The sequence below is a fragment of the Styela clava genome, chromosome 10 (assembly GCF_964204865.1).
Source record: "Styela clava chromosome 10, kaStyClav1.hap1.2, whole genome shotgun sequence".
NCBI lineage: Eukaryota > Metazoa > Chordata > Ascidiacea > Stolidobranchia > Styelidae > Styela > Styela clava.
The window spans coordinates 16,068,014-16,128,386 of record NC_135259.1 but is presented as its reverse complement, the minus strand read 5'-3'; the positions used below and the strand labels follow the sequence as shown (position 1 = coordinate 16,128,386).

General features: G+C 35.4%; 5 protein-coding genes and 1 long non-coding RNA gene across 9 annotated transcripts; 2 read left to right on the top strand and 4 right to left on the bottom strand.

Moving 5' to 3' along the window:
- Positions 1-2,436: 2,436 nt before the first annotated feature.
- Positions 2,437-6,814, bottom strand: LOC120337136 (uncharacterized). 2 transcript variants are annotated; one of them, XM_078116927.1, is made up of 4 exons: positions 6,523-6,814; positions 6,201-6,328; positions 3,171-3,334; positions 2,437-2,642 (listed from the first exon to the last, which is right to left on the bottom strand). In XM_078116927.1, coding segments are annotated over exons 1-4 (429 nt in total). In that variant the 5' UTR covers positions 6,525-6,814; the 3' UTR covers positions 2,437-2,507. The 2 variants fall into 2 exon arrangements, with proteins under 2 accessions (XP_077973053.1, XP_039260791.2); XM_039404857.2 differs by having other exon boundaries at positions 6,201-6,814.
- A 2,452-nt stretch (positions 6,815-9,266) lies between these two features.
- Positions 9,267-24,444, bottom strand: LOC120337772 (integrin beta-1-B-like). The gene is made up of 18 exons (XM_078116925.1): positions 24,272-24,444; positions 23,376-23,505; positions 22,830-23,023; positions 22,157-22,388; positions 18,283-18,475; positions 17,693-17,827; positions 17,469-17,618; positions 16,929-17,018; positions 16,176-16,313; positions 15,453-15,561; positions 14,532-14,727; positions 14,014-14,129; positions 13,521-13,717; positions 12,872-12,982; positions 12,341-12,474; positions 11,788-11,912; positions 10,848-11,014; positions 9,267-9,447 (listed from the first exon to the last, which is right to left on the bottom strand). Exons 1-18 carry the CDS (start codon positions 24,354-24,356, stop codon positions 9,376-9,378), a joined length of 2,574 nt encoding a protein of 857 aa, XP_077973051.1. The 5' UTR covers positions 24,357-24,444; the 3' UTR covers positions 9,267-9,375.
- Positions 24,445-30,367: 5,923 nt separating this feature from the next.
- On the bottom strand, positions 30,368-42,579 carry LOC120338082 (all-trans-retinol 13,14-reductase-like). Of its 2 annotated transcripts, none has more exons than XM_039406016.2 (14): positions 42,193-42,579; positions 39,891-40,074; positions 36,771-36,953; positions 36,115-36,243; positions 35,582-35,697; positions 35,254-35,357; positions 34,788-34,888; positions 33,916-34,110; positions 33,272-33,391; positions 32,674-32,809; positions 32,335-32,450; positions 31,896-32,062; positions 31,400-31,559; positions 30,368-30,739 (listed from the first exon to the last, which is right to left on the bottom strand). In XM_039406016.2, exons 2-14 carry the CDS (start codon positions 40,045-40,047, stop codon positions 30,591-30,593), a joined length of 1,833 nt encoding a protein of 610 aa, XP_039261950.2. In that variant the 5' UTR covers positions 40,048-40,074; positions 42,193-42,579; the 3' UTR covers positions 30,368-30,590. The 2 variants fall into 2 exon arrangements, with proteins under 2 accessions (XP_039261950.2, XP_039261949.2); XM_039406015.2 differs by having other exon boundaries at positions 39,891-40,058; positions 42,193-42,577.
- On the top strand, positions 40,092-42,166 carry LOC120339442 (uncharacterized). Its single transcript, XR_013478041.1, has 3 exons — positions 40,092-40,690; positions 41,199-41,292; positions 41,401-42,166. It is a non-coding gene; the product is annotated as an uncharacterized LOC120339442 (long non-coding RNA).
- Positions 42,580-42,822: 243 nt separating the features above from the next.
- LOC120337522 (uncharacterized) lies at positions 42,823-50,387 on the top strand. The gene is made up of 3 exons (XM_039405325.2): positions 42,823-46,655; positions 47,032-47,101; positions 47,564-50,387. The coding sequence occupies exons 1-3, from the start codon at positions 43,023-43,025 to the stop codon at positions 48,316-48,318; spliced, it is 4,458 nt and encodes a 1,485-aa protein (XP_039261259.2). The 5' UTR covers positions 42,823-43,022; the 3' UTR covers positions 48,319-50,387.
- Positions 50,388-51,476: 1,089 nt separating this feature from the next.
- On the bottom strand, positions 51,477-60,107 carry LOC120337842 (uncharacterized). 2 transcript variants are annotated; one of them, XM_039405738.2, is made up of 14 exons: positions 59,921-60,107; positions 59,308-59,387; positions 58,557-58,758; positions 57,933-58,034; positions 57,472-57,607; positions 57,328-57,403; positions 56,690-56,867; positions 55,863-56,023; positions 55,328-55,465; positions 54,810-54,912; positions 54,413-54,460; positions 53,763-53,927; positions 52,573-53,320; positions 51,477-52,166 (listed from the first exon to the last, which is right to left on the bottom strand). In XM_039405738.2, the coding sequence occupies exons 1-14, from the start codon at positions 59,976-59,978 to the stop codon at positions 52,160-52,162; spliced, it is 2,202 nt and encodes a 733-aa protein (XP_039261672.2). In that variant the 5' UTR covers positions 59,979-60,107; the 3' UTR covers positions 51,477-52,159. The 2 variants fall into 2 exon arrangements, with proteins under 2 accessions (XP_039261672.2, XP_039261673.2); XM_039405739.2 differs by having other exon boundaries at positions 57,337-57,403; positions 59,921-60,104.
- Between the last annotated feature and the right edge of the window lie 266 nt (positions 60,108-60,373).

The following is a 60,373-nucleotide window of genomic DNA, read 5'->3' as shown; positions in this document are numbered from 1 at the left end:
AGTCATATTTGTTAATATTCTCAAATAAAATTTTAAAACTTTCCTATTAGGTGTTTAAGCTATACGTTTTATTAAGATTTGTATAAGCATTATACAAATCATTAATATGCATTAACGAAATAGATACCCGCACAACCACGATAAAAACTGACATTCAGGAACGCAATGTAATCATCTCATGACGTGTTTTGTAGTGGTTTCTTTGTTGATTTTCACAGGTGAGAGAAATTTACCAAACACAGATATTTCAATAATAATCAAGGGTTTGTGTGAAAGGATCTGTAACATACTTTACGCAATTTGTTTGTTTCCGTCGTGTCAACCTTTTTCGAACGGTTTTAGTGTGTCGAAAGCAACTAACCAATCCAATCAACGAGTCGCTCATTCTCATAACGTAGTCCGTCGGTTCGAAAATCAAAATATTGACCAACTTATTTTAGATAAACTGTAATGTTTGAGTTAATAAGATCTGAGGTTCCAGGGATGAAAAAAATAGTGTAGTCGGAGAACAACATGGAAGTTTCTCCGTTTTGTATGACATCATAATGCTAACTAGTCAGTATTCATATTATTCGACACGCAATGGATCTACAGATTGCTTTTATCTTCAACTACTTGAAGAAATTATCAGTACAGTGGTTGAAGATTGTATTTTTGACTAGGTGACTGTTGAATATATTCATTTAATAACTTCCAGTGCCTTTTTTGCTATTTGTTTTGTGTGCGATGACGTCAATAAAATTTAAATTGCGCACCTTGTGGCGGTTCCGTATTCGCGATAGGCGAAATCTGAAGACTGTGGTACACCATGGTAGTACCGGTAATCTGCTGTGACGGATTGGATAACCCTACTACCTCAATTTGACTTTCGTGTCCATATATTTGAGTCGATTTAGCCGGGACACTCCCGGTTTTAGCATGTTATTCTGCCGTCCGGCGATAGACTTAAATGTCCCGGTTTTGCAGTATGACAGTCGTAAACAGTTTTTCTATTTGATACTATTACAAAACTTATTTTTTATTTTTAACGAAGGCAGCCGATTTATCACTGACTTGCGTCTCACTTCACTAGTTCAGATAGAGAGAAAATTTGGTATGAAGTATGATCCATGCGTTATTTTAACACCCAACTGTACTGTCGTTGTATTATCAAAATTTCCGAAACAGTGAAAGTTTTCTAATGAGTTGAACGATTTCCATTATTTGAAGCAAAGACCAATAGAGGATATTTTAATAAGATTCACAGCTAATATTGATGCCCGTGATCTACCAACAATGGTATGAAAAACGTTTAAACTACTACTAAGCCCCTGTAATCGAACCAAGGTTGGCTTGTCCAATACGCGCCACCCGGTTTTTCGCTTCAGAAATATGGTACGCCTAAGTATTGCTCTATTCAGTCTATTGTATTTATTCAAATACTTTTGGAGGCAGTGGATCACTTATCAGTCGGAGATTTGCACATTCACATGGCAAACAACCTCAATCCAGATATAAATACCGACAACGATAGCCAGGTATGAATCGTGCACAAAAAAAGTTTCAAATTTAATCGCCGCCAAAAATACGTCAAACCCCTCGCGTTTACCTGGGACAGTAGGGTGACAGAACATTGCTCGGAAATTCCGAGTCGGAATATACCAGATATAAGTTGCTGAATAAAAGCATTGATGTTGCATTTATATTCTCTGGATTTTGGACTTGTCTCTCCTGATCACTATCGGTCAAAACGATACAGCGAAATTAATATGAAAGATACCGCCATGAACATTACAAGTTCCAGCTTTATGCCAAGTATCTATTGTTCAATCTGAAATTGTACCACTCACTCATTGTAACATTTGTCTTCTAAATCTGGCAACTCTACAATAGGCGACAGAACATGGACTAACAGGGCAGTGATGCACAGCTCAAATGAGGGTGCGTGCTAAAGTTTTCAAATTGATCCACGTTTACCACCAGTCCAAATAAAAACATTTCAGAATTATTATTACTACTAAGTGTTGAGAAAGCTAGTGGTAGTCCACTAATCTTACTGGCTCTAACCTCATTATGACAAAAACTCGTTTTATTGCGAATTTCGCTGAATAGAATAGTCACGTTTTGCCAAACCGCTTGCTACTGTAGGCTAGCCTACTTACTTATTTCCAGATACTACATTCTTAAATCAGAGCCGAGAACTAACATTGTGTGAATATACATGGTAATTTAAATATCTCTGATATAAACGTGAGTTATTAGGTTTAATATAAATATAATACCTACTTTTTACCAAACCATGCGCGTGCCACTTTCTGACTTATGACGTGACACACTGGGCACGCGTGTTCCTGTTGTGCACACCTGTAATAGGGTGACGTTAGCGACGAGATTGGTACGATCCGTAACACACAGATTTTGTGCAGTGAATTGACGTTATATTAGCTAACTTCTATCGATTTAGTAGATAATATTTTGGAATTTCATTTAAATCATAACACAGTGACATCATAGTAAACAACAATTAATCATAACGCGTCGTCCTCAAATACATCATCCAATCTACTGCAACTGTCATCCATGACATCTAGATTTTTATTATTCAGTTCATTGCTATAGCCACTGCTCTTTCGTTTCTTGTCTTTGTACATGGAACTGAGATTCTAGAAAACAAAGTTATGGATAAGCGACATAAAAGACGTTTTTTGGGTACTCCCGAAGTATGCGAACCAAGATGGCGGACACCGGAACGTAGTATGTGTACCAGGTTACGGTTAGGTCATAACGTTATTTCAATTTTTCTTTTTCTAGTTCTATTACGAGTTCGGGAACTAGCCAAGTGACTCCCGTAGTTTTTGTGCCTGAAATTATGGCCTACCCCTAACCTGGTACACATACTACGTTCCGGTATCCGCCATCTTGGTTTACATACTTCGGGAGTACCGATTTTTGTGTAACCCGTAAAATGTGGTCTTTTTCCTTGACACGATTTAACGATTTATGAAACATGAAATTTAGTCTAGTGTTGTTGAAGATTATTCAGTATTTTTGAAGGAGAGCGGGTCGGTTTAACGCCACCGTTCCTGTTTATCCACGCATCAAGGTCTCAGTGGTGATTATTGAATCAGAGTGATACTATCGATGCATATTTTTACACAGAGGTTATACGGAAGAGGGAAATTTTTTCTTACCATTGCTAGATTTCCACTTTTCCGTTTTTGTAAGTATTCATATAATCTTTTGTCCCTCCATGTTTGATAATATTTCCAGATTATTATCGATACAATTCCAACACAAAGTATTGATACAACAATAGGCAATGCTACTATAATAGTACTTCTTGGAGACGGACAATCTGAAAAAGTAAAAGCTAATCTTGTACCTACCGTGTTTCCCCATAAATAAAACCTAGCCTGAATTGTAAAAGTGATTTTAATATAAAAATGATTTAATATAAAGTACGTAGTCCTACGACCTAGCCCAGTGGTTCTTGAAATGGGTGGCGCGAGAGGTATCAAGATGGAATCGGAAATTTTCATGCAACGGCTTCTGAAAAGGTCTTCACGTTCGTTTAAAATGCTGGCTTTTCCACGGTATAATAAATGTTTCTATTTCGTAATATTCAATCTATGACAACTGCAAGAATTTAAATGGAATTCTAGTTTGATTCATTTGTGTTCAAGTCAAGGTAACTCGCGATTGCGGCGACTCCCGACAAAATAAACTCATTACCGATCTAAAATACCACGATAATCTGCGGACATATTAATGTGAGATCAACTGCCCGATTATATTTAGTTTTGATAGATATTTTGCGCCCAAACGATTTCGTTATCGTCGTTAGTAAGATCTGGTATAAAATCCCAGAAAATATATTTAATTTATTACAATGAAAATACATATAAAGTATATTAGCGAATCAAAATCACATATTCATCGCCCCGAAATCCCTGCGATAGGGCTCCTGAGTAAGTGGTTGAGATTGCGTCACCTGTCAAAAGAGCCGACTTTTTCAACGAATATGTACATTTTGTTTTGATTCGTATTCTTGCAAATTAGACCAATATGAGCAGTCCCTGCAACTCCCAGCCGTCCCCAACGCAATGTTGCCACTTGATTATTTCTACGATATCACCATTAGCAAAATTTCAAACTCTGCGATAAAATCCCACGGAGTAAAATTTATTCCAAGTTGGTAGTTTTAAAACACTACAGGTGTGCTACGAGCACAATAAATTTATGATTTGCAATGTCTAAGAAAGTATTTTGAATCTGTCACGGTCCATTCCAAAACAAAACTCGGGTTGTTTTCCGTTTTATTTTTTTTTATTTTAAAATGTCGCTTTTTCAATCAAGAAATTTTTGGTTGCGGATTCACTTTTATTTTTATCTCTAGTACCTCGTCGCTGATAATTATAGAATGAAAACTAACTCGTTTTCCTCACATGTGTCATGGTTCCATGTGGGAACAAAAAAGTAATTATCATCGTCTTCGCGGCACAAAACATATGTCGAGGGAAATTTCTGATTTAGGGAGAATAAACACTGAAATTCTTATAACACGTTACGCTGACGTAAACAATCGGAGATTTAAACAAAATACAATTGCAAAAGTCATAGGGACTTTATTGTAAAAATGTACATAAATTCATTTGCACTTCTCCATTTCGAAACTGTATTTTTGAACCTGGTGGTTGTCCCAAGGTATTGGTAGTGAATTTTAAAGACGTTAGGCAAGCCAAGAAGTAGATATTTCTTGCATTGCTCAATAGTGATGAAGTAAACGGTTGATTGAAACGTCTCAAGTAGAAAACACATTAAAGCGCAAAAGCATACGTTTATTGCGTGTTTAGTTTTATCTAATATTTAGATTGACTTTACCAGATATTGCAAACTGAGCGGAAGAGGGAGAATGTATGTTGACCACTATTTGAGTATGGTTTTATACATACCACAGTGAATGGCGAAGTTGCACTCCGCGATGCGTTTCACGTTTAAACAATCTTAGCACTGATGCTATCAGACCAACACTCTTACAGCGCCATCTCAAAATAAAGCGACCTGCCCATCACAAAAGCATCTTTTTAAACCAAAAAAAGGGAGGAGGGCGAAGTTTGTAAAATTTTTCAGGGGGGGGGGGCGTGGCTCAAAAAGTTTAAGAACCACTGACCTAGTCGATAACGGGAAATTTTTGCTGACCTAGTCGATAGCAAGAAATCCTTCCTACACGTTTTAAATAATTAATCTAAAACGCGTCAAAGGGGAAAAGCTTTAATAATGAATATAAAATACATCCCCAAATAATAAGCCCTAGTGGTATTGATCGAAAGAAAATTGAAAGAAGACCCTTCTTATTTTCGGGAAAACACGATGTTGAAATCCGTATGCGGCTTGTCGCTAGTTTCTCGCGACTCCTCAATATGGCTCGTAAGTTGCGATCTTGCACTTACAGTGAAAGGGTCAATGTAGCAAATTTGACAACGGGACATACAAAGCAGAATATTATAAAACAAGAGAGCAACGCTCAAATATATGGACACGTGGACTAGAGCGAAGCATGGTTTACCTTTGACGTTACCGGTACCGTACCCTCAAAAAGTTCCGGGGTTTCAGTCGCAAGAATTTTCAGTCAGCCGTCACGCTTGGCGGATTAAAAACCGTGTTCCCATAATTAAAAATTGATACAGCGCAATTTTGGATGAAATATTAGATCTCATAAGATTCATAGAAAATTCAGGAACAAATGAAAGTAATAGCCTTCTGACAAAAAAATCAATCTTGAACCACTGAAAATTCCAAAGCAATTGGTCCAGTATTCGAAGAGAAAAGCGATTTTTTAATGATAATGACGAAAGAAAATAACAATAGCAACAAAATTTTGAAACGATCGTTATGGCCACTAAACGTGTCCAATAAACGTGTCCAAAAATACATAAAAACGTGGCAGAACAAGAAAGAATCACATTAAATGCAGTGGTGGATTTCACATGTCACAGTCTGCAATGCCAAGACAAAGGCGTGCAAGGTTGGTATACAACAATCTGGCGTAGGTGCAACAGATAAAGAAAGTCGTTCAGATCATATATACCCAGGGACACTGTGGGCAATCACTTTCTCCCGAAGCCTAATAACGATTAACCCTAGTATCTTATCTGTTGTGCACATACACGCATAAATATCAGCATGGCTAGGAGTGAAATATCATTCATTTCATAAGTTACCTTTATCTTTGTTGAACTTCATGACATGAACGAGAATTTGATTTGAATCAATCCAACGTGTTTTGTATTTCAGTAAACAGTTTGATCCAATCTGCGTTGATCTGCATTCGTGCGTATATAAAGATTTCCTAAACACAAGATTATTTAAAAAAAATTTTGATCTAGACAGTGATGCCCATGAAATACACATTTGGAGCGATTTAATATAGTGAAAGGACATAGAATTGAAAAGCGGATTGTTCAAATTTAATTATATAGAAGAAACGATTTCCAACTATATTAGGAAATACATATCTCGTGTGCAGAATATTCCCATACTGACATGAAGTTATATATGATCTGCAATCAAGACATTCGGCGCGTCAGTTGTCGTTTGTGAATTCTCTGTCAGTACACCAATTGGGGATAGTGTTGAATATGGCCCCAATCGCCGTTTCAATGGGCTCCGGTGTTTTGCAGGTGGATGCTTATGCAGCCCTTTTTCACAAAATATTACGTGTTGGAAAAACGTTATGGTAATGAAATTGATATGTGAGATGGTTATAATATTAGTCGTGATGTTGAAACTTCAAATAACAATCTGATCAAATTTAGTATTGCTCAAACTTGTGCCAAACGTAATATGTAGTCTTTTACATGCATGTTTTACTTAGTTGAAATTAGATGCCAGTTTGGTATGACTATGGATGATGTATCCTATATTAATGCTGAAATATAAATGGATTTAATCGAATATTTTTATTGCATATATATTTATATATTGATAATGCTCTTCACTTAAAATCAAACAAAATCAACGTATGCCTCTAGATAATTGAATAAAAGAGAAAATATATTAAATAAACAAGAGGAAAATCAACACGCTATTTCAAATAAATACGAGAAAATTTATTGTTGTTACTTTGGAAGTAGGATGAAGCTGTATGCTTTATTAAATTCTAATTCTAAATTCTGCATAATGAGATATCAGTTCAAAGGCCAATTAAAAAATTTCATATAATTTTCATCCCAGTTATGTTTCGAAATTTTCTGCTTCTCAAATAAGATTCCAATCGGATGAAATTTTAAAACGGAGCTTAGAAAAATTGGCCTAGTCTAGAAATTAAATCTTACTAATCATAACAACGTAATAATTTTTAACATAGGAAAATTGAAAGACACATTAATAGTAATAAGTTACGTTCTCACACAGGGGTATATGGTAAAATTGGATAGATAGACATTTTCGGCGCGTGGGAAATCTACAAAATATCCACACGTTTAAATACAGTGTTCCTATATATATAAAAAAAAATCACGAGATTTAACAATTAACATCAATCTAAATTTTTGTTATTTGAATCAGAATCCAGAATTTTTCCTAAAAACTATTAAGTATTCCGATGGAAAGGTACCATATGGAGGTAGCCAATCATAAAAATAAATGAATCATAAACGAAAAAATGAAGGAATTCGAAGTATCGTTTCGAACATCTGGTTTGAAATGACCATTGCATAAAATATAGAAAAATACAATATTTAGATTTTAGAACATTTAAAGATTGTAACAAGTAAAAATTTTAAAATCAAGTCCGCAAATTTTGGTTATTCAAAATGATTAGGGAACATATATAGGGTGTCCATGAAGTCCTAAAAAATTTTAAATTGCGAGGAAAATTTATTGATACCATATATTGTTTTGGTCATCACAGCTTCATAAAATGAAATAAAAATACTTGAACAACTACTGATTAAAAAACAACAAACCTGGTTAAGATATATTGAGAACTGACTTCATATTAAAATTTTAAAAGGACTTTATGGACACGCTGTATATTGAAACGTAATCATACACTTGTCCATGCTTCATTTTTTGAATATTCATTTGTCTTTTTAATTAAGGTAAATTGCTTGGTTTAATTGAATATAATTTGTTGCAAAATCGTGATATTTGTTAAATTTATTTCCAAAAATATGAAATTTTCAATTTTGCAAATGTTCTACTCTAAAACATCAACAAATTGAAATTTTGATTAATTTTGACACCCGTATGATCTCCACAAAGCATACGTTATAAAGTGGCAATAGAGTCCAACCAATTGATGCCAATTCTGGTTTAATATTCTTGGCCTCTTGTTTTTGAAAGATTGATTATATATATATACATCGAAGCCAAACAAATTTTTTATATCTATTCCAATAGTTTTCAAACAATTTTCAATAGATTCAAAAAATAATAACGACTATGAAAGAATTAGAATGTAAAGAACAAACGAAAAATAGTAAAGCTCAAATAGATTTCGAAAAAAGTGTCTTACGTCCTCAAAATGAATATAAACAGCAAAATGTTGTGTAAAATAGCGGGTCCTATAGGAAATTGGGGTAAAATTAAAAGTAATAACTTTCTAGCTTTCTTCAAGTACCCAAAATCGATTGTTTATTAGTTGCTGAGATTTTTTCCCAACAATCACAAACACAAGAACAATTTTGCAAAACGGTCCACATGTATACTTCATGTCCAAAAATTCAGAGTACATATCCAAATGTATACAAAGCAATATAGACAAAACAAATAACAATTCGTCAAAATTCTAACCCAAATCTTCATTAATTTGTCTAGATTGAAAATATAATAATAAACAATTTTAAAAATGAACTTTTGAAAAACTAACAATTAATATTAAACTTAAAAATACGTTCCATAACTGTGATATTATGATTTTAATGAAGGCCTTTATCAAAAGTTTGAATACTTTATAGAAGCACTTTGGTCATTCATGGCTTTACTTCAAAGCGGCTCCTAGTTTCACTTTTAATTGTTCTCATCTCTTAATTTATAAATAAAGGAAAAACAGAAGAAGAAATGCATTACATTCAAAGAATTAAAGCAATCGTAGTCAATTTACTATAAATTGATGTAGTTATAGCAAATGGTACCTCAAAAAGATCTTTGCATGTAGCCCCCTAAAAACCGCACTGCAGTCCACGGGGGAAATGGGATCCACTTTGAAAAACCCTGCTAAGTTTTGCATCATGCGAATTCTCAAGTAAAAGTAATCAGTGAACAAATAAATAGTTTTTGTAACCGGTATCTACGTTCAATCTAAACATTTTAGCTTCTTCCTAAAGTATAAATGCACGTATATTTAGAAGAAAATATTTATGTAAGTCCTGAAACTTTTTGTTGCTTTTTTCTTCATTCATCTTTTCCGTCAAACATGGGATTGGCGAATTTTTGATCTGGCTTCTCAAAAATTGGATTTTCTCCCTGTAATAAGAAAAACGTATTTTTTCAATGTAGCTACTAATATACGTAAGACGATTTATATTCAGAATTTTCAGAAAATACAATATTCACGACCCGAATAATAAATGGTTGGCATTCCAAACTTCGACTCTGACTGCACAGTGCTGGTATCAAATCGCAAACAACTACCTTATTATGACATCGTGGTCAAAAGTATCCGAGATACTGTTCCTACTACGTATCATTTATTGGATACGCCCTAGGTTTACTTGTTTAAAATAAACAAATAAAAATCCTCAATTTCCGAAAAACAAATTTCTTGTGTCAAACAGTAGTAAGGACACCAGTACTTTAAGCACAATTAATAAAGGTGAAAACGATAGATCTACATTTTGGAGTGTCTTACAGGAATATCCACACATAAATGCGTTCAATTTAGATAGAAATTCTATATTTATCTTGGGAAAGAGATTCGATATAAGACGGCGTAGTCATTCGGCGGTAATCTCGTCCGGTAAGGCGATAATTAAAAAACGAGAATATCGGTGAGAGACCAAAGACTTATCGATCGAAAGTTAGGGGATCCCCCAAAACAGAAACTGCGGTTTCGATTCGAAAAATTCTGCAAACCCGAACTGGATTGCTTTGATTAGTTTTCAGCCAATATCAGAAATGTAGGATACAATAGCCAACTCCCCATGTCGTCGTCGAAATACTACTCGAGGAAATACTTTTATAAGATTTTGCAAATCCGAACTGGATTGTTTCGATTAGTTTCCAGCCAATAGCCTATTTACCAATCCTATATTTTGTGTCAAATACAACGGCGCTAACCCGGGTTCCGACGCTATTAAAACACAGCCTAGCGATATTTTGGGGAGGAATTCTGCAACCCCGAACCTGATAGAGGGATATGGACATTGCTTAAACTTTAAAGAGTAATTATAAGTAACGAGATACGATCTCGCGGCGTGTTATCCTTCACTCTGACTCAATAGCGTGGAAAATTTCTCGAAGGAAGAGAGATATGAACAATGCTTAAAAATTAATCACGAGATACGATCTAGCGGTGTGTATTCTTCGCTCTGACTCACTAGCGTGAAAATTTACGCATCGGACACGCACACACACATTCAGCGCGTCTCTAAAATCTCTCGCTTGGTAAAAAATCAGATCTCTTCATCACTAATTAATTAATAACTCGCTAATTATACGACATAAATCATCCAAAATCAATAGGCTTCTGGTCCGAGATATGATGAATGCACATGCAAAATTTGGAGCAGATTCAACCACGCCTTCGTGAGATATCGCGTGCATCTAACAGACAAACAGACATACAGACAGACAGACAGACAAATACCTATCAACATACTTACCGATTAAAATCGATAAGTAACAACGTTAATTAATTAGAATACCTTCGTCCATTTTCTTCGTTTTTGTTCTTCTAGAAATTCCTCGTACTGCACTTTATCTCTATGATTGGTGTATAACTTCCAGATAATCAGTGCCAGGACGCCAAAGATCAAAATTCCACCAATAACTGGCAACACGATCAAAACAGGGTTGACTGGCTTTGGACAATCTTAAAATAATGTAATATTTTGTTATGTACATTTCAAAGTAGTCACATTAACATATATATAAAGTTTAAGCTAAACTGACAACTTTTCGCATCGTTAAGATTTACAGATTTATCCCCGGAGAGAGGAAAGCCGATAAGACGGCTTAATCATATGGCGATCTTGTCCGGTTACCAGTCTATGTCGGGTATGGGATTAGTTATTCAGTCATTGTTCTCGCATAAACTTGATTGTGGAGGAAGCCGTAACCGACCAGCGATTATGTGAACCACCCTACGGCGGCGAGGAGTCCAAGAAGCGGAGAAGTGGTAACGTATCGTGGATAGAAATTTCTAACGAACTAGCTGGAATCGGGACACGTACTGTGTCCTTTTGAAAGAGTAATATATTTGTAGCTTTTTTTAACGTAAGAAGTTTGCCCAGATTCATTTTATCGTGAAGCAAAGCATGTAATGTCTAACACAAAGTCCTAAATAAAGTATAATCTAATCATATATATATAATTAATCCGCTACTCCCGTAGTATGTGTATCACTACCAGGTTAGGGTTAGGCCATAATTTTATTCAGATTTTCTTTATTTTAGTTCTATCACGAGTTTGGAGACTGTTTGTGTCATCCAAGTGAATATACCCCCTGCCCATAGGCGTCCGTCCCTTTACACAACTTGATGTAAAGTAGGCGAAAAAAAATTAGTCACCTCCATATTGGTACACATACTTCTGGAGCGCCATTAATGCAGTATAGACGTAGAATAAATCGAAGTATACACGAACCTTCTTCTTTGTTGTATTCTTTCACGTAAACTTGGAACTGATTTGTTTTCAGCCAATAAGTTCGATATTCGTAAGTGCAGCCATCAACCTGTGCTTCTTTGCAATTGGGTGCGTTTTCTTGTGTGCTGATTAATATGTATGAAAGTTAGTAATGAGATGACATGATGGCGTTAAAATGATAAATTGACAGTCATTAATTAATATTATTAATTAAATTAGTAACATGAGAGCAATGCTCAATTATATGAACGCAAAAGTCAGAAAAAAACTAATTCGGTCACTGCAATTTTAGCCAAATGATAAAGGAATTGTACTAGCGGCCATTTGAAGGTATACAAATGGAATATGAAAAAAAACAGCAAAATTTGGTGTGAAATATCGGTCCCGTATAGGTTTACAATAATTTGGTAAGAAGAAAAAAGCGCCAACTTTATGTTTTTTTTTTATTTATGATAGAATGCAATGAAGTCATTTCTGTATAACTAAATTTTTCAACGGTTGACTAAAATTACCAAAACAAAGAGTAGTGAAAAAAAGTTTATATCGTTCTTACGCGTCGAATTTATTACATTCCTTGCAATCCCACGTTGTACTTGTGCTGGTGCATCCCGAGCAATCAGGAAATCTTGATACTTTTGAGTAAACGGTGTAAGAGTTGCTCTTACATTCATTGGTGCAATCATCTCTCTGAAGCATATACATGTATACAATTAGGCTTGAAGAAATATGGAAAGATATACAAATGAGAACATAACATTCCACATGGGCGTGGCGTGGGTTTGTGATTCGTAGTATAGAGTTTAGATCTGTGATGACAACACAGCTCTAAGTTAAAACGCTTTTTCATCCACAAAATACCCGCCCGCAAAGGATATATATTGTGAAAATTTGGATACAAATAAAATTTTACAAAATACTATACTATTAAAACGTGGACACATGACTTATTTATAAACTTCATCCAAAATTATGTGCATGTGTATGCTTATTTCAGATATGCAACTTATAAAAAAGAAATACAATTTTGTAATGAGATCTCCAAATAGATAACGATATTATATAAACAAAATGACCACCAACTCACCCTACTCTTACATTCAGCACAGGTTCTGATGGTATCGCCAGCGCAAGTCATGTCAACACCAGTACATGATGGATGAATACAAGTATCGCAATATCTTCCTGACCATTTTGTCTGAAAAGTAGTGGGAAACAAATGTCAGGAAATTGTTTCAAAATTCTCTAACTTTGTTTAGAAAAACGGTACAGAATAAAATTGAACAATAAAAAATACAGCCGTTCTGATTATTGATGCAATATCCTTGTCGTCAAAGCATACGGATCGACTTGTACAAGGGAAAAGATAAAAGTAATTATTACCATTAGGGATAAAATTTAATGTTCGCCAGGGGAAATAACACTATGTTTTATGAATTTTCTTTAGGGCATACGCTTATGTGTAGATTATTTGCTAACAGTCTTCAGTTGAAATCTTGAATTTCTCTAGAACGGTTAATGTTATATCTTTCACAATAAAATGTTGCCTCAGACCTCTACCATAACTCTTCTATAAGTCACGAACGCTCGCTACAAACACAATTATATTCATTTGTGAGCTTTTTGCATTTCAATAGTCATCCGTAACTTTGCCCTGGAGAGAGTCCTCTTTGCTTCTGAGTGAATGCGCATGACCTAGCTTTCAGTAACTTCTCCTAATGATAATCATAATTTACCGGTTCTTTACAAACGCAGGTATCACAACTGCAATTCCCTCGGCCACTGCATTGTATTTCTAGTGCTTTATCTTTTTTGCATTCGTCTGGATGACACGAACACGTTTTGTCGGATGGTCTGATCGTGTATTGTCCAAGACAAACACATTTGTCTTGGTTATTACCAGGACAATTGTTGCACCAACCTTTGTCCTTACCTGAATAACAAATGACACGGTATTTTGCGCAACTAATCATAACATTTTGCAGTTAAATCTTGTTTAGAATAAGTTAGTCTATGATCTAAAGAAAGTTAATAAATACACTTGTTCTTCCATTGAGAGAAATTATCCTATTCTTCTTTATCACTTTGGTACTGTATCGTTCAAATACCCTTGTGGCCACGCGACATGAGGTAGGTAGGTGTAGTAGATTCATGCAGTAGATCAAGCTTCCTTCTGGCGTTCGTACCTCGTGTTATGCGACAGAGAATAAAATATACAATAAAAAAAACCTCCGCAAACTCCTTGTTCATTGTCAGGGCACCCAGTCGTCAAACAGTGACAATATGTTCCATTGTAAGGCGCAATACATTGTTTACATTTGCCACAATCACACCTGCCGACGTTCCTAAGCAAGAAAGTAAAATATTTTGACATTTGTAGGAGTAAAAAGAATATAGAAAATAGTCTTTTTTCGATAGACTGATTCGAATCATTTTATTTACACTTTAAGGAAATTAAGCAAAATTTCAGCTAATGAGCTAATTAAGCAAGTAATTCCCTGTTCATCCTTTAGTCTTATGTTTCTATATTATAATCTGTAGTAATCACTGGCCATTTGTTCCTTGCGGCTTGCCTTCCTCAGTAAAATGTATATTTATCATCTTAATTTGTACACGATTCAAAAAAAATAAACTTGAGTTGACGTAGTGATTACTGTATTACGAGCACTCACAGGAGAAAATACGGGTACGAATCCCATTGTAACAGTACGCGCAGAAGGTTCAATGAGAAGAAGACTATGACTCACTCGCATTGTAATTCTGATCCTGGTTTCTTACACTTATCATTGACAGGTGTTCCGTCAACCATAGAATCGCATTGGCATTGGGAACCTTCCTTCCCTTCGTCACAGGAACAGACACCACATTCCAGACTTCCAACTGTGTTACATTTGTCACTTTTTGCTTCTCCGGTGTTCTGACATTCACACTCACATAGATATTCTGATAAATATAAAACCTCATTTAATAAAATATACTTACAAAAAACACTTTCATTTATTTCATTCCGATCCAATAGACTTTGATGGAGAATAGAAGATTAAAGAAGGAAGACTGTCACTGGTCAAGTCGATCACAATGGGTCAGAGAGAGCGATCCTCAAATACGTGGACATCATTAAAAAAGATTTCTGTTCAGAGTAGTTAGATGTGCGATTGCGAGAGGGTTATTAGCAGTGTTGAAGAATTTCAAGTCGGCACAATTAATCAAAGACTTGGTGTTTTTGAGTCACAATCAATGAGATTTAAACAAGAATAATTAGATGTAAGATGGCACGTTTTTTGGGGACGGTTTTGGGGACGTTGGATTCACTGACTCGCCTAGAGTTGGAATTTATCAAATAGTCGAAATGATTCGAGTTATTTCAATGAAATGACGCCGACTTGGACTCGACTGACTACCAGCTAAACCTAGTGAACTCAGACGACCCGTCACTCGACTTGACCCGAGGTAGGCATTCAGAGACTTCCGCATGTTTTCCGCATATGAATAAAATACCTATGGCCAGCACCAGTTTGGATGAACCAGTGTGTGTTTCCATGATAAAGCTGACATGACCGAAATCGAAAATTAGAGACAAAATTAGGACCTATACAAACGTACGTTGATTCTTACAGACCCGCTGTTAGATGTCTCTACCAGCAAATGCTCAGAAAACAATAACTTACCGATATTTATATGAACTTCATCTTGTAGGGAACTGGATTTCAGAATGATTGGTTCATGCATTGGATTGCTCAGACATTCTTTTGCTTTGAATTCAAACTCAAATACGACCTAAAGTAAGAAGATACAAAGTCAATTTAATTGGAAATTTACCATTTCTTTGATTAGGCTGTAAATTATGTTACGAGAAATTTTTTATTTTTCAATCACTTTTCAAATACTAACAAAATTGTAACCATCTTTGCATCGGTATTAACCACGATTGCTTACTCAAATTGATATTCTTGTATTTCCAATGATCCTTCGACGAAGTGAACAGCATTTGCTTGCTATTATTTTGGTTTACATATTTATTTTAAAATTTTGAATCTTATCATGTGGCAAAATAAAAACTTCCAAATGCACTTTATAGAACTATTTTTTACGTTAGGTTACGAATGATAAGGTTGATTGTACGAAGAAGCATTTCATTTCATAAAAATATATAAACATTAATTATTTCATTACTGAAGAGAGTGCTATTTACCAACATAAATAACTACAGAGTATTGCAAAAATCGTGTGAATTCCCTTTTTCAAACAAGTTGTCGCCAAACTTTGCGTCGTGACCTCGTATTCGAATGCGTCGCTAGAAAGTAACTGCGCCATATGCTTTAGGAAACACACGTCTTGAACAAATCTCTGAATATCTGCCATGAATAGTGAAATATCTCAATGTTAATTACCTCGTCATTTATTTCGAGTCCTTCACACTGTAGTTCGTTCTCTTTGGATGTATTATCATGTGGACAGAATACACGATATGACATCTCAACGTTATTTGGTGACTTCGGCGTTGTCAAAGCTAACTTTCCTTTCAATTTCTGAAAAGTCATTTTATAAAATGACAGATTTTAAATACATTATTAATTCAGAATATTTCGAATTTTGGACAAACTTTTGAACAAAAAGGATCTTAATTTGTGGCATCGGCATGTTTACAATGGTACCAGAGTCAGAGCCGGATTTTCGAGCTTCCCGGAGTCGGAGTCGAAATTCGAATACTCCGGAGTCGGAATTTCAGACTTCTAATGGTCATAAAAGATTTTTACAGAAATTCTATTTTCTAGGCGTTAATAACAGCTGGTTGAAGTAAACTTGCATGCGCCAAATGTTTTTACCCAAATTTGGTTTTCTCGTAGCTAGGGTCGAAGTCAAAATATTGTACAGCCCGGAGTCAGAAGTCGGAGTCAGGTTTTATAATCCGGATCCGGATTCAAATTTGTTTTTCAATTGTAGTCGACTGAATACGGTTCAGAAAGGCTACTTCAAAGATATTACTCCATTTATTTATTTATTGTTATTAAATTTATTTTATTATAACAGATTGGCAAAAATAACGGGAAACAATGGATTTGTTCGCTATATATTTGACCTAGAAACTCAATCTCACGATGTTTATATAAAAACTTTGATGGAAAAGCTGGGAGTCAACTCACACTGTATGTAGAATGAATCAGTGGTATAATGTTGCTGGAATCACTCTTCAATACAGCAACATAGGCATCGTTTAGTACTCGCTCGATCGGCTGAAATACAGAATGAATCTAAATCAAATTCCAATTTTGATGGAAATGAATTGAGAGAGGAAAAAAGCATAAAAGTGAGATAACCAGTTGGTTTAAAAAAACTTAATCGATAACACGTATACAGGGTGGCGCCAAGAACAGACAGAACCAATGTCATTTGGAAAAAATCCTGGTGATAACATAACTTTTGTGAAAAGCGTCTTGTATTTCTGAAACAAACAGAATTTAAAGTTTTCGAATGTTAAGTAATTTCTTCATTTTAGTATAAGTAATCAAGAAATGTACTTTTTTTTAATTTTTTTTTCATTGGGGGGGGGGGGGGGGGCTGTATTATTGTAGACGGTATTTAGAACCAAGAAAAAGGCTGCAAAAGGCTGTAAAGAGTCATTTTTAGTATCATCCATTTTAGCAGAAATGACCATAAATAAAAGTGATATTTATGAAGCATACCTTGTACAGGTCATGTACGTTTTCAGTAACAGCATAGATTGAATGAATTTTGTTGTCTTGAAAAACTTTTTTAAGCTGGCCGAGGGAGGGATAATCCATAAATTTGCTTTTCGAGTATACTAGTGCATTTTTGAACTGAGAATCTTCACTCTGAAAATGAAACTCGTCGATCTCATAAAATTGAACTTATCGCTACCATAGTAGATTCCTAATATAAAACATACCGTGTCTGGCTCTAAATGACATTTCATGTCATTCGCTTCCAAGATGGCTGCAAGCTTTCCATCCATAGCGAGATGTGGTGAAGCGTCGGTTGTCAGTAAAATAACATGGGTTGCTCCTTCCCTCCAGTATATATGCTGTGGAATATTGATAATATGAAATAGGGATAAAAAGTAAAAATACACTTGGAAGGGAGCTCCAGAAGTGTATGTGCCAATATTGAGGTAACTATTTTTGTTCACCTACTTTACATCAAGTTGAAGGGACTGGAACCCATGGACAGGGGGTATATTCACTTGACTAACACAGACAGTCCCCGAACTCGTAATATGATTGTGGCCCAACTCTAACCTGGTACATATACTACGGGTATACCATTGGAGATTTGAAGAGGGCAGACAGATTCTACGAGATTTGCTGTAAGCCAGCGCAGGTGTATTTACTCTGAATGTAAGGAGACTGATTCCTAGGCAGAGTTGTTGACGACCATCGAAGTGTCAATATCAGTGAGATTAAAAGAGTTATAATGCAGTTCGCGTAATCGTTTTTTAATATGAAAATAGCTTAATCGGATAATGACTCCTATCCTCACCTCTGTGCATACAGCTATCTGCATCAGTGCATCCAGAGATCCTTCAGGTATATCAATGTTTCCGGATATCCTTGTTAATTTGATTGCGTTCACAAATTCGGCCGCGTTTCCTGTGATATTGACGACATGCCGGAATCCAAAAGGCGGGGCACAGGTCGTTGCATTTTCCTGATTAGCGCATGGATTCTTAAGTCTGAAACGTGAAATGAATATTTCAAAATGAAAATACTACGCTGTCATAATACAAGACTAATGCTCAATTATGTGAACACGAAAGTCAAATGTTAAAAAAGTTTCTAAGAAAATATATAATATCGTAAAATTTTGGGTGCCTTTGCTATATTAGGAATTCATAAAATTGGCTAATAAAATTATTCTGTGGACCGCTCAAATATCGCTTTCATAGAACATTTGGCCAGATCCAAAATAACTAATAAAATAAAAATCTTAGGGAAGCCTATCATCATAGAAAGCTTGTGTAATCCAGTTTTTATTATCAAATTCCTCAGGAATTCGGTGCTGGCGTCGGAGTCAAAATTCCAATCAACCTGGTCGCGAGCCGGAGCTAGGATCAAAAATTTTTACAAGTCAGAGTCGGAGAAGAAGTCAAATTTTTTTTGACCCGGAGTGAATTTTGGAGACAATTGTAAACTTCGTCGACCCCACAGTCAATGCCTAACTGAGCACAGCCTTCACTTGAACTGTGCGTAAATTCAGTTTTGACCGAATTTCAATTATATTATCCGATTATATTTGTTTACTATTTGAAAGGAGTGCTTGAAACTTTTAAAAACGCAAAATTTTACTGGTTAGAAGTGTCACAACCATTGGTATTTCGAAAAAGGTTGGAAACTATTGATGTTGACCCGTTGTATAAAATTGTAAAAAGTAAAAAGGCTATATACAGGATATAGCAGAAATTGAATAGCAATGTGAAGTCATTTCTACTGAAGGAAGTATTCATTATTCAATGCCTAATACATGAACCTTCGTTTATTACCTCACAATGGTCTTTTGTAATGTAATTTTAACGCGGAAACGAACGCCGTGTCGTTGCCATATCATGTAAATATGGATAAAAAAATATATGGAATTGAAATCGAAATTAGACTATTTTTTAATACTTTACTTAACTAGGAGTGTATAATATAAACATCATTTCAAAAATTTATGGAACTTTAGAAAAAATTTACGAAAAAATATAAATGACAGTAATGGCCCACGTGGTCTATTGTCAACAAGCGACTGAATTAAACCTAATGCATATTTGTAATATGTATGTTTCGTCTGATTCTTATGAGAGCTCTCATGTTTATTTAAATGCACGGGGTCATACCGGTTCTGTAAAATAAAACAATTTACGAATTGATTGAGATGGCGAACGTGAATTTTGAGCGATTGGATTGAGAGCGTGATTAATGGGAAAACGTTTTCGGAAAAATAATAACAAATGTACAACGCAAAAGCATAAATTATGTTGAAAACTTTATTGTGAACACAATTTATCCAAGAGCAAACAGGAAGGTTAAACTAGATAGCGATCGGAGACCGCTGACTTATCAATTTGCGGTTTCGATTCATTCGCTCTCTCAGTAGCGACACCCAATGCCCCAATAGGCTCCTGGTCCGAGATATGATGGATGCACATGCAAAATTTGGAGCAGATTCAACCTCGCTTTCGTGAGATATCGCGTAACATACAAAAGTGGAACAAACAGACAAATACCTATCAACATACTTACCGATCGAGATCGATAAGTAATAACTAATTTGGTCACTTCCATCTTCCATGTCAGCAAAATTCGCCCCAAACGTTAAAAAAATTGTACCGAATGGGATATGAAAGTGTTTTGAATATCATATGAAAGTGCCAGTGAATTATAAATTAAAATTCAAAGTGAAATCAGGCATATGGCACGCAGAGAGAATTAAAAAAATAATAATAAAAATACAGTCTTCTAGGGACTCATAATTTGAAATTGTCTGTTCCAAGAACAGCGGATAAATGAAATTTTTGCAACCCGGCAATGAATATTCAGCAAAAGGATCCATAGGTGAACTTCTCTTCGATAAGAATTTATAGATGTAACAAATTTAATGGAAGCTTGCCACAGCGATTGACTTTCCTGCACTTCATTGGCATTACACGTTTATTTAGGTCTCGGAAACGCTCATGTGAGTTGAAATGCGTGACATCAATCTGCATTGCATATGCATCGCACAACTTCCGTGTTCCGGGAAAATCTCAGGGAACAATATGAAGATGTAACATATTCAATGGGGGCTGGTCGCATCAATTCACTTTCCTAAACTTGAATGACTTTACTAGTTTATTTAGATCCCGAAAACGCTCATTGTGTGTTGCACAGAATTGTCCATGGGAATGGGTTCGTTCAGAATACCGTGTGATTTTCGGGGAATTGATGGTGAAAAATTTCGTTATTGTTTCGTGTCCATATATTTGAGCATAGCACTTTTGTCAGTTATATAAAAGTTTTGAATTTAAAGTTAACTGAAGTCAATAAGTTTTGTCGTTTTGCATGTTTCTTTGTACATGTAGTCCTATTTAGTAGACGATAAATCTAAATTCAACAATTTTTATTGAATTATATTCTAATGGGAAACCCATGGGATGGGGTAGGCATACATAGCCATGAGATTGGATGGGACAGAAAAATGTATCCCATGGACAAGCCTGGTGTAGCATGACATCAATCTGCATTACATATGCATCACACAACTTCCGTGTTTTGAGAAAAACTTCGGGAACAATATGCTGGTAATGCATTGTACGGATGGCTATGAATAAGCACAACGCAAGTTAGTATTCAAGCGACAAAATTTGTCGAGTGGATCACTACATGCCAATAAGTGTGTGTTTCAGAGTAATTTTTGATTTCCCAATAAAATTTTCTCAAAGCAAGATCACGATGAGAGACACACTAATATACTACTTCGAAACTATAAAGAATTATATTGTTTTATAGCGAATGTGGCGAGACTTGAAGCAGTTAACGTCAACACGATTAAAAAAACGGGGACAAGGGAGTGAATTTCAAGATAACAATTTCAAGTTTTGGGAAAATGAAACGACAATAATGCGGATTTCAAACTAACACACCATACAAATCATCCCTGGCAAAATAGCCGTTGAGTTTACTATATAGTGCCCGATGCTTGGAATTTAAATCAAAACATAAAGATAGGAAAGGAATATAATGGAAGAGAAAATGGCCTAAACATATAATGATCAGTCAATAATTCAGATTGGTTGACAATAGATAACGAGTTGCATGCAAGTGGGCCGCAGAAGCCGTATTCAACAAGCGGTTATATGAGAATTCATTATACAGCAGCGAGAATTCCACTGACAAATATTTACTATCTACGGAATGGTTCCCAAACTGTGCGTGACGATGCACGGCGTATATGATAAGTTCGAATTGCGTCCTGAAATATAAACTCAATTACAAAACAAGAAAGCGATGCTCAAATATACGGACACGAAACTCGAAACGAAGTAGTACGGTTATGCAATATGGTACAGTAGACTACCGATTCCGCAGTCTTCACAGCGCAATTTTTATTTTCAATGACGTCATCGCACAAAAAACGAATCTCATAGAAAATTACTCTCATTTATATCAAAAATGTCTGTGGCCTCTGTGGAATTCATTTTCTCACTTGAAGTTTTGCGTTATGACGTCGCGATGTGGGGATCACCAAATAGGGGAGTTTTGATAGGGAAAAATAACGGCAAGTTCGACGAGTCAGGAAACCTCTGCTCTACGGAATTCGATTTTTTGAACCAAGAAAGTGAGAAAAGCGATAAGCAAGATGTAAATTTATAAAACAATTCAATCACAATGCTTACTGTTCTTCTACTGTGCTTGTGTAAGGCATCATCACTTTATCAACAAATGATCCAAATCCTAGACGAGTATTGTTAGTGACATTTGCTTTAATATCGTCGAATAAACTTGTTCCCAACGTTTGCAAAACTTCCAAATCGTCCTTCATGGAATTTGACAGATCCATGACGTAATAAATGTCGAGTGGGTAATCTATGACCTTGCGGAATGTCACATTCAACTTTACGGATTGTCCTGTGTGAATAGAAAAAAATACTACAGTTTGTTTGATTTCACTATAATTTATTTTTTCGTGAGAAATTTATTCAACATAATCAGTTTATAGAGTAAATCAGAAATGCTGGCAAATAAGGTCAATTCAGCATTGAAATTTACTTTTGCGGTTTATATTCTATGTCTGAAGTATATTATCGGAGTAATCTCACGAAAACATAAGTTCTTGACGTCTTTGATTCAATTGCGTACTGAATGGAACAATAGTTTAAGTTTATTGAGAACAATAGATTTATCGAGAAATGGCTCAACTGAGCGTTTATCAAAGAATACGATGAATACACATATAAAATTGATTCGGATTAAGAATTAAGCGGCCTAAATAAATAAGACAAGAGTTTCAGTTTCCCTATACGATTAAGATATCTTATTGGCTCTCTAACATATTCTTCCCATACAAACCTTTTCTCAATTTGACTGTGATATTTTGTGGCATCATTTGTACCACAGTTTTACCGACGTTTGTTTCATTGTCAAAATAATCTGGTCCAACCACAGTGAAAGGAACATTTTGGACGATTTCAATATGACTCATGGGATTTGTAACCGAATCGCTGACATTGGCAGATGTTGAATTGCAAGTATCGCCGATTTGACTGAAAAAGAAGTACGAACGTCATTGCTTCAAGTTTTCCATTTAATACATGCAGTTACGAGCACTAGATAATTTTTAAATACATTTTGACCGCAATTACTCTTTTCATAGTGTCGCCCTTGGAAGGGCTTTGAAATACCCCTCCGAGTGTCGCCTCCGAGAAATCCAAGGTAAATTAGACCATCATCCAATATTTAAAAAAACAACAAACGTTCTCAAACAAATAGAGTGACGCGAATTGCGTTAAATATATTTCTCATGAAAATATCCATTATCTGCAAGATATCTTTACAGCCATATTACATTCACTAATATACATTCTCTTCAAAAATGCAAAACACAACATCCATTACCTCACTGTTTTACATCTTTGCATAAAGTTCTCCTCTGCACCTCCAACTACTTGTCCACACCAGGCACACGATGGATGAGCGTTGATACAGGTTTTACAGTTTTGATTATTCTTCGCGCATATGCTTTCAGCTGGGAGAACAGGAAAAAAAAAGTAAATTTTGTAGATAACAAGGAACCAAGGGCTTACCCGTATTCATTTAACAAAGCTTGGTTACTTCCAAGAACCAATACAGTTCTAATATACGTGTTCAACTTAGTCAATGAGAGATCAAATTTATCCAGGGAGATTTGGACATTTTGACACGCTGATTGTGTGATCAAAACATACTGTATTATTGATATACTCTGTAACGAATTTACTATGCGTTTAGATCAGTCCTGACTTTTCGCTTGTGTTTTTCCATAGTTAATTCAAATATATTTAATATTTTTACGTGGATATGAAAAAAGAAAGAATTAATTGCGGATTCATTATTGATCAAAACTAGATGTAAAATTGCAATGACATTTTCTGTGTTAAACCTTGGATTAAAGAGTGAAAACGAACAGAAGTTACACTTGCAAATTTTAATTTTTTACCCTCGTTCCAAATATTTTAGTTTCCAACGCAGGCAAGGCTAGCGTGACAATTGCATTTTCGTATTAAATACGACTCAATACTTGAACAAATGACCATTCTAAATACTCCCAATTGTTGCAATATTGTCCCAATTTAACCTATCTACAAATGTCAGAACTCCAACACAAAAGTTCGATACTTCAAAAAAGTGAGTAAAATTGATGAAATTGCGTATACACTATTCGAATATAATTGATGATTTTATGCGACAATTAAACTCGCATGAAATAGTAACAATCATAGAATTTCAAGATTATTTTGGGATAAATTTCCCACCTGATTCCTGAGCTTTGGCAAGTGACGTCATCACGATAACCGCCACAATCAGTAGACCGTGACAAGGGGTTTCCGACTTCCTCATGTTTAGGTCAGCGCCGTTTAAAAGTACAAAGTAAGCGTCTTTACTATTTCCTTCCTAATTATAGTGAAACAATTGTGGCTTAGAATTAAATTCTGTTTTGAATACAAAAATGTATATGATAATTGAACAGGACAATCTAACAATGAAATAACAAGCGTTATGCATGTCGACAAATTCTATCTGCTTATACTTTTTAACAGAGCTGTACCATCCTCTGAGATATCTCGTTTTATCGGTGGCTCGCGTTGTGCCACGTTTATTTGACTTTTAACTAACATTTCCGTGGGGGTGACTACCAAATAAAAATAGTCGTTGATATTATAACGTGAGGTCTACCACACTGTAGCGTGAGATGTAGTAGTCTACCTCAAGCTAGTGATAAATCGCGAGGATTACCGCTGATCATTCCAGATGGATATCTATTACTTGTAATCCAATCTCCAATCTTAACCTAGATAGGTGACATACCGCGGTGGACTTCACGCTGTATTCTAACTCACGAAAGGAAGAATACATTCGATGACCTAAAAGTTTGAAGGACATTGCGAGCATCAAGCATTGCGCTAAGATTAAAAATTAACATTCTCAAATCTCGCCTTTCTTTGAGTATACATAAATGTCTATATCTGGAAATTCAGCAACATTGAAATTTTATCCACCAAGCATAAAATCCTAACCCGACAGTTTATGCCTAAAGAGGCGCTCATGTGGCTACAAATATACATATGTTTTTGCTGTTATCGCAGCGTTGAATCTTTCGCCGTTTTACCCAATGTTTTTATTACTGTAATGCTAAGCGATAGCCACATGCTCTTGTCAGCTGACTGATAAACATTTAGCCAGACAAGGTTGCTACAACTTCTGTCAAAGCTGATGTTTACAAACTATGTAAGAACTCGAAATTTCAAGCATTCCACTGAAATGTTGAATGAATGAAATTTTGCATTGTGAGAATAAAGTTGGCTATATGACGCGCCGACAAAAAATGTTGCACACGCCTGGTCTACACTATCTCGTCAGTTAGCTATAATATAGGCTAGAAATATCTTACATCATAATTAATATATACTACGAATGGTTACTTCCCAACATATGACTAATTATTACGTCAAAATTGCATCAAGGCTGGTATACTGCCAAGATCAATTCTCCTATTCCATATATATATGACACAGGAAACATTTTCATGTGAAAATGGGAGAACTGCAACTACAATCTGTAAGAAACACCGGTACTTTCTTTTCAGAGACAATAAATAATGGACGCGGCATATTTTTAGCCCTTCGTATTTAGAATAACTGCTTTAACGATAATCAAGATCAGAAAGGTAATACTATTAAACGAAGAAATTTGTATCCGTTTGAATGAAAATATAAATATTATTATTTCGATCCATATATCCGGAAATGGGTGTGATATAATGAGGCCATATCTGGTTCTGATTTGATCATACGCCATGCCCGAATAACGCAAACAAATAAATCAAATATTCTATCATTAAAAGCTGAATATTCACAAGTAGCTATTTTTGAAATTATCACTCAAACCCACGAAAAGTATACGCTAATATATATCTACTATATGGAATCATGAATTTGTAGGCTACAGTTGCCAGCAGTTTATAGATTGCTAACAACTTGTTATCGGATAAGCCTATGACAGTAATAACTAATAACACTCGCTGCTTACTCTCATTTTATTTCTAAAAAATTTCATTTTACGCCCAATCTCTTGCCTATATACAGGGTTACCATATCGTGCTTATTTCTAAGATTTGTGCTCATTTCCTAGTCCGCGTCTTATAAAACAACAATGTGCTTATTTCTAAGAAAAGTGCTTATTTTTTATTTGCGTACTCATTTCGTCTTAGAAACATGGATGACTCGTTCATGTTTCGCATATAAAGCTTCCGTGGAAACAAGGGACGATGTTTATGAATATATACGAGTACAGTACTCGCGCTTCGCTGTTATTATTGTGATCTTAACTACGTTCCACGTAACCTCGCGTCTCGCACTTGCTCAGCTCACTCTTAGAACGCACTGTTCAAGTTAACGGTGGGGTTTGCGGTATTTCCAGGCAACTGTGACACATTTACAATAGTTACTGTTAGTTTCTAGGGACAAACCATAATTTAGACCAGGGGTCGGCAAACTACGGCCCGCGACGCTTCACTGAATTATATTAACAAACATCTGTATTGACTATTAAATTCTTTACGTGACAGAATTTGTTTTGAGACACTAAATTATATTATAACCCAACAAGTATATAAATCACAATCACTTGTTTAATGAGCCTATAACTGCCTCTAATCAGAAAAATGGCAACAGAACGTGAAACAGTTGATGCTGAGTGCAAATGGTTTAATGACGATGAAAATATTCAAATGATCAGTCTTTGCGTACTGCTTGAAATTTGACTGAAATCTATGTGAAAAAATGTGATTCATTGGCCGTTCATTCGGTTTTTAACTCTCTAAAAATATGTGCGGCCAATGACTTGCAACCTTCATTTTTGGCACGCGAACGACAAAAGTTTGCCGACCCCAGTGGTATTTAGAGAGTTACTTTAATTGTCAGATTCCTAATCCTATTTTTTTCAGACAAATTCATGCCGTGAAATAACGTTATCAAGCAATGAAGTATCTTGCCCTGGTTGGGAACGACTGCTTTAAATGATGCGCGTGGTTGCGATTTCATGCCCCTCCATGGCTTTTTTTGCGATTCCCGGGCTGCATACAACCTTGTTCGAAGCGACTTCTAATGAAAAAAAACTTGGGAGTGGATATAAAAAATTGGGAGTGCGGAAGAGACTTGTGTATGATTTTTTTCTCATTTTTATTCTGCGTTTCTGTCGTTGGTAAGTAAAAAATAATATCCCCCCAAAATAAAATTTTGACACCCGTGCTTATTTCTGGCGCTAGGTAGATGGTAGCCCTGCAGTTATATACCTTACATCATTGTCGGTACATCTTGAATTTGGAAAATCACCATTATCATACGCGAACTATCAAGCACGAATTCTGGCAACCATAAAAAAGGTAGTTCTGCCTCTCCAACATGACACAGAAATCACACGCGTTGACAGGATCGACGAAACCTCAATATTTTATCGACATTCAAATGGCTAATGAGTAAGTAGATGCGAAACTATAAATATGCTCTTCTGTCACTGACGTAGTAGTTCGAGATATCGTATTTTCAGTAACTTGCTTACGCTAACCTATACCACAAGCCTCGCTAAAAGATACCTTCTGAACGAAATAGAGATGCAATAACAATAATTAAAGGCAGTAATCCTATATTAAAAACTAATTAGTATATATTGCTTAGATAACCTGTACTCGTTATGTCATAATGCCTTATAACATCGAGGTGATATAAATTCATCTTACTTAAAATCTCAATCCAAAGATGTTTCGTATATGAACGGTAGTGGTATGCAATGATAAGTCCGATACAACTATGAGCAAATCGAGACAGATTACCTTGTGATGCTTGCGCGCACTGATGACACCAGTTTGGAGTTAGTCATTCTTCCTGCTTGTTTCATTTTTTAACTGTATACAATACGCTTCTGTTTTCTCTGTGCGTTGGCAGGTGCAGCAGCTACGTAAACGGTATAAATGACTCATGCTATATCAGAAATATTTCTTCCAATACAGCAGACGACGAACACCCAATATACCAGTACACTGTAACGACCTGATGAGACGTCATAGTCAAGTTTATTTTTTTCCATTCAGTAAAAAATAACATACGAAATTGACAAAATACAAAACTGAAAACACATTTTTACTGGGAAGGGGAAGTCGCGGGGAACCAGGAATGGTTATCGAGCAGCGACACCCGAGTTTCAATATCTAACTTAATTTGTAAGGAAATTACATTTTTAGAACACTTTTAATATGAATGAGCATGGCTTTGGCAGCTGAACCACATATAACATCCAAAAGACATGAAAGGTATATGAGACAGACGACGACATATATATATACCAGTATTTATGGTGGAGAAACAACATATATTGCCGTTACGACTCAAATCGGTTCAGAATGAATACCAGGGTGGGCACCATATGAACGACTCTGCTGACTGAAGGTGACCTCCATTCAGGTTGCCAGGCGCTCGGCTTATCCATCTTCGACCATGATAATCATCGTAATTAGTTTAATTTATTCGACACAGGAACGTTGCACGAGGTCTCGAAGAAGATTTTGTGCAACAGAACGGGGTTGTTGTGGTCGTTGCTGGTATCCAGTGGTTGAATAAAATTTGCATTTTTATCCCAAGGGCAGGAAAGGCGATAAGATGGCGAAACACGGCCTCACGCCCGATTAATAATCCATGTCGTGTATGGAGTTGGTTCGCGAGTTATTAAACGTGTCACAGCCGTGTCTTATGCCCACAAGTTCTTGCACATCCATCACTTTTATTGGATGCGAAGTGGCCTATGGGTTGTTCCACTGGTTGTGAAAAACTAAACCGCTTTTTTCGCAACTGATGGTCAAGCAGTTTTACAGTACTTGGAAGGAAAAAGTTACTAGGAAGCTATTTTATTTTCTAAATTTGTCCCTTGGGTCGTGGATTTTATCACCAATGTTTCCATAATTTACCAAATACCTATTTTTTTTTCCAAACCGCAGACAGGTGTGAAGAGTTTTTCTCAAATTTGTAAATGATTGTTTGAATAACCAGAAGTCTGATAAGACTAATCCCAACTCCGCCATAAATTCTGACGAGTATCCATAGTTTCTCAAAACACGCATTTCTGTCGGAATACCCACAGATGAATAATGTCAAATATTGCAGTTCGGAATTAGAATTTATTTTCTGAATACTACAAATACTCGATCTCACTAGCTTTTCATAACTGAAGGATTGTATTGGCTTTATAACATAAAAGATTTCGCTTATTAGGGATTTATTGTAGACAGTGCTGCTGCAACACGGAATTTTGTGCGCACCGAAGCCGTTCGGAAGCTCAGAAATATTTCAATGTCTGCTGATAGTACTGCGAGGACTGCTGGTTACCAATGAAACAATATTTCTACTGTAGCAGTACAGCAAGATGGTGTCTCAAAAATGTAGTGTCCCCACTCGTCCCTTCTTAACATATTTGTCAGACTGTTCTGAGTCTGGATTGATATATAATGTGGGAGTGACAAGTGATTATAATAAGCACATGAAGTAGGATTCATGTTCTGGGCTGGGATAGATAAACATTAGAGTATTTATAAGCAATTGAAGAGAGACATAACCAGGGGTTCGTAAAAATTTTGAGAAGTCATGATGGTGTAAACAAAATAGAAAAGAAATGAAAGAAAGTCAATGCCAGTTTTTGTGATTCGGATATCAAACTTCCATATATTAATCAGTGAACAATCAAAATGACATATCGATTACAATTGCATAAAAATACCAAATATAATTCATAAAGCAATAAGACAAAATCATAGAGTGTGCATACATTGGAACACTTCAGAACGTATAGATTTGAAAAACATCAGCAAAAAATTACCTAATAAGCTTCTCTTAAATAAAAAAGGCAAACAAAAGATACTAAATCAGAAAATTTTACAAATTACAGCACTTCTAGAAAAAATAACATAATGAATTTCTAATAAATCAGTGATATTTTTGTTATATCCGTTTTGATCAAATTTTCTGGGTACAGTAAGACAAAGATTTGTGCTCATAAGTGACACTTCCCAATAGACTTGCATATAACAGAAATTAACTTCTTTTCCTTTCCCAAATCGAGTATTTGAGAATATCTCTTTGTGAGGCCATATTCAGTAGCATGAACAAATAATTATAACAGATTGCATAAAAGCAGTTGTTCTGGATGAAGAACAATTGAATCTACATTGAAACAACACGATCTTACACACACAGAAGCATTATATCACTTATATGTTGCCCTGGTCAATGATATTTTTTAATGGAATTTTCTCAATGCAATGTCACTTGCTCGGACTCAAAAATAAAGAAGATTGATCTACGAGCAAGTCATGGTTGACCACTGAAAAAAAAATCGGGAATAATAAATTTAAATTGAAGGTATTTTGAAGAATAAGGTAAACTGTGCAGTGTGCACCATTTGCAACAAAGTCACAATTTATATCAATTGTCTCATAGTGAATTTGGCACATATATTAAGTTAGTTGTATATCATTGAATTGAATTACATTATATCAAATTAGTAATAGGTAGTTTTCTGGGAAGATATTCATTCGGCCTTTTTCTTCTTATACATTTTGCGACGCTTCGATGAAATCATGAATAAATCTTTCATGAGATTTCGTCCCAATATGTCGGATGCCGTCATTACACCACCTATGGCTGAAGCAACAATTCCACATGTAATCACATCTTGACCTGAATGAAAAGGATAATTAGAATAATGTCTTGCAACCTATAATATAGGGGATGTTCAATCTCAGAAACCAACAATAGCAATATCCTAAATAGATGTTTCGTTAATGATAGTCTTCCTTGTTTTTATCGGTAACAGTGAGAAATCCTAAATGAATATGGTTAAGTACCAACTAAAATTTTGGCATTCGCTCAGACACTTAGTTTTCAGTCAGTGCCATCAACATGGGTATGAATTGACTAATGGCTTATTAATACTTTTGTCTCTTGTTAGTGTGTTAGTTTTATAAAAGAAACGTCCCCAACTCCCAAATAAGCCGGGATAGACCAGGCAGAAATTAACTATCAGTACTTTTATAGAGCTGGTAGATGAATATTTTGAATCCGAATGATGGCCATGAACATATAAACCAGTTTGTACTTTGCAGGCACCAACTGGTGTAAATGATCCCAAAATAATCATAAATAATTTCGCAAGGGTATAGCATGGGAAGAATTTTTCTGGGTTTAAAGGTCGAGGAAACACACATTGTTCACTATTTCAATCGCAGTACAAAAAGAAGACGACAATGAATAGTTCGATATTCGTAAACAAAAAATTATAGCCTAATCATAGACATTTAAAGACAGTTTGAAGTACACAATAGCAAACAATTACAGTACCAGTGAGATATAATCCAGGGATGACAGTTTTGGGTCTCATGTCCATTGCAACATCGTATGAGAATCTTTCCATTGAATGATCAACTCCATATATCTCTCCTTTCGGTGATGAAATGTAATGACGATGGGTGATTGGTGTCCCAGTGTCAATGTATTCAACCTAAATAAAAGAATGGGATAATTCATATAATGAGATATATACAAGCATATAGTAATTACGATTTATGAACTCAACCTCTTATAATATATAAAATATTAATTTATACAGTCTTAATAAACTGCAGCATTCGTAAATAAGTATTCTCAGTAAGTAAGTAACATTGTCGGCATGTAAACAAGAGTGGTTTGGCGATCAACAGCTCGCCCACTAATTTTACAATCAACAAAATATTTTACATCAATGAGACACAGGAGGCCTAAAGAAATATTAATAATTGGCCTTCTGGGAGAAAACAACATCTTCAGATAAGGTGTTAAAATATTTTTATTCCTGTACCTTTCCTTCTAACTGTGGGAATAGTTGGGTGACTTGACTCCATATTCTATCTTGGAATGCTTGTTTCAAATTCTGATAAACAATCCCTCGCTTCATCACTCGGTCTTCTTTCCATTGTTTGAACCATTCCCAACTTGCAAATGTCACAATCACACAGACAGACTTGTCTGTAGAGTAAATAGTGTGAATTCACAGTAAGTATTCTTACAAAATAATTTATTTTTTAAAATACAATAGTCATATTTTCTGAAGCAAATCATAGTGCTGATACTTACATCCCTACTTATGAATGAGTGTGCATGCCCTGGTTTGAGCAAATTCACTCAAAAAAACTACCCGAATGATTTTCATGAACACATTCACATACACATTCCAAACTTCTCATCTTAATCCGCTAGCTACTTGCGCATTCTATTCGACAATAAAATAAAAAAGTTACCTGGGTGTCTGTCTTGCCAAGTAGAATCTTTAGTCGATGGGAAAGAAACAAATAAGATAGGGACATCAACATTAGCTGCATCTTCTTTGGATAAACTGAGGTATTCCATTACAGACCTTGAAAAATAGTTGAAAATTAGACATTGTGACTTGTTTTGGTAGGTTTAGTGACAAAATCCAAGTGAACGCAGGTGACAACAGAAATTAAATTTAATATAATAATTTTCTATTGATTTTGGAGTCAAATTTCGAAAGTTTTGAGATTGGAGTTGCTTGTGAATTTCCCCAATTCCACAACCCTGTTCATAACCGTATATTCGATATATAATATAATACTCACTTCTCTGGTGTTGTAGTTGTAAACGTCCAATAGTTTCTTTTCTTCAATCCTAATTCTTCAGCTGTTCCCTTCAAACCTACAAGTACTTGCAAACAACTAAATCCATGACCGACTTTATTTTGAATCGACTTTAAACCTGAAAAAGAAATCCAAAAATTAATATCTTTGAGCCATGAATCATATAGATAGATTATTAAAGAAAGAGATAGAAAAGAAATATAAATCTATTCAAGCACCTGAGACAGGATTGCCTAGTTATAGGAACAGTGGTTTTTAAACTTTATCAGTTTGGGACCAAAAAAAAGAATTTCAAAACAAATCGTGCTGTATAATCGGCGAACTTTTACAATATGCGAATGGCGACTGATGGCTTTGAAAGATTGTATAGCTTCCATGCATAAACTACTAAACACACTTGCTCTCCTCTTATCTCCAAGATAAGGCTGTGAAACGCTTACTGCACACAATTGGGAACCAGTGGACTTAGGTTAGTTTTAAGATTAAAGTTCATAATTTTTTTATATTCCTAGTGGTCAAATTCACACACCCCTCAGTGGTATAGGCCGAGCAAAAGTATAATAACATGTAATATACAAACCTAATTTTTGGCACATGTCACGAGGTATGAGTCTGTTGTATGTATTATAAGCACCGGCATTCGACACAACAATAGGAGCAAATATTTCGTGCTCTTGATCATTCTTCTTCACACAAACACCTGAAACACAAGTAAATTTATTAATATTTATGCAAGGAGTATTATCATAATGGTGAACAGTTCTGTATGAATACTGTACTGAATACTTGTATATATTAACTTACTACCTCTCAATATTAACATTTTTTTTTGGTGAGTGCCTTTTTCGAATGACCGATTGAAATGCATGCAATGTTTTATCACTTTCAGATGTCAGATAAAGCCCACTCTCATATAGTTGTGTGATAAATGAAAGTATCTTTGAATCAAAATCCTAACAGAGCCCCAATGGTCACCAGGAATCAACATACTTTTCATCATTACAGTCGGGAGTCTCAATCAAGTAGTATTTTCGATGAAATAGAGTTTGTGTAAAATTTTCCCGTCACCATAGTCCCAGCCATTTTTGTATTTATACGCACGCATCATTACCAATGACTGATTTGTCCATGTAACACAATTACACAAAACTAAAACCCACACTGGTTACATTGCTTCTAAAAAAGTTGTTCAAAATTTGATAAAAGAAAAGATTAATAAATTACCAATAGCTCTGTCATCTTTGAAGATCACTCTTGATACAGGAGCACGGACCAGAACAGCACCGCCGCTACGAAGAATAGCTGGAATCATAGTGTACGCAAGCTCACTAGCACCACCTCGTGGATAATAGCTTGCATGGTAGAAATGATACATCAGCATAGCGTGCATAAAGAAAGGAGTCCTTGACGGCACAGTAGCTGAAAAGTAACAAATAACATATATTAGTTCAGTACATTGGAGTTGTATACAACGAAACGCAGTTAATAGGCCGGCTTGATAATAATATGCTGAACCACACCCTGTCATCCGGTTATCAGTCCATGTCTAGTAAGTAATGAATTAACCGAGTTATTTGTTTCAAATGCATAGACTTGATGGCCGATGAAGTCGTAACTGACCAGCGATTACATGAACCACCACACGATCCAAGAGTTCAGCAATATTCTTGCACTGAATATGCCCTACAGGATTCGAACCTGCAAACCTGTGCAGGATAATCAGAGGTTGGATGGCAAGCATGTTTCTCACACTTGGCACAATGTACCAACTGCTAATGCTAAAAAAACAAGACTTTGAATACCTATTTTAATTTACAGTTTTCAAATAGCATTCAATCTGAATTTTTTCAAATGAAGACATCCAAATTGTGAATGTGAATATTCACTGAAAATTAATCCAACAAGTAAAATAGACTACTTAATCAAGCGATGCGAATATGCGATATCGAGCTCTGCTATTCCAAATTAAAATACATCAAGGTTAATTCTATATTACAATTTTCAAGAATATCATTCAAACTTCATTGATGACAACAAGGCACCAATAAAAAAATCAACCAAAAAAAAAGCAAATCATAGCAGAAGGAACAACTTACCATAATCACCAAAACAGTACGTAAATACAGTTTTTAATTCATTGTTATCAGTCAATCTATCAACAACTTCTTTCACCGTAACTCGGGAATATTCATCAAATCTGTAAACATAACAACAGAGCATTGCTCATATATATGGACATGAAGGTGGCATTGAAAAGGTCCTTAAAAAACTTGCATGTGTATCATATCAAAAAATGGTACTCCCGTCACCAGAGTATTTTCAACAAGATGCCGAACACTGGAATGTAGTATATGTATCAGGGCAGGGTTAGGCCATAATTTCAGGTATAATTATTACGGGAGTCACTTGGCTAGTCCCCGAACTCGTAATAGAACTAAAATAAGGAAAATTGGAATAAAATTTATGGCCTGATCCTAACCTGGTAAACATACTATAATCAAGTGTCCACCATCTTGTTGCACATACTACGGGAGCGCCCCAAACTCTGTATTAATAACTCACCCGAAACTCCAAAACTTGTACAGTTTGAGTGTGATGAGAAGTTTCAGAATCCACTTTGGGAACACTTTTAACATCATAAAGCCGAGAATAGATTTTGCACATTTCTGCATTCAAAAAGATTAAAAACAAAAATTTTGAGTTATATCGCAAGGCCACAGTAGTCATTTGACCTTCATGCTGAGAACCACTCTCATGTTTTTAAATATTATAACTTTGAATGTAAGCACTCAATTACATTTTTACTAGTCTAACAATTTTTGGCTTCCAAGCAAAGTAACTAAAAATTGTTTTTAAATGACTCTGTATTGAAGTGATGATGATATAATACCTTCGTCAAATCCATGAATTCACGAATAGCTTTTTCTTCTCCAGGAAAATGCTCGATCAATCTTTGTTCGTAATCCCCTTTTCCACTACATAGATTGTAATATTTGAAAGTTCCATCTGTAAGAATTATGTTAGGTTTTAAAAGGACTTCCACTTCCAGTTAGCATTAGCAGTGACTACATAATGCTACTGATATATAAGGAGGTATTGTATTTGAACGTATTTACATTTTCCCAGTTCAACATTACGCACCCAATTGGTTGTGTCAAATGTTTCAACCTCAGGTCATTGCCCCACAAAATAAATGAAATCTGAAATGAATTACACATATGATATTCTGCAAAGTTATTTTACAATAAAATATGATTTAAATATAATATATCTGAATTCGGTATGTACAAACATTTTGCTATAGCCATTTACAATATTTATTCTTATTTCAAAGCAAAAATATAGAACATCAAAACATTTGGGTACAGACAACCAACTCTGATATCACTAACAAAGATGAGAAAACAAATCAAGTTTCCATACCTGGCTGTTTGATAACAACAGAATCAAAATCTTTGTCCAAAGTTTCCCAAACTAATTGTCCGTCACTGAGAATATCAAACATTGAATGTCCAAGAGTGCCAGGATGTACTTGTCCAATGTAGTGGAGACCTATGTGAAATGGTCAAAATGAATTTTTGAATAATACTAGAAATTAATTAGCTGCAAAATCATTTATTCAAAAACACTTATCCAAAAATAAAATGCTTTTGACAATGTGTCTATTAATATCTATTTTCAAGAAGAATTTTTGCAATTAGTCATATACGGTACTTCGTTTTCTGAAAGATGCATACCAGCAAATGACAACGAAATATACGGCTCTTTTTTAATATTCGAATTTTGTCACAAGTTTCAGAAGGTTGAAGTCTACCAGTCGTAACCTGCATGATTTCTCAGCAATAATACAAAACTTTCTAATTTTATATAACATTCAAATTCAATATCAATAGGCACAGAAAAGTGCTCAAATGCCAAAATGAAAATTATTCCTATCAAATGGGTTAGCAAAAGCAACAATAGTATGGGTGATAAACATCCTATATTGAAATATTTACGCATAAATAACATAAATTCAGTCATTTTGTATTAAATTCACAAGTAGTGAAGAAATGACAAAAAAATGTTATATACACTACCAATGTCAAATTCAAATCCTTTTTCTTCATATGTGTGAGTACAACCACCTGCTCTATCATGTTGTTCCAACACAAGAACCTTCTTCCCTGCACGAGCGAGAGATGCCGCACAAGACAATCCACCTAATCCACTTCCTACAACAATGGCATCAAGATTTTTAGGAACTCTGTCAAGTTTGAATCCTGGAAATAAGAAGTGTGGTTAATGTATATAAAATTGACAGAGACACACGAAGAAAAAGTCTTTTACTGGGCAGGCAGTGTACCTGCAATTTTGCCGACCATTTTCTAAAATTGTTGTTATTATTATTGAAAATATTGCTGCGGTTGAAAACCTGCTTTTTCTTCCCAACTAATGAAACAATGGATTTCAAAGTTTAATGGTACGCAAAATCAAGATGGTAAAAGCAGTGGCGCAACCAGCGGGGGGGTTACGGGGGTCGTGTCCCCCCCGTTTGAATTTCGTTTTTTTTTATTATTGTTCTATGTTAAAACAACGTCGTTCCACGGTCATAACAATCCGGTGAAAACTACTTTTTTCCAGTGCTTTATCACCTCGACGTAATTTAACAACGCCCGACTTCAATCATACCTTTTTGCTGATAGTTACGTAATAATCGCTAACCCCGCGTATATGTTTGTATTCGAAAATGAGATATGTTATCTCAAAAAAGTAGAAATCGCGCGCTGTCGATGCGAATTGAAAGCGACAATAGCATAATGCTATCTCTCTCTCTCTTGTGACGAATACTCTCGTGCTTCATCATCTTGACGCAATGTAACGCCGCCCGTCTTCATGTTATAATAATGCAGTAGAAACTCTGAAAATCTGGATACGAAAATTATTTTCGGAAAAATATTGCTTCGAATAACCTAAGATTTTCTACATATGAAAGGCCGAAAACCGAAAACGCCGTAAACATCCTACCGCCCCCGTCCACGTTCTGATTTAAAAACATTCCACAATTATTTCATTTTTTATCGCAATCGAAATCAGCCATGTGTGGCACGGCAATAACTAACAGTCGTCGTGAAAGGTTTTCAATAAACTCTGACTTGAAGTGCTTATAAGACGTCGAGGACGTTTTTGGTTGAAAATTTTTTACATTTGTTATCGTATATTTCAATTTGGTCAAATTTTTTAATTTCTTACAATCTATAAAATAGCTTCTAAATATTATTTGGTTTCTATCGGAGATTTTATCGTTATCCCGAGTCCTGACGTCGTTGATAACAATATCGTTCATTTTAAGTTGGAGGTATTGGTTTATAATCAAAAAATTATAACACATAACATGAAAAATTTAAATCAACGCTGACTCAAAAAGTAAAACACGTTTTTCCATCTTCATCTCTATTATTGGCGGACGGAAATTTGGAAATCGGGTTTAACTAATTTGATTATGATGACGATGGTAAACAAAAGTACACAAACATACCATACCGTTCTTAGTTTTTAGTCGTTATTTCTCTGTCCTTTCTTCTTTCTATGTGCATATTAAGACCATAAAACGTGTTTTATTATTGAATTCTGCGCTGATTTGAATATTTCATGTCGGCTGTTATGTATTTTTGTTTGTAAATGAATACCGCTAACTTTAACTGAACTGATGTTGTTATCAATGCCGGATGCCGACGAAATCCGCGATAGATATTAAATACTATTTAAGAGCTATTTTATACGCGCTAAATTAGAAGAAATGAAAAAATTTCCTGTTATGTTCGGTCACTATCGAAACTGAGGATGAAAACAACTAATTAAGACACAATTTGCCGAGGACGCCTAAACCATCTCGACTAAGTTAAAATACCCGATAAGAAAATATTTTCAATCAAAAACGTCCTCGAAGTCTTATAAGTTCTTCAAGTCGGCGTTTATCGAAATTCTTTCATGTCAGCTGTAATATATTGCCGAACCACACATGGACGACGACGCCTAGGATATGTGCGCCATATTTGGGATTATTATAAACACGAAAAAACAGTATTTGAAGTTTGCGATATTTGAATTTGAATTCGATTTGGACATCCCCGCATTAAATTAGTCAGTTTTTAGTTGTGTTTCCAAAAATTAGTTGTAAATCAATTATTTTAATTGTCATTATGTCTTCCGGTGAGCTTCAGTTTAGTTTAGAATTTTTCCGGGGTTAGGGTCGGGAAAAGGTCCATTCGCAAGAAGTGCATTTTGTTTTTAGTCTTGACGAATTCACCCAACGAGCAAGGTGCGGCACGAGGGAAACACTGGAATTTATTCAAGCCGTGTTTCACTATCCACGAGGCGCAAAGCGAGGAAAACGTTGAAAATAATTAACAGCTTTTCGTTAGCAATTCGCTGGAATGTAATGAACGGCGTTTTGCTACCCACGAGGTGCAAGACATAGCGAAGCGCCGTTAATGAACGAGTGCAAAGTAAGCGAAAGGCTGGGATTTAATCGATGGCGTTTCCCTTTTAACCATGAGCAATTTATCTAGGTCAGCGGGGCGACACCTAGTGGCGTTGCGACTTACGTCGTGGTTGCACTGTGTAAATTCTGGTCGGACCCCCCCGTTGAAAACGGCCTGGTTGCGCCACTGGGTAAAAGGCCTCATATTTCACCAAAAATCTCGCCATTTTATTTAAATTCATGAGAATGTTTCCACATTAGGCTATTGTGACCATATATTTAGCAAAATGTTAACTTTTCATCTTAGTTTGGTTGGTGTATGAATCCCATTCTTTCGATCCAGGGAAAGCTGTTAAGTATATTAATATGAGCTTGAGATATGGCTGTGGAATTGATACCTTGAATCGGTGCCATATTCCCAACTCTTGGAGTCTGGAAACGAAATTTTGAATTTTCCAGAGTTAGACAAACAAATGGCATTGTCCGAAGTCAACTAAGAAAGCATTAAATTGAGTCAAAATTGTTGTCATCCTGAAGTCAGAAATTAATGTTTTTTTTAAATGTCTTGGAATTACGAGCTGGGTGTTAATTTCCCCAGACTTCACAATAAACATAATTTGATGTTTTCACGTTTATAGCCTTTCTCAGAGCAGTGGCATGATGGCATGGCATGAACAACCACAGTAAGAAAGACAATAACAATTCTTAAAAATGGAATGTGAAAAGTATTTAATACCATTTTTAATAACTTGATCTCGTCTCTTCTGGTTGGTTTCTATTGGTTCTGGATCCCGAATATAATTTTCAGTAAATGGACTGCTCGATGATTTTCTGTTCCAATAAAAATAAACGACCAAAGCGGAAGAGATGAATCCAAGCAATGCAGCAATCATGATAGAGGGATCTGAAGAAATTAGAACCTTGTGGAACCATTAAAACCATAGTGATAATATAAGAAAAGGTAATAATATAACTTTCTAGCATCAGTAATCAGTAATTTATTTTTTCACCATTCTAAAGCACACAATGTGAATACACAATACAAGAAATAGGAAATATGGTACTTTAGGGCGAAGGGAGGCGCGAGACACCAAGACTGGTGATCGAGCAGCGACACCCATGACAAGTCTAACAGTAATAGATAAATAACAGTAATATATAAATCAAACAAACAATAAATATTAGAACAGGTTTGCGTTAAAGTAAGTCGAGGCGACCTGCATACCCAAAAGACACCCGATCCAAGGAGAAACGGATAACGACTCCGAGCACCGTCTTGTTAGTAACCATGGCAACGTCAGCGAAATCTTATACTGCAGAATACAGACACTGCCTGAGTTGAGCTTGAATTCATATTTATCCCGCGAGGGGAAGCCGATAACTTGGCATATTTATATTATTATAAAATAGTTTTGTTTGTCGCAGTTAGGGATACGAGAGTGTGTAAACAAGTGGAAGTATAGTGGTAAGGTGCTTTGGTGCCGGAGACGTCGTGTGAAGAGGGAAGAGCCTAAGGACCCAACCTGACGGTTAAAGGTAAAAAATAATAAAATTTAATTGGCGATTGAAAATAATCGACAAAATAAATAAATGTGGAAGTAAATAGTATTGCTAGTTAGACAAAATATGTACACAAAGAAACTAGTATATTAGAAAATTTTAGTCCATCATTGAAAACATGAATGCAGTAAACACTTTACGGTATCGGTACCCAAGCAAACAGTATATGGAAAAGACATAAATTTAGTAAGTTGCAATATCATTAAAATTTTGAAATTGGTGAGTATACTGGCACTTGACAAAGACATAAAGGATAGCTAAGTATTTGTACACAATCTGAGACCAAAATTATGGATCATGGGTGAAGTGACCCACCGGTATAGACTACCGGTATGGTTTGGATCCAAGATAACCCGTCTGAGCGGCTGAGCCTGATGTTGGCAAGATGAATAGTTTGGTTATTGTATGAGTGGCACATGGCTGTGCACTGACACGGTGGGGGAAATAACAAGTTCAATATTTACAGAGTCTCTATCTATTTCAGTTACTGTGGATTTTTGGGAAGTCAAGTGTTGAGCTGACAATGACAAGGGGTGGAGGGTGTCAGCACATCAAACAGATGTGGTGACCCGAGACAGGTAAGATGAAAGCATGACCTTCTTATATTTTATTTTAAAAGAGACATATGTGCTTTCACGTAAACTTTGTGGAATACTATTCCATATTATGACACCTTTGTATTTCAGGGAATTTTGAGATTTGCTCAGTGAAAAGCGAGGTACAAAAAAATTGGACTTGGTTGAAGAGCGAGTGTTGTGTTCATGCACAGAGGTAAGCGAAACAAAATAATTGTCGAAAGCTGTGGGCAAGTGGTTGTTTTGAAATTGGTGCATAACTTTGGAGATCTCTAGAGTGTGAATGTCAGATAGTTTTAACACCCTTGTTTTATGGTATAGGGTGTTTAGGTTTGTACGAATAGATGCTCTAGAGAGGGTTCTAACAGCTTTATTCTGTAAGATCTCCAATTTATGAATGTTAGTTTGCGCTGCTGAGCCCCAAGCGGTTATGGCATATTGTATGTGGGATTGAAAGAGAGCAAAGTAGACAGTTCGCATCACCATCAATCAGTCAATCATGTTATTGTAATTGTATAATTGTCTTTTTATTTAAATCACATCAAATTTTCAGTAGGTCTACTGTACGGTACCAGTAGAGAGAGATAGAAAGATTTATTTTTTCGGCAACCAAAATAAAATAACAGTCAACGTAATAATAATAATAGGTAATAAACAAGTTTGATATAGACAGGAGGGAGTGATACGACCAGACGGTCATCAAAGTCAACTACCCTCCTTCAAGCTCTTATGTTTAAGATTCACAGTTTCAGATGACTAAATATTAGGGTTTAACATTTCAGAACTTAAAATTATATTCTCAAAATAAAATTGGGGAGGGGAATGGTACGGTACCTATTCCACCAAATGACAAATGTATTTGATAATTAAAATTTAACAATGAGTACAACGAACGTAACTTACCAGAAAAACTGGAAAGTTCCATCAATTCAACCTTCATGATTCCAGGATTCAGGGATTGGAAAAGCAATGGATTTGTCTGCAAGCGTCTGTGTCGTGTGTCTGCTCTGCAGTCTGCGCGAAAATGTTTGAACAGCACAGACCTTGCGCGACTCCAACAGTAATCGTCGAAGGCCGCTAGAGGTCGGAAATCGCAGATTCGCGCTGCAAGAGGTTTTGGTGTATTTTGCAGATACGTCTGCAGATTTAGCGCCCAATTATCGTTTTAATATGTTTGTAAGTGGATGTTAGGGACTTAGCAGCTGATAAACATCATTGGATTTTATACCTAACAAATGTCACTCCAACGACTAAGCGTAGATATCTCGGACTGCCGTTTTTAGGGTTACCGTACCGGTGATTCTGTTCGGCAGCGAGGTGCAGTCGCACAGCTATACGGTAATGCACAGATTTGGTAATATTTGACCTTTTTTTATACATCCAAACATTTTACTCTAATCTTTATGTGGCCATATATTCTTATAATCTGTATATACTGATATTTATTGATACCATAATTTAATCTGGCAATGAACAAAATATCTAAATACTGAAGAAGGTACCGGTACCGGTACTGAGGCATGGGTTAATTAAGTAATCAAAAATTCCCTCTTTATTTTAAATCTTTAAATTATTTGAAATCCTCAAAAGTTTCATAATATTGCTTTCGCCACATCCGTATGCCTACTACTTTTAATACTGTAATATATTACTATGATAAGACACTCTTAACCATCTATACTAACTATCTTTCAGAATAATTGCAGAATTGTTGATAAAGATATGAAAATAGAATGAATCTTGAAAATGAAGGAATTTTGTCAAATCCTGTAACAGAAGATGAAGATATATTAATGGAAGACGCATGCAATGAGAGACAATGTACTCCACAAGTAGGAGATCATACTTATCAAAACAATAAAAAACAATTTGTTGAAATGAAATATAAAAGGCATGGCTCAGAAACCTGTGTTGCTGAGTGGGATCATATATATTCACAAAGGAATAAAATTTGTGAAATCGAAGAGTCAAGAATAATTGTTGACAATGTTTTGGATGCATTGGTAAACGATACTTTAATAACAATCAGTGCTTTGCATATGACTAAAAAGAAGCTTGCACATAAGGAAAGTGCCATTGAAATCAATTCTACAAAACATGAAATGGAAAATTTTTTACACAATGTCTGCAGCAATCAACAAAATATTAACTCAACCAAAAATTGCAAAAAAGAAGTTATTTCAATAGACCATGCATATGCTTCAATGGAACCAAGTAAACCTGATTTTCCTTGTAAAAAAACACATCTGAAGATGAATGGTAAAATTGACACCTTAGCCAACTATGCGAGTAAAACAAATAATACATATTGTGTGAAAGAGATCGTGCACAACCTTCTGAACGAAGTTAGTCATATAGTTGGTGATAAAACAGAAGAAAGTAATTGTAAAATACTTTCTAATGTTGAAAAACTCGACGTAAGCGAAAATTTGATGAAAATTGAAACATCAACCAATTTTTCTAAAGAGGATTCAAAAAATAAAATTCCAAATAACACCACGATAAAAACTATAATTGAGGATCTAGTCACTAATGTATGCACCATGGTTAATACTAGTAATTGTCGAAAAGTTGACAATGACTTCGAAGATTGTGGTAAAATCAAAATATCTGACATAGAAGCTGGCATTGTAAGCTTCAGCACAAGTTGTCACAATGCAGAAAAAGTTGGGCAAAAACATGGTACGCAAATTGTGATGCAAAATGGTGTCGCAGCAGTTGCCAAAGCAATAGATGATACACACTCGCAGGAGTATTCGGATAGTAAATTCCAAACTCCTGAAATTATTATGGACATGGGTTTGAATGCAACTGAAAATGAAACACCTGAAATTCAAAATGTGTTAAAGGTGAGATCCAAACGAAAATCAGCTCCTGTCAAATTTGCTATCGACAGCTCAAAGAAACCAAGAATTTTAATCACAAGAAAACAAGTTCGGAATTTACCGTCCGTTGTCTTTAAAACTTTGGTAGAATTTCAAAACAGGACACAATCAATTGCTTCGATAGTACCAGACTTTAATGAATCTCCACAATTGAAGAACGGCGTGACTGTTAGTGTGCCTGTTCTGACAAGTTCTGATGAAATTGTCGAAACTTTGAACAATCATACTAAGGAAAGTTTTTGTATTCCTTTATTTTTGTCTGATGAGAACCAACAAAGTTCTAACTCAATAAATCGAAACGATGAAGAAGTATCACATAATATGAGCAAGATATCTGAAGTGAATAAAAGCAAGAAAGTTGATAGAAAAAGGTTGGCAACATCAAAAATTGCATCTTTTTATTGTAAAAGATGGCAGCAAGTGTCAAATCGTCAAATTATAAAATTATCTCAATCAGCTCATTGCACAAAGATTATTGTAACCGTACAAACTTCAGGCGGTGTTCTAGTACCTCTACCAAATAAGCACCTTGATTGGGACTTGGAAATTGACGAAAGTTTCTGCAATTTTTTGAAAAAAACAGGAGTGATACAGCATGGCTGTACTGCTGAAGATGTAAGAAATGGTTTTAATAATATTGGAATTTCATTTTTAAAATGTCGATACACATTCAATCACATTAAAAACAACAAATTTCTGAAATTTTATCAGACGAAAAGAGAAATTCTTCTTCGAAAAAATAATGTTGTGGAAATTATTGTTGCCGAGAATAACATTGAGAAAAATGAACTTTTACCGTTAACGGACGATTCTACTCTTTATTACAAACTTCCAAATTTCCCGAGAAGACTGAAATTTATACGAAGATTCGGAGGAACTTTCAGACCAATACAAGCTCGGAAACATACAAGTAGAAGGAATAGAACAGTGAATTCTCTTGGAAAAAGGCATAGGACAAGTTCTTCCAGTGCCCAAATGTTGAAATATCCCGAAACTGGAGAATCAGAGAATGTCAATAACCATGAAAAATTCCCGAGTGTTGTTCCCATAAAAGAGAATTCAAAAACTGAAAAAGCTATAGAAGAGAAATCCCAATCATTGAAAACTGTACATTTGAATCCAAGGGTTCTGGTCACCGATGCTAAGTTTAAAAAAGTTTCTGTGGGACAAACCAGTGGGCATACATCGATAATTGCAGAAGAAAAATCTTCAACACGAAACTCTAATAAAAACACACCACAGAATAGAACTTATAAAGAAGTATCAGAAATTAGAGACTCATTGAATAGGTTGGCTTGTACACCACCAGGAAAATCTGATCAAGAAAAAGCCTTGCCATCTCTTAATAGTACTGACAATGTCTTATCAATTAAGAATCCTATTGTACTCCTGAAGCGGGAAAATTTGTGTGCAAAACCAGATGAAGCAGTAGTATTAGGTCCTACTTCTTTGAACAGTCCAACCTATTCCAAACCGTTTGCTTCTAAAATTATGTATTCTGATGGACCAATTGTATTCAATGGTCCGGCTCTTTCTATACCTCAAAATGAAAAGCGGTTAATTGTACAACAAACTAGAAATGATGAACAAAAACAAGGCAGAACAAGTGGCATGGTGACTAAAGCATCGAAAAAACTTGGAAAAGTCTCCTCTAGTCGAAACAAATCAATTTTGGACAACAAAACCCAAAGCAGTAAATTGCTTCACAAATCTTGTACGTCTTCAAGTCCACAAAAACCTCACAAAGTCAATGCCATCATAAAAAGAAGACCTCTAAAAATTGTTGAGCGAATACGACAAGATAATCCTGTTCGAAGAACTACAGCAAATAAAAAAGCTATGCTAGAAATTGCAGCAAGAGGTACTTCAGTAAAAGCAGTTAAAAATGTTGCAGCATCAATATTTACCACGAAAAAACATTTCAAGATGATTACTTCAAGGATTCAAAAAAATTCTGCCGAATCAAGCTGTATTTCAAAGGCGGATAGCGGAAATTCGAGATTTTTGACAACAAAAACTGCTAAAAGTTTGTTAAAAAGTAATCCTAAGCAAAATTCCACCGAAAGCTTCCCTAGAAACAAACCAAGAATAGCAGAGAATACTAATGTTATCACCCATGCTGGAGGGTCATCGATCCAATCCCAAATGTTACAGAAAAGAGCAATGCCAACATTCGGAGTAAGACAATCATACTCTGGTACAACAGCAAATAAATCTCTAGACAATGTACAAATGTTATGTCCATTTCAACATATCCCAAAAGTCAGTCATATTCTTTCCATTATGGAACCTAGAGCAACTACTTGTTGTTTTTGTCACCTTCCAGCAAACCATCTTCTTGGCTTAGGTGATTTATTTGGACCCTATCGACCTCTCGCGGAAGAGCTTTTAGCAAGGCAAGACTCTATCAATGAACATCAGAAGTTGAATCAAGGTGGTATCACAGAAGACATGGCACATGCAGCTAATGGAAGTCCAGAGGTAGGTCAAAATAGCATTGAAAGTGATAGGCAGTAGTTCTCAATTTTTTATTATCTAATACTATGACCCCCTTCCTTCTTTTCTATAAAAATATCTAGTTTTCATGCGTGTCATGTAAAATTACATTAAAGCCAACGAATGAAAGCAGAAATGAATGGATTACAGTGAAAAAGAGCGTGGATATTGTTAGTCAAGACTGATCGTATATGAAAAATTTATCGAACATAATTTGCACTTTTTTTTATTTATGCGCAATATAGAAAGCTCTGTTTCAACTCATTAAACATGGCAAGATTTTGTCATTGCACATTAGTTTAGTTTGTTTTACAATTTAGAAAGCTGTTCACCACACTTTACTTCGTACATGTTATTCTAGGTTACTATCGACAGGGAGGAAGGAACTTGCTTCATGACAGCAAGAGTAGAAGAAGATTGTCCTATAGTTGGTAAGTATCAAATGATTCGATTCGGAAATGAATAGTTTTGTTTAATTCCCCTCAACCTCTTTTGACTGAAGTTGATTCATCTCTGTCGCGAAAGAAAACCCAGGGCTGTGATTAATACCATTATTGGAGGCATATTATCAAACTCCATCAAGCCGGAATCATAATCTTGAATTCTTCAAAATCAGAATTTCAAAATTAGGGATATTCGAAGTTTAAATTTATGAAACTTGACTAAGCATTAAGCCTTTTTGTCTACCTGGAGCCAGGCCAGAGTCGCTATGTAAAGCTCTGTGGGCTATATACATTTATATGGTTCCTCATTTAAATCTATTAGTACTCTTTACACTATTAGTTTGGCCGCTACATCTTAGATTGAAATAAATCTCCATAAAAAACATCAGATAAAGCAATAGTATTAATCATAAAAAATCATCCACTAAAATCTAGAATTGATCTTTTTAGGAGGCAACAAAGTTGAAGATCTCACAGAAACCATCAAAAAGTCCTCGCATCGTTTGAGGACAATTTCAACACTGGAGCACGTACTGCAAGATTCTAGAAATGCATCATGGCAAAAGAAACAAAAAGTTGTACAAAAGCTTGGAAATGTAGCATTACGCATCCCAGGTCCTAAAAATGAATGTAAACTTGTCCCAAGCACTAACTTTGACGCTGAAACAGATTCTAACTCTCAGACTGATGGATTAATATCCAACATTAACTCTATTGTCTTCCTCGAGCCCAAAATTACTCTACCTCATAACAAATCCAGCATTGCTTCTACACAGCAAGGAACTCTTTCCTCAAATCGAAGGTCATCACAACAAACATCACGGCCATCTCAAAATTCAGGACGGAAACGTCAAACGTCGTCCAATTCTAGTTTTCATGGAGACTTGAATGAGAGTGATTCAACAAGCGTCTGTATAAGTCATAAATTCAATTTAGCACCTTTGTGGGTTCATGGAAATTGTGCTCTGTGGGCTGACGGCGTGTACGCCATTCGTGGACAATTATACGGCTTATGGGACGCAGTTCGTACATCGAACCAGATTATATGTAGTTTATGTCACCGCACTGGAGCTACTATAGTTTCAAAGGAAGATAAATTGAATTCAAGATTCAATGGTACACCATTGAAAGCTTACCATTACCCATGCAGCATCAGTGCTAATTTGAAATTAAATTGGGAAAATCTGACTGCCCACAGAAGCTGATACTCTTTTTTCATTCTTGCTAACTTCAAGTACTTTCTCTTCCAATTTTGATGAAACTGTTGCCATCAAAGTGTACTTTCTTCATGTGTTCGTGTAAATCATATTGCATGAGAGCTCAAGTAATGTCATGCAAAGTGAAACAGAAATGCTGATTTCCTTGAGAGGTTAATTGCACCTTGATTAAGCATGTTTACTGGTTATATATAGCTATGTTACCCAAGTCCAAAGCATAGGCTTTTAATTATAATTGAGTTTATGACTCTACCTTCACTTTAGCCATAGTCATCTACTCGGTTGTTATTGTGAAGGAAGAGGATGATTGTCTCACAACTAGAATGAGCAATATAGAATACCGGATCCGGAGGATTCGAATCCCAAAGTATTCCGGTTTCAGCTTCTCCGGCGCCATGCGTCTTCGGGTTTCCAATTTATCAATTAAAGACGAGCGTTTTTTCTCGTGTGGAAATCTCTCTCGTTTAATTAAATTTGCGTCTGCTTGCAAAGAACCCGTAAAATCGGTAAACATCAAAGACGGTAATCTACTAATCTCAATCGGCATATTCAGGACAGGAAGTCGGCGAAGTACCCCTCAAGGCGAAGACGGCGTTATTGCACCATTTTTGCGTTTTTCTGCTTTGCTATCAAGCTAGCGTATAATAATTATTTGTGCCGACTGACTGGCGATAATCTGATTGCCTTGCTTCATTTTACATTATATGATTTTTTGCGACCTGGTACTTCTCCAAAAAAATGATGCATATAAACCAAAAGCCAGGCGTTAAATGTTATAACATTACCTGCGATTAATTTAGATCAAATATTGTTTACGAGTAATTTTATTACACCATTATCCGAAATTCAAAGTAATATCGCAAAACGCGAAAATCTGTCAAATTTAAATTTACCTCTCAAAAGATTACATATTTTTCGGTCCATTTCTATCGTTCAAGATAGTCCACGTTTGATCTAGTGTCTGTAGTATTTTAGTCGCCGATAAATTTAAAAAGAAGTTGCCGCATCTGGCGATGATAATGATATTGAGTATGGCCACGTCTGGGTAGATAATGATATGTAACGATAATAAATAATCATAGAATTCGTCTTTAGATATTATTATACCTAATAACTAAGTACGAAATCGCGTTTACGGGAACTCTGTTTACCAGTGTTGCTCGCACAGAATAAAAAGGTGATTTTAATTAAATATGGTTTCATTTAAAATTTTACAGCGGCGCGTAGGTTGGCCACACGCTGGTCCTGCTTCTAATTAATTCTCAGGGGGTATGTTTCAGTAAACTTGGCAGACTAACATTATGAATGTTTTAACGCTATTTCATATCTTTTTCTGTATTTAACAGCTTACTATTAAAATGTGTAAAGCTTGTCTTAATTTAGCATATCAGTATTTAGGGAAAACCTACATTTAGAACAATTGAAGGCAAAACATAATGTAATATTCCTAAATTATATTGTTCTGGGAAATGCCTGTTTAATATCAAATGAAATCCAATGTTCGAGACATTTCCAAATAAATAATAAATTGATAGTAATGCATTTACAATTTTTTAACATCCAAATATAGCATTGTGGAAATCCCCACTTTTTGAATAAGTATGAAAATAGAATAGGATTCGGTATTCTGGATCCGATTTAGCTATTCTAGAAGAGTATATTATTCTACATTGCCCATCCCTACGGACAACTTGATTTCCCATACATCGCTTGTTCACACAACACCACATGCTACACGGATCAATGTTCAGACTTTTTTAGGAAAATGATTACTATTCGAATAACAACGCTTGCAAACGAATAAGATGCTCGTGTAACATTTGGATTCGGTTCCATCCGATGCACCCTTTACACAACACAACTTTTGAGCATGCTACACAAATAAATATGCCTTCAGACTTTTTCGGGAAAAATGGTTACTGTTGGAATAACAACGCTTGCAAACCTTATTCTTATTCAAACCTACTTTTCTTTTATAGACTGTTTTTTTATGTATTTTCTAATTGTTTACTATTTCCAATTTTCATTACACAAGTACATTTTTCATTGAGACCTTTGTGATATGGTGGTATTGTCGTCAGTGTTTGGAAGTTTATGAAATCTGAGGTAACATACACAAAAGTATTCTGGCTGTGGTCGTTCATGGGAAGAGTTTAGTGAGATCCATTGACTCAGTATCAAAATGCTAATGACATAATAATTATTACAGCTGAAGTCAGTCAGGTCCCAAACATTTATTGAATAGCACTCAAGGAAATGTGACACAGGTAGGGCTGGGCATTTCGAATCGAATATTCGAATCGAATAGTAAACCATTCGAATCGATTCAGACGGGAATTTCGAATCCCCGCCATCTTGTTTTTATCTTTCCGCTAATGGTCGAGGTGAATTCCCCAATTTTTTTTTCATTGGAGTCATATTTTTTCAACGAAATTCTAACATATGACTATTTTCTGTAAGGAGTTATTGATAAAACGTGTTCGTTATTCTGTGTGAACGCTCAGTAATCTATCTGAGTAATTTTTTCCATGTCTTCAGTAATTCATTTGTTGAGAGGATCAATTACTATAATAAAGTCGCTTACAATTTTATATTTTCAAGTATTCGAGATTCGATTCGAAAAAATTATTCGATTCGATTCTGAAATCACAAGGTATTCGAAAATGCCCAGCCCTAGACACAGGTGAGCTTTACTAGGACCGAGGGCCCCCGGGGTTAAGGAAAAAACAGTATAACAGCTTAACCAGATGGCCTCATTGGTCGGTTATCTCCACCATCAAGTACATGCTTCAGAAAACAAGTAACTGGCTACCTAACCCCTCACCCAACATGCACTGGTAACTCAATGAGAAGCAGCAGTTTGCCAAATGATTAAGCCGTCTTTCCTCTCCCCTGGATAAAAACGTAAATCTTACTTATCCTAGCTATCTATAGATAGGGATGTAGGTAGGTTGTACAATGAGTCCTGCATGAATGATGGAAACCACTCTTTGCAGACCCACCACAATAACCTTTTTACACCACAATGGAACTGGCCATAACATTCCATCTTAATGGGGTCTCATATATTCCTCGTTAGTATTTGAGAAAAAGTCTTAACCCCAGTAAACTGGCACACCCCTGAATAACAAACATCAAACCAACACTGATTTGAAAAACGTTTACTAGCAAGTTGGAATAAATAACACATACTTACCTGGTACAAAAATCAACATAAAAGGGTATGAAATACAGAAAGATTAGCGTCTACACAACTATATTTCCACGAATACTCTACCACCTTTGTGGTAACGATATAATATTTCTCGTTGGAGTGCAACAGTGTTGAAACTGGTGGGAAATTTACAGATATTAAATATTTTTTGAGTTGTTGGTTCAAGTAAATTCTCGGTCTGTGCCATTGATAAAGACCATGCAAATTGTAAAAAGTTTAGATTACTTTGGCATCAAATACGAAGTCCTCATCTACTTAGTACGCAGGAGACTTGATCAAATTTTCTATGTAAAAATTTTGATTCAACAAAAAGATATAAAATAACATCACTGAAATACATTATTTTATATGTCAGGAGCAATCTTTTCAAATTCAACACAACTGAATTCACTTTATTGGGAGCTACACAATGTTATACAGCATGATGTAAACAGAGAAGATCTTAAAAAATCAGTTCTCAAGTCATCAAACCATCTAGAATATATATGCACAATATGAAGGTGTGAAGAAACACTACACGGAACAAAGAACATTTTCTGACAGAGAAACATCTCCATTTTTTCTGTAGAAATTCCAGTAGGCGCTCTCTTGTATGACTGGGATGAAAGGTCGCGATTACGATCTGTGGAAAAAAGTAATTAAGAGTTAAGTATATGATTCGATCGCCATACTGGCCAATTACAGAGTATTAAGACTTTCATCAGAGTCTCTCGCACCCAATACGGCCTTGTATGAGCAACCATTGATATCCAAGAATACATAAGGAGCTTCCATTTTTCGGAAGGATCAAAATTCTTACAATTCGGCATCGCCTTTCTATCCAACTTATTACGCTCTCTACGAACCAAGATTGTAACCTGCAATGCCAATTGGTTAGTCTGGAACCACAGGTCATGGCGCCCAAACACTACAATTTTTCCCAACTTTTTAAGCGAGTAATGGACGGGATTCAGAATAATGTAAGCACTCACCTTACTTGCTGAAAACAAAGAATTTCCTAGAAAAATATTGGAAAAATATGTATTTACCTTGATGTAGACCTCTTCCTCCGATCTTTCTTACCAGACGATTTTTTTGATTTTTTATGTTTCAAATATTCTTCACTATCACCACTGGAACTATCGCTGGATGAAGATTCTTGCTTTTTCTTCTTTTTGGACTTTTTACCCCCCTTTGATTTACTTACTCCTTTTTTACTCGATGACCTTCGAGACTTACCAATGTCACCGCTCCTCTCTCGAGAAGAGGAACGGTGCTTTCTTTTTTTCCTACTCCGAGAATGGGATCTACGACTCCGTGACCTTGACCTCTTCCTATCGTGTGACCTGGATCTTCTTCGGTCTCTTGATCGCTTGCGCTCACGAGAACGTCTTCGATCTCGAGACGGTGATCGTTTGCGATCAGGAGATCGTGACCTGTGATCCCTTGATTTTCTTCTATCATAAGAACGAGAAATCTTTTTTGATTTTGAAGGTGATCTCGAACTTCTATCACTAGTTTTATGCGAGTTTTTTGATTTTTTTGGCGTTCGAGATCGGGATTTTTGTTTTAATTTAGTTTTGGATTCGATAATTTCGTCACTTTCTGAACTTGAACTCGAATTTGAAGAATCTGATGAAATTTCTTTTTTTAGAATGACTTTGGGGACAATTGTTTGAGGTTCAGGTTGTTCATGCTTAATGGTAATTTTTTCATCTGGTTCTGTGATTTCATTTTCATCTATTTGTTCTTCTTCATCACTTTCCTTTTCTTCAGCAGTTTTCCGCTTTTCCATTTCTGTAAAAAATAGATATGCTACAGATATCTCGAGAAAGTAATACCGAGCGAGGCAAAACTGAAAAATAATATTTTCAGGTTAGACACCTGATTAACCCTGGATAATAGCATATCGTAGGTAGCATATTTTATCACAAATCAAGCCAGTGTTTTGCAAAGTGGATCCTAGAAGTCCACAGAGAGGTTCCCTGAGGGCCACAAGCACTGGCCTCATCCAGGTACCATTCACAATGGCCAAAGACCACATCAGTTTAAAGTCAAATGACTGAATTAATTCCCTGAATGCAATGACCAACTGTGGAACGAAATTACTGAACTAGTCTGTTTTTTGCTTTTCATAATTTAATGTTAATTTACACAAACATGTCAGACTTACGTTTTCGAAGAAGAATGAATATCTTCTAACCAAAGACTATTACGGTTTATAAAAATGTCAAATCACCTTCCAATACTTTCAAAACTTCACGTTGACGCAGATTAAACTCATTTTGTTTTTGTTTAATTTTATCCGATGTTTGATCATCATCACTGGATGACTCATCACTTTCCTCCCTTTCATCTGCTGATTCCTCTTCATCACTACCAGATCCGTATCCAGCAATGAGACCTATATACATGCAATAGCTATCAAGAATTGGAAATACCAACTGGTCAAAATATGGTAATTGTGTCAATTTGCTGGCTGCCAAAACAAAATGAAAGCTCATGTATCTGCTTTTTGATCCATTTTCTAGAATCATAATAGGACGTTTCTATACTCACTTAATACCATAATAGATTAATCAAGATAACGTTAATTTTGTTCTCTAGTGGCACAATTTTTTCACTCCCAAGCTAGTCTGCACAAGCAGTGCTATTTTTGAAAGACCAGAAATTTTTCGGTTCTGCATCGACTACCAAATTTATTACGCTGGGTGATGTGGTGGGCATGAGATTTGAACCCAGATCTTTCATCTGTGATGCCAACATAGTAAAAAAACAGCTCTTAACCACTAGTCTAAAATCTGAAAATTCTCCGCTGACATCGACATATTTGTCATTCACTCACACAATACCTATTAACCTATTTGATAACTCCTCAGAGGTACTTACCAAATTGTGAAGAAGCTGATTTTGATTTGACTATCGAGTTTGCTTGAGCTATTGGCCCGTCAACAAAAATATATCAGGTTAATAAAAAGAAAGATAAACAAACAACATTATATTCATTCAAATAAATAACAATATGTAGTATAAACATACAAATATGAAACTCGTCTCAGCCCAGAATATATATATTAACAATTAGGCAAATATTCAGCAATCACTTTTCTAATCACGACTGTCAATATTTAATTCGAAGTTCAACATCATAATAGGCACCAACAACTAACTTAACTGTCTGTGAGGTGGTATGCCACAATGAAAAATAAGCTAGACAATGTTGTTTAATAATTACTTTTTTATAAAAAGTATCCAATTATAAGAGCACTTCAATTCAATTTCCTACCTTTTTTCTTAGTTTTAGTGTAAACTTCTTCCGCTATTGATTCTGATTCAGAGTTGGTAACATCAAGAAGAATTTCAGTCAACATTCTACGAACTTTAAACATCTAAAAATCAACAAATGTAAAGAAGTATGAAATTGGATATAGTTTTCATATTTATCCCGGAGAGAGAAAAGACGATAATCTTATGGCTCGACCACAGAGAGATAGGAATAAATTTTACGTTTATCCTGAGGGAGAGGGAAGATGAAAACACCACTTGATCATATGGTGAACCATTAATCAACTGAATGATGAATAAAAATAATGATAAATAAAAAAATAAAGTTCATAAATAACATAAACATGAAATGATAAGATTTGCATATTTATTAAAGAGAGAGAAAAGTCAATGAAACAGATTAATATAATGACGAAACACGCCTCTCATCCAAATACCAGTGTCATGTCAGGTATGAGAATAATTAACCAGTTATTTGTTTCAGATACATGGACTTGCGATGGCATGCGAGTGTCTCACCAATTCTTGTTGTTTCTCTTCTTTCGTCATTTCAGGTTCATTTTCCTCCTGAATATCTTCTTCCTCTTGTTCATTTTCTTCTTCTACATCCTGGTCAGCATCAGGAAGTTCAGAATCTGATTCTTCATCATCAGATTCCTATAAATAGCATGATAAAATTTCCACAATGATAATGGAAAATAAGTAAATTCCTTACTTCTTTTGCTATACATTTAGATGCATGTAACCCAGGGGGGTGGGTAAGGTTAATGGGGACCAAAAATTTTGCCCACCGAGACTGGCGGGCCATGTAAGCGAGACATAAAAAGTACCATTTTATGCACAATATTCACAGTGTTACAAAAGCAAAAGTGGAAAACAATAAGCCTCGTTCCAAAACTGAATTTAATCGCAATCTCAACAAATTCCTTGAGCTGTTTTTTAGCTTAAACATCAGAATTTGGTTTTAGTTTGGTTGTTGCAGCATCGGGCGGGCCAGATTGAATTACCCAACGGCCGGATTCCGCCCACGGGCTGTAGTTTGTGGTTAACTTACAAATTTACTCTTATTCGGATCTCTGTTCTTTTTTGTTTCTAGTTCCAATTCGTTTTCTTTTTTTAACATTTGTTCTTGCTGTAATTTCTTTTGTTTTTCTCTTTCCATTTTTTCCAATCCCTCTCGTATCCATGGTGGAAGTTTCCGACGTTTAGAATCATCTGCATGCAACACATTGAAGTTGATTAATGGTGTGCGCTATAGTTTGCTATATTCATCACCTCAAATGTATTTGAACAGTGCAACAAATATTTTATGCAACTTTTCTAGTAGCATATGACCGAGACTATTGCATCAAGAGCGATATTTCATAAATATATTGTGACATATGCCATCAGATACTAGTAGATATGGGACTTCTAATCAGTGTTCTTAGAAACACGAGATTATTAAAATATTTTTGACAATTTTATAACGATGAATTATTTAAATATGACATCCCTAGCCAGCGATTGTGAAGTTGGAGAAAATTTATATTTGACTACGACTCGGGATCACAAAACATTTTCACTTTGACTCAAGAGTTGTAAAAAAATTGATTTATACTTCGGCTCCTAACAAAACTTTGGTGTATTAATAGACTTTTAAACTAGTAAAGTAAACTGTAAGTTAGTAAACTCAATGGTTTTTGTGTCCCGTAGAATTTATTTCATTTCTTTAATTACTATTAAAAGTTTGAAATTCTGATTCTGAGAAATTTGAAAATAAGTCTCCAGCGAAAGCATGCCAAACTCAGACACCATAGCCCTATCTTCAACAACCTTATCAACGTTTCTTTCCCCAGAACTATAATAATAATAGCTACTCCTTTCTACACCAAAGCATACCCATTTGAAATCCATCTTGTCCGAAACCCTGATCCATCAATGGAGGAGTGAATTCATTTTCATTCTGTCCTTGCCATTGCAAGTGTGTTTGGTTCCAATTCCCTTTATTTCTTCTCCATGGTGGAGGTTGTGGATCACCAACTGTCCATAGTGTAGCATTCGAATGATCTTGGTAAAACTGATGTATAAAAATATTCATTGGTTAGTCAGTGTCATGTATTACTATAACCAAATCACAGATCTATAACGCATTTGATTGTATTTATGAATTGCAATTTTTTGTCTTTATAGTAAAATGAACAATTGGAGAACTAAGGACTATTAATAAACAAAGACAAAGAAATAATTGTTAATACTATAAAATCAGGCGAAATTTTTTCGGATACCCTTTATATATATATATATATTATATTTACAAATAGTACAACAGTTTACAATTCATTTTAAAATTCCAAATCTTCCCAAATTTGAAGAAGTGAATTTTTATATGGATTTCACTCCAAAAAAGGCTTTGTAAAAGCTACCTCCCTAAACCGTTGCCATTTTATGGTAAGACCATATCTAAATAATAACTCACTAACAAAAGTTTCTATCTGAAATATTCAACATCAAAAACACAAATCAATAAACAAAATTACATTATTCACCTGATCTTCAACAACAAAACTATTTTTTGGATGATAATCTTCAGTAAATCTTTCATCTTTTCTAAAACTAGAAAACATGAAGTTAATAACAAGAAAAAAACAAAAAAAATTTACATAGCATTCTTTTTATCTTACTTGAATTCTCCACTGGGATGTTGATGACTGTAATCTATTATTTCCTTGTGATTATCCGTTCTCAAATTTTGATCCATATTTCCAAGACCATCAACAGGCAATGGAGGCGGAGGTATTATATCTGCTACGTTGTTACCTGAGTTGGGACAGAGAATGAATATCAGCGAGGTTTATAGTAGGAAATTTTGGCCTTATTCAAACATATATCATTATTTTAATGCAGAACGAAGTAACACTGTACAATACTCAAAATAAATATTTTTAAAAAATAATGGTAATTTGGGAACTATTCCAATTTGAACATATTCACTAATAGATAATACAGATGATAAGAGAAATTTCCTCTTGAAAACTTTGTAATATACTGCTATCGAAAATATGTAACTCGTTTTAAGGATATGCAGAAATGATCAATCAATATTAGTAGATAGAAATAGATCTTATAGATATAAATTACCAACCATTCGTGGGTTCATCTTCTGGTGGAGGAAGTGGTGGTTTAGGTTCCTCATTATGTTGTGGTGGATGACCATTTCCAAACCATTGCTGCTGGTTGAAGTTTCCTAAATTCAGAAAATATAAAATTGACCAAGCGTTCTCTACAAACAATTAAAAAAAGGTTGCATACACCAAAGTTTTTGTTATCAAGATTCGCATTTCTTGGTAATTTAGAATCAAAATTTGGTGCTCCCGAAGTATGCGAACCAATATGGCGGACATCGGAACGTAACATGGGTAACAGGTTAGGGTTAGGCCATAATTTTTTTCCAATTTACCTTATTTTAGTCCTATTATCAGTTCGAAGACTAGCCAAGAGCCTCCCGTAGTATTTATACCTAAAATTATGGCCTAACCCTAACCTAGTACACATATAACATTCCGATGTCCGCCATCTTGGTTCGCATACTTCGGGAGCCCCCAAAATTTTCTAAAATCCTATAATCGGTGATCGAAATTTGCATTTTTGTCAGCATAGGGGCGGGAATCGAAGCTGATGTCGCTTTATAACTGTATCAGAAGATTGGGGTTTGGTAGTTTTCCTCAAATCTATGGTTCTCAATGAAAAACCTGAAAAGTTAAGTCACCTTGCCACTGCTGAGGATGTTGGTTCATTTGATTCCACTGCTGAGAATGATCTTGTTGATTCCATCCCTGTTGAGGTCCGTGTCCCCAGCCTTGATTTTGTTGCCAATGCCCTTGTTGTTGCCATAACATCTGCTGTTGTGTAGCAACTGGTACTTGCTCAGGAGGTATATTTTGTGATGGTTCAGGGGGTTTTGCCACATTCTGTGTATTTGATGATAGATTATGTTAGATAGGTACAGTTCAGTAAAACAAGAATAATGTGAATAACATTACGAATTCAATATGATAGAGTTCCCTGATTTTAAAAATGTCCCCAATATTTGGAAATATTAAACAAACACACAATTTGTTTCTGAAACAAGGGTGTCTGGGTATGATGGCACATTCAAAATATAGTGCGATGTTAGCCATGATATTATAAATCAATCGCAATATGCTCCGCTCCCGTTATCACACAAAACAAAGAAATACCAGCCCATTAAATTTTGCTCTTGAAGGCGTAAAAATTTTTCTGAAAAATCCAATGACATGATTTTCAAGATTTTACTTCTTTTTAGCTTATTATGCAGCTCTGCTTAGTGGTTTTTGTATGTATTTATCGTTTGAATAGACGTGTTTGAAGATTGAGGATGTCCCAGCCATTGTGAAATGCGAAATTCAGACATTACACATTTTCAAATGTGATCAGGCCTACCACTTAACTTTTTGAATGAGTAACAATAAATAATTGCGAAAACTGATTCTATATACCTGTTGCGGCAAATTCTGTTCATCTTCTGTTCCTTTCTGATGAATCCAAGCTTGAGCAAGAGCTGCCCAATCAACTTCACCTACAAAAATATAACATTCAGAAAAGTGAAATTAGACTTATTTCCGTAATATACCGTATACAAGGAAAAATGAATAAATATAACAAAAAATATAGCCTATGCCATTTCACAGACAAAAATGACTGACCGAATAACTAACTCTGTCATCCAATATCTGAATATAGTCATGAGTGTAAAATTATATGGTTATAGACATATCGGTACTGAACATAAGTTTATTATCATTATAGATTTCTTTATCCTGTTACAGTGTTGGTGATTTTTTCTATACTACAACATTGCAAAGACAGAAAGAGGCTTCATAGTCTGACAGTTCGCATGATCGATCATAACACATGAACACTGTTTGTTGTTCGACCAAACTTCTAAACATCTGGTACCAGTACGGTACCGGTATCTGTCTTAACACATGCGTTAACATTTTATTTCAGTTATTCATCTTAGCAAAAATAGCAATTTTAGTACCGGTATTTCAGTATTTGGTATAACATTACCAGTGAATGCAGTGATATAATATAATAGTCAAAACTTACCAGGATTTTGTTTTGATTGCTGCTGAAGAAGCGGCCAAGGTGCCTGCTGATTCCACATCCTATTACGGTACCGTTTACCGGCACAACCAGCAACCTAACTAAACGATAGCAGATTCAGCATTAGTGATTCAGCGCGCGTCGCTCATGAACTGAAAAACAGCTGAAGCTGCAGCTCTGCTGTTTTGAGTCTAGATGTCCGTCTCCAATTTTGCGCAGTATGAAATTTTCTATGCAGGTATGGAATTTAGCATGATCGAAATCACTAACTTGTTTTTAACACTGTCTTTAAGGTACTGACAGCTACTTTTCGGATGGTATATCCCAACTTTTCTGGGTCGTTTTTCTTTCTTTAGCGCAACTACAACACTTCTGAAGCAAAATGGCTGCTGAATTCAGATTCAGATTTTTATTTTCGTCATGCAAAACTAGTGTACAAAATGAAATAAATAAAAG

What these genes read in the sequence shown, in the direction of transcription:
- LOC120337136 (XM_039404857.2), bottom strand. Translation starts at nt 6,420, where the DNA reads ATGTCCTTTCACTATATTAAATCGCTCCAAATGTGTATTTCATGGGCA. An exon ending in GAAGTTCAACAAAGATAAAG is followed by an intron (nt 3,335 to 6,200) that starts GTAACTTATGAA and finishes TTACTTTTTCAG; the next exon opens with ATTGTCCGTCTCCAAGAAGT. An exon ending in AAAGTGGAAATCTAGCAATG is followed by an intron (nt 2,643 to 3,170) that starts GTAAGAAAAAAT and finishes TTTGTTTTCTAG; the next exon opens with AATCTCAGTTCCATGTACAA.
- LOC120337772 (XM_078116925.1), bottom strand. Translation starts at nt 24,356, where the DNA reads ATGAGGAAGTCGGAAACCCCTTGTCACGGTCTACTGATTGTGGCGGTT. An exon ending in TGCCAAAGCTCAGGAATCAG is followed by an intron (nt 23,506 to 24,271) that starts GTGGGAAATTTA and finishes CTGTTCTCCCAG; the next exon opens with CTGAAAGCATATGCGCGAAG. An exon ending in TGAACAAGGAGTTTGCGGAG is followed by an intron (nt 13,718 to 14,013) that starts GTTTTTTTTATT and finishes TTTGTTATTCAG; the next exon opens with GTAAGGACAAAGGTTGGTGC.
- LOC120338082 (XM_039406015.2), bottom strand. Translation starts at nt 42,229, where the DNA reads ATGAAGGTTGAATTGATGGAACTTTCCAGTTTTTCTG. An exon ending in AGGATTTGAATTTGACATTG is followed by an intron (nt 36,244 to 36,770) that starts GTAGTGTATATA and finishes CATTTCACATAG; the next exon opens with GTCTCCACTACATTGGACAA. An exon ending in TGTTGTTATCAAACAGCCAG is followed by an intron (nt 35,698 to 36,114) that starts GTATGGAAACTT and finishes TAATTCTTACAG; the next exon opens with ATGGAACTTTCAAATATTAC.
- LOC120337522 (XM_039405325.2), top strand. Translation starts at nt 43,023, where the DNA reads ATGAATCTTGAAAATGAAGGAATTTTGTCAAATCCTGTAACAGAAGAT. An exon ending in CAGCTAATGGAAGTCCAGAG is followed by an intron (nt 46,656 to 47,031) that starts GTAGGTCAAAAT and finishes ATGTTATTCTAG; the next exon opens with GTTACTATCGACAGGGAGGA. An exon ending in AGAAGATTGTCCTATAGTTG is followed by an intron (nt 47,102 to 47,563) that starts GTAAGTATCAAA and finishes TGATCTTTTTAG; the next exon opens with GAGGCAACAAAGTTGAAGAT.
- LOC120337842 (XM_039405738.2), bottom strand. Translation starts at nt 59,978, where the DNA reads ATGTGGAATCAGCAGGCACCTTGGCCGCTTCTTCAGCAGCAATCAAAA. An exon ending in CATCCCAGTGGAGAATTCAA is followed by an intron (nt 57,404 to 57,471) that starts GTAAGATAAAAA and finishes CATGTTTTCTAG; the next exon opens with TTTTAGAAAAGATGAAAGAT. An exon ending in CACTAAAACTAAGAAAAAAG is followed by an intron (nt 54,461 to 54,809) that starts GTAGGAAATTGA and finishes ACGGGCCAATAG; the next exon opens with CTCAAGCAAACTCGATAGTC.